The sequence below is a fragment of the Hyla sarda genome, chromosome 8 (genome assembly GCF_029499605.1).
Source record: "Hyla sarda isolate aHylSar1 chromosome 8, aHylSar1.hap1, whole genome shotgun sequence".
NCBI classification, from domain to species: domain Eukaryota; kingdom Metazoa; phylum Chordata; class Amphibia; order Anura; family Hylidae; genus Hyla; species Hyla sarda.
In genome coordinates this window covers 206409853-206481941 of record NC_079196.1, presented here as the reverse complement: position 1 = coordinate 206481941, position 72089 = coordinate 206409853, and the positions used below count along the sequence as shown (strand labels likewise).

At 44.4% G+C, this 72089-nt stretch overlaps 2 protein-coding genes and 1 long non-coding RNA gene across 3 annotated transcripts in view; 1 reads left to right on the top strand and 2 right to left on the bottom strand.

Annotated features, from left to right (window-relative positions):
* ADCY9 (adenylate cyclase 9) overlaps nt 1-10925 on the bottom strand; it is a 140861-nt gene extending 129936 nt beyond the window's left edge. Inside the window, exon 1 of the mRNA XM_056536525.1 lies at nt 8445-10925. Within this exon, the coding sequence (XP_056392500.1) occupies nt 8445-10119 (1675 nt within the window). The 5' untranslated portion in view covers nt 10120-10925. The remainder of the gene's footprint in view (nt 1-8444) is intronic.
* A 20909-nt stretch (nt 10926-31834) lies between these two features.
* Nucleotides 31835-66042, bottom strand: SRL (sarcalumenin). Its single transcript, XM_056536681.1, has 7 exons — nt 66012-66042; nt 53436-55163; nt 49183-49281; nt 46911-47006; nt 35145-35261; nt 34821-35054; nt 31835-34285 (listed from the first exon to the last, which is right to left on the bottom strand). The coding sequence occupies exons 1-7, from the start codon at nt 66040-66042 to the stop codon at nt 33480-33482; spliced, it is 3111 nt and encodes a 1036-aa protein (XP_056392656.1). The 3' UTR covers nt 31835-33479.
* On the top strand, nt 56738-59404 carry LOC130285201 (uncharacterized). Its single transcript, XR_008847287.1, has 3 exons — nt 56738-57086; nt 57220-57502; nt 58843-59404. It is a non-coding gene; the product is annotated as an uncharacterized LOC130285201 (long non-coding RNA).
* Nucleotides 66043-72089: the final 6047 nt, after the last annotated feature.

Genomic DNA, 72089 nt, shown 5'->3' with positions numbered 1-72089 from the left:
CTATCTCATATCTATCTCATATCTATCTATCTATCTATCTATCTATCTCATATCTATCTCATATCTATCTATCTCATATCTATCTATCTATCTAAATATCTCATATCTACCTATCTATTTCTCTATCTATCTCATATCTATCTATCTATCTATCTATCTATCTCATATCTATCTCATATCTATCTATCTATCTCATATCTATCTCATATCTATCTATCTCATATCTATCTATCTCATATCTATCTATCTCATATCTATCTATCTCATATCTATCTATCTCCTTTCTATCAATTTATTTCATATCTATCTTACAGCTCTTATCTATCTCGTATCTACAGTCGTGATTTTCACAAAATCTGCTGCTTTTGTGTTTTTAGATCTTTTAGTCAGATGTTTCCATGGTTACTGAAGTACAACTTCAAACTGTAATAAGCAGAGGCGCAGTTATAGGGGGTGCAGAGGTAGCAGTTGCCCCCACAAGGCAGTATTATACACTGCTCAAAAGAATAAAGGGAACACTAAGATAACACATCCTAGATCTGAATGAACTAATCGTATGAAATACTTTCATCTTTACATAGTTGAATTCGCTGACAACAAAATCACCCAAAAATTATCAATGGAAATCAAATGTATCAACCCATGGAGGTCTGGATATGGAGTCACACTCAAAATCACAGTGGAAAACCCCACTACAGGCTGATCCAACTTTATGTAATGTCCTTAATACAAGTCCCAATGAGGCTCAGTAGTGTGTGTGGCCTCCACGTGCCCGTATGACCTCCCTACAACGCCTGGACATGCTCCTGATGAGGTGGGGGATGGTCTCCTGAGGGATGTCCTCCCAGACCTGGACTAAAGCATCCGCCAACTCCTGGACAGTCTGTGGTGGATGGAGCGAGACATCATGTCCCAGATGTGCTCAATCGGATTCAGGTCTGGGGAACGGGTGGCCAGTCCATAGCATCAATGCCTTCCTCTTGCAGGAACTGCTGACACACTCCAGCCACATGAGGTCTAGCATTGTCTTGTATTAGGAGGATCCCAGGGTCAACCGCACCAGCATATGGCCTCACAAGGGGTCTGAGGATCTCATCTCGGTACCTAATGGCAGTCAGGCTACCTCTGGCAAGCACATGGAGGGCTGTGCGGCCCCCTCAAAGAAATGCCACCCCAAACCATTACTGACCCACCACCAAACCGGAAGATGTTGCAGGCAGCAGAACGTTCTCCACGGTGTCTCCAGACTCTGTAACGTCTGTCACATGTGCTCAGTGTGAACCTGCTTCCATCTGTGAAGAGCACAGGGCGCCAGTGGTGAATTTGCCAATCTTGGTGTTCTCTGGCAAATGCCAAACGTCCTGCACGGTGTTGGGCTGTAAGCACAACCCCCACCTGTGGACATTGGGCCCTCATACCACCCTCATGGAGTCTGTTTCTGACCGTTTGAGTGGACACATGCACATTTGTGGCCTGCAGGGCTCTGGCAGTGCTCCTCCTGTTCCTCCTTGCACAGAGGTGGAGGTAGCGGTCCTGCTGCTGGGTTGTTGCCCTCCTATGGCCTCCTCCACATCTCCTGATATACTGGCCTGTCTCCTGGTAGCGCCTTTATGCTCTGGACACTACGCTGACAGACACAGCAAACCTTCTTGCCACAGCTCTCATTGATGTGCCATCCTGGATGAGCTGCACTACCTGAGCCACTTGTGTGGGTTGTAGATTCCGTCTCATGCTACCACTCGAGTGAAAGCACCGCCAGCATTCAAAAGTGACCAAAACATCAGCCTGGAAGCATAGGAACTGAGAAGTGGTCTGTGGTCACCACCTGCAGAACCACTCCTTTATTGGGGGTGTCATGCTAATTGCCTATAATTTCCACCTGTTGTCTGTTCCATTTGCACAACAGCATGTGAAATTGATTGTCAATCAGTGTTCTTCCTGAGTGGACAGTGTGATTTCACAGAAGTGTCATTGACTTGGAGTTACATTGTGTTGTCTAAGTGTTCCCTTTAGTTTTTTTAGCAGTGTACATTGTAGTTTCGACTGTGGTGAGGGGGTCCTGTTCCAAATTTCTTCCAAAGACAGCACCACCCCTGTCTTCAGGTTGAGTTTGGTATGAGAACTTGGCTCTATTCACTTCAACAGAACGGAACTGCGATACCACACACAACCTGATGACAAGGGTGGCGCTGTTTTTCCTAATCCTGGATGTAATTAAAATATAAATTCCAAAAATGCTGCATTTTTAATGTAACCTATACAAACAACAATCAGATTTTTTTCCATACGATCACCTGGAGGTTATAAGGTCGTTGCGTTTCCTCGTACTCAGGGTAGATTCTTAAGCGCCACGTGTTGTGTAAACAGCCGGAGTGGCTATAACCTTATTTGTTCATGATGCCGCTGCCTGCCGTGTGTTTTTATAAACCAAGGCGGCAATTACGTAAATGATTTCCCTGTTTTGATAACACTTGGAAACAAAAAAAAAAATATCGTAATAATCGCGGCCGAGGCCAAAAGTTGTGCAACTCTCGTGACCCCCTCCCCTTCCCCTGAGGTGACACAAGATGACGGCTCTGCCTCCGTGATATCATAAATTTAGACCAAAGTTGCTATCTGCCTACATAGAATTCCTCCTGCGTGTTTCTCCAGACACTAATATGGTAAAGGGAAAGTGGATTCAGGGGGTGGAAAATACCAGGAACGGGAAGCACAATTATGATTACGTTCTTCGCACCAGAGTGAAGGAATTCGGACACCTGGGGTAAACATAGGACGTCTGTATATACCGTAAATGGACAGACGTGAGATCTATTTATATGTGATCGCCAATAATCGGCATTGATCTGACCGTAAGGCGGCTGGTGATGCGTTCGCTGCCATCACGTGTACTATAGTAGTAGCGTCCGATCGCACTAGTAATGCCTCTATGCTGGCCATAGACTCAGCTGACAGGACACAATTAGTCACATTTTAGTGTTTCCCAACTGGTTCGCCTCCAGCTGTTGCAAAACTACAACTCCCAGCATGCCCGGACAGCCAAAGGCTGTCCGGGCATGCTGGGAATTGTAGTTTTGCAACAGCTGGAGGCACCCTGGTTGGGAGACGCTGCACAAGTCCAATACTTTGTTTCCCCTGAGATAAGTGGCAATAGACCTGTATGGCAACCATTTATCATCTGCCTGTTTTACGTGCCACCCAGCTTTCCCAGTCTCCTAAAGCCTCAGCAGTGATATACTGCCATGCCCTCTTCTGGCCCTCGCACTGATGTCTTCTATTTCCCCCTTACTCTTCTCTAAATGATCTCTTCCCCACTCTCTCCCCTATCCCTGCACAAACGAACAAATCTCTGCACCTGCCTGCCAGATAGTTAAATCATACTTTACCATGATGGTGGACCAGGATGTTTAAAACTCCTGGACAATATATAGGCAGCCTGTGAGCTATGTAATCAGGAGATGTACTTCCCATAGACTTTCATGGGACTTCCAGTACATCTCCTGATCATGCTAGTCTTGTCTTTGGCTGAGAAGATTGCCCAGGAGTTTTAAACGTCCTGACGCCGGTCCAACATCATGATAAATTATGATTTAACTGACTAGTCTCTGCTCTTTAACACTTGGAGAGATTGTCCGTAAAAGGACATCCAACATGGGACTTTAGGTACATCTACTTATCGCGTTACTTGCAGGCTGCAGAGATTGCCTGGGAGTTTTAAACATCCTGCCACCGAACCAACATCAGGGTAAAGTATAATTTAACTGTCTTGCAGGCAGGGGTAGGGAGAGGGGACTGGGCAGGCAGGGGAGAGAAGATTTAACACTGATAAAGAGTCGGTGGGGGGGGGAGAGAAGACATCAGTGCGGGGCAGGGAGTGGTGCAGGGAGGACAAGCAGCCCATCACTGCTGGGGCTTCAGGAGACTGGGAAAGCTGGATGGCACACAAATCAGGTGGAGATTGTCATAAAACTGCCATATAGTGCAACAATACCACTATTTAAAAAAATAAACTAAAAATAAAAAACCACATACTGCCATACGGTACTTTATATAATACGCAACCTAATAAACGTATTTTCTAATGATTTTTTATTTATCACCAATTAAATATTTTCTACCGTACAATCCTATGATAAAGCTGCTAATCCCTGCCGATTAAGGTCTGCGGTATAGCCACAAGTAAATGGATTCTAACAGTCGAGATCATAGGAGTTAAGCATAAAGAGCGCAGGATAGGCGAAACACGTAAATGGTCTTTAATGCAAGATATTTAACCCCTTCCGCTCAATACATTTTCTTTCAGATTCAAAAATTTTGCATTTTATCAGCACATAATTTTGTAATATTTAAGGCATTAGCATGAGGACAAGTAGGTTTTTACAGAATGGGGGTTCACATATTTCACAGTAAGGCTCTGTTCATACTCATCATGGCTGTTCGTACCGGAAGCTGTGAGACTGCGCTTGATTCACATTGTGCAAAGAGACTTTTCTATGCACAATCCCAACTATACGGCTTCTAAAACTGCCATACAGTGCACCAATACCACTGAAAAGAAAAACGCCGTCATATTGTACTGTTTATAATACGGAACCAAATCAACCCATTTTCTAATGCTGTTTACTACCGGATAAACATTTTTCTATTTTAATCTGTTATTCAACCTAAAAGCTATTATTTGTAGAGCATTATGGCGGTATTATTTGTAAAAAAAAAAAAAAAACTGGTAGGTGGGTCCATAAAATGTTTTGCTTCAGGGCATTCCCAGACCTTGGCATTTGGCATTTTGCGATTATGGCTCCACACCATAGATAAGCAGTTTAACAGTCCCAGCCATAGAACCCTCATAACAGTGTCAGCCATAGAATCCTCATAACAGTGTCAGCCATAGAACCCTCATAACAGTGTCATCCATAGAACCCTCATAACAGTGTCATCCATAGAACCCTCATAACAGTGTCAGCCACAGAACCCTCATAACAGTGTCAGCCATAGAACCCTCATAACAGTGTCAGCCATAGAACCCTCATAACAGTGTCAGCCATAGAACCCTCATAACAGTGTCAGCCATAGAACCCTCATAACAGTGTCAGCCACAGAACCCTCATAACAGTGTCAGACATAGAACCCTCATAACAGTGTCATCCATAGAACCCACATAACAGTGTCAGCCATAGAACCCTCATAACAGTGTCAGCCACAGAACCCTCATAACAGTGTCAGACATAGAACCCTCATAACAGTGTCATCCATAGAACCCACATAACAGTGTCAGCCACAGAACCCTCATAACAGTGTCAGCCATAGAACCCTCATAACAGTGTCAGCCATAGAACCCTCATAACAGTGTCAGCCATAGAACCCTCATAACAGTGTCAGCCATAGAACCCTCATAACAGTGTCAGCCATAGAACCCTCATAACAGTGTCAGACATAGAACCCTCATAACAGTGTCAGCCATAGAACCCTCATAACAGTGTCAGCCATAGAACCCTCATAACAGTGTCAGCCATAGAACCCTCATAACAGTGTCAGCCACAGAACCCTCATAACAGTGTCAGACATAGAACCCTCATAACAGTGTCATCCATAGAACCCACATAACAGTGTCAGCCACAGAACCCTCATAACAGTGTCAGCCATAGAACCCTCATAACAGTGTCAGCCACAGAACCCTCATAACAGTGTCAGCCATAGAACCCTCATAACAGTGTCAGCCATAGAACCTTCATAACAGTGTCAGCCATAGAACCCTCATAACAGTGTCAGCCATAGAACCGTCAAAACAGTGTCAGCCATAGAACCCTCATAACAGTGTCAGCCATAGAACCTTCATAACAGTGTCAGGTGCTGAACCTTCATAACAGTGTCAGCCATAGAACCCATAGAACCCTCATAACAGTGTCAGCCATAGAACCCATAGAACCTTCATAACAGTGTCAGCCATAGAACCCTCATAACAGTGTCAGCCATAGAACCCTCATAACAGTGTCAGCCATAGAACCCTCATAACAGTGTCAGGTCCAGAATCCTCATAACAGTGTCAGCCATAGAACCCTCATAACAGTGTCAGCCATAGAACCCTCATAACAGTGTCAGGTGCAGAACCTTCATAACAGTGTCAGCCATAGAACCCTCATAACAGTGTCAGCCATAGAACCTTCCTAACAGTGTCAGGTGCAGAACCTTCATAACAGTGTAAGCCATAGAACCCTCATAACAGTGTCAGCCATAGAACCCTCATAACAGTGTCAGCCATAGAACCCTCATAACAGTGTCAGCCATAGAACCCTCATAACAGTGTCAGCTACAGAACCCTCATAACAGTGTCAGCCATAGAACCCTCATAACAGTGTCAGCCATAGAACCTTCCTAACAGTGTCAGGTGCAGAACCTTCATAACAGTGTCAGCCATAGAACCCTCATAACAGTGTCAGCCATAGAACCCTCATAACAGTGTCAGCCATAGAACCCTCATAACAGTGTCAGCCACAGAACCCTCATAACAGTGTCAGCCATAGAACCTTCATAACAGTGTCAGCCACAGAACCCTCATAACAGTGTCAGCCATAGAATCCTCATAACAGTGTCAGCCATAGAATCCTCATAACAGTGCCAGCCACAGAACCTTAAAAACAGTGCCATCCATAACATCGTTGTGGTGTCCCAGAACCAATAGCTGTCCTCTGGCTTTGGACTCGGGCAGCACAAGGTTTTGGGCACACTAGAGACTTATATTCATATTAATTATGTTTACATTCTATTGCAAAGTAATGTATTTTTCTGGATTATAGATTGTTATATGTATATATGTTTTTCTGTGTGTTACTGTACCCTTAAATGAGAGAAGTGAACCCCATGTGACCCTGCCTACCAATGGGAACCCTAAAGTATCCCCTATATAGAGTAGTGGGGGGAGGAGTTGTTCAGTAGAGTTTTGTCTGAGCCACAGTGTGGTTCAGGTGTGCTGTGTGTCGTGTGCTCCAAGGAAAGGCGTGTGTCACCCCAGTAGTAAGGAGATTACATGAGGAGGAGGTTTGTTACAGTGTGTCACCTCAGTAATAAGGTAATTACATGAGGAGGAGGTTTGTTACAGTGTGTCACCCCAGTAGTAAGGAGATTACATGAGGAGGGGGTTTGTTACAGTGTGTCACCCCATTAGTAAGGAGATTACATGAGGAGATTTGTTACAGTGTGTCACCCCAGTAGTAAGTGGCAAGGTGTCAAAGGGTGGAGACAATGGGCAGGGTCAAGGGGGTGGCAAAATTAGCTTTCACCTAGGGTGGCAAAAATCCTTGCCCCAGGCCTGGTTAAGCTTGTAAGCGTGCAAGCCAAAGTTAAACCCTAATGTAGTGAAGCTACAGTGCCCTCATAAGAATTTCAGTCCCTCATGGGTGTTAGTAGACTCTAAAGATACCTGGCGAACTGGCAGAGAAGAAATATGCATATATAAATCAATGTGGTAATGAATGAGGTCAAGAGACAAAGGGCACAGGTAAAAGACCTAGTTCATGTGTCCCTGGTGCCAAGTACAAGCATTGCCACTGTTGCCACCTACTAAAAATGGAAGCCACAATGCCCCTTTCATTACTGGTGGCACTCTCATGATGTCATTGGTGGTTCAGTGATGGAAGCATTGACCAGTCCCTGCTGCCATCACTCAACCACTTCGGTCTTTACTGGTAACTCCGGAGATTACCCTTAAAGGGTTATCGAGGAATAGAAAAGTAGAGCTAATTTCTTTCAAAAACCGCTCCCTGTCTGTCTCCAGGTTGGGTGTGGTTCTGTAGCTCAGTTCTATTGAAGTGAATGGAGCCAAGTTGTAATACCACACACAACCTGGGGACAGACGGGAGCTGTTTTTGAAAGGAATTAGCTTTGTTTTTCTGTTTATGGATAACCCCTTTAAGGAGACTTGGAGGTCTCCCTTTTTCTGGGGAGTCTCCTGAATTAAACAGAGGAATAGTAATGTATGGCTACATCCCTACAACATATAATAAAGTAATTGTATAGTGATTTCCTGGCTGCAGATTATCAAGACAAGATTACACAGTGTTTTGTTATATCCAGTAATGTAACATGATCTCCCTATTTTCAGAATGGGATTAGACAGTTCAGAATATTACGCAATAATCAATTAATGCAAATGAACCGGACAGACACCGCTACATAGACGTCTAATCCTCAGTGACCTCCTCATAGCAAATTACGAGAGCAACTCTCAAAAGTGTCAGCGATCAAAGGGAGGATTTATCGTCACACTACGGGAAGTTTATCTAACATCTAAGCCATAAATAATAATCCTTGGTAATTCGATTATGATTGTGGTAGTTTTGGCTTCCTCATAATTAAATGTGAGGTGGCACAGTGTCGGGTTCATTCTAAAATCACATTGCTGTAAATAAGCATAGGAGTAGGATGTAGGCCCAATGCCAGGGTCTTACCTTTCAGCTGATCGGCTGCCACAATTTGCCCAACGCGTTCCACCACCAAACTGTCTTCCATCAGGTAGCGATCATCTAGATATTTTGCAGTTTTTTCGGAAATGTGCACTTTGCCAGCAACTCCAAGCTGCTCCATAAGATTGGCAAGGTTGACATCGTTGGACCACACATCGAATTTAAACCTACGCATGCCAAGGATACCACATAGCACCGTACCAGTGTGCACGCCAACACGCATGTTGACCATCTCTTTCTTTTCCTGGCAGAACTGCTCAATGGCTTCGATCATGCCAAGGCCCATCTCGATGCAACAGTAGGCATGATCTGCCCGTGGTTCAGGGCATCCTGCCACACAGTAGTAGCAGTCACCCAAGGTGCTTATCTTCTCACATCTTGTCTCCTCACAGAGCCGGTCAAAACGGCCAAACAAGTCATTGAGAAGACCCACGAGGGCATGGGCAGACTTGTTGGCGCTCATCTTAGTGAATCCTACAATATCAGCAAACAATATGCTCACTTGTTCTATTCTTTGCATCTTGAAGGGCCTGAAGACAATAGGTGTCTTTTGGATAGAGGGCTTCTTTTTGCGACTCTTGGGGCTTGATGCCGAATGGCGTTTCACCGAATTCTCACTCTCATCATCACCCTGCTTCATTAGGTCATCGGCAATAATCCTTGGCATGACAGAGTGAATCATCCTTTCTTTGAGGGCCTTCTCCACTTCCAGATCTTTTCCATGCATGATAGACTGGCCAACCTTTAAGAAAGTGCTGCGTGATCGGACTTCAGACATTATGAAGAGATGCACTCCAATAGCATGAATACAAACATGCAATAGCGCTTTACTTAATAGTTCCCAATGAGCCATCCTGTCCACCAAAGGAGCAAAACATCCTTCGTCACGAAAGTGGTATCCAAATGTCTCGAAAAGAATAGAGTAAACTACCCCAAGACAGGCACTGAGGTACAAGGGCAAGTGCATGACTGTGTAGTGAAGGAGCAAAACCTCCACACAAATGGAGAAACTCCCAACTTGGGACATGCAAGAAGCTGAAGCGGGAATTGGAAGGGAAGTAAAGTTTGACAGGCCATTGCGGGCATTTTTAGGAGTCAAAACTTGGAACTGAGAGGCCAGAGTCAAGGCAAAGACCAGCAGTGTGACCAGTATGGAGACTGCCATGCAGTGCCGGGCATAAGATTTAGTAAAGGTGAAGAAGAAAAAGCTTAGGCACACCACAAGGAAGCACAGGGTTGGTACAAGGTAGCCAATAAGTCTGTCTGTCATATGGACACCAAAGTAGATGCTCCACAGGAGCCCAGACACGGAGAGGTAAAGTAGAGCGTAGCGAAACCTGCGCTGCGTCTGTGGGAAGCATCTCTCCACGCAGGCTTCCTCTAGGTTACTAGAATCGAATTTAGGGTTCCACCAGTTGGATGTAGACCTTTCGAAAAGCTGAGGGAGCTTCTTCTGTTTCCGAACACCTCCAGCTCCTCCACCCTTCTTTACTCCAGACTCCCCCGAGCTGCAGCTGGATGATATGCTGTATTTGCAACGTCTGGAAGGTGCTTGGTGGTGCTGCCTATTAATTTTCACAGTTACACTAGTACTGTCCCCGCTGCCATCACACCTCACCTCCGTATGGTGCAGCAGCTGCTGGTTCACGGGGGAAGCCATATTGTGGATATATACTTTTCCTAGGACTTTTTTTTTTTCCTTTTTTCCACCTCGCACCCCCCCTCCACCTCAACCACTAACACTACCGCCCCCTCCTAACCTTCAGCTACAGACTAACAGAAGGGTTTTGACAGCTTCCAGCCTGCCTGAGGCAGCACTCACTTGCGCCTCCATGCAAAGTAGCCTCTCCTGTCTCCCTGTTCTGGCAGCTAAATACAGTCATTCAGGAAAGCAGATATCTCCAGATGCAGACCGACCACACCAGAGTAAGGAAATGCAGTCCATACGGTAATATGTGGCGAATCACACACACACCAGGAGGACCGTGGAACCTGCGGTGGACCTCCTTTCTCCTTCCCTCTGGAAAAATTTAGGAGCAGCTCAACATCGCGAACCCAAAGGGAGAGAATAATACATATTATATTCCATCAACGCCAAGGTTGGGGGGGGCTCCATCTTTCATCGAAAAATATTCCAATATTCCCAGGAGGACATGCCGGACAGGGTCAACGCAGAAAGACACTTGACTGAAGATCCCTTTTCTATTTTTGGGGGGGGTGCTGGATGTTATTTGCAGTCTCTTCTTTCTTCTCTTTAGGCAATGGCTTTGCAGTGGTGCCCGGCTGGTGGTCACGCGTTGACTATGCCGCAGGTTGGGGTGTCCCCTTTCCTGGTGGTTAGGGGTAGCACACAGGAGGGATTGGAGGCTCCAGCAATCTTTTGGCCAGACATGAGGGGCCTCACAGCAGAACACAGACAGGCCGCTCGGGCTCTCTCTCTCTCTCTCTTCTCTCTTTCCTGGCTGCTTTTCCTATGCTGTGTTGAACAGGGAGGGGGAAGAGGAGGAGGAGAGAAGAGGAGGGGGGGGGAGGCAATGAGGAGAGGGAGGGGAGCGAGATGGGAAAAGGGGTAGAGGTTGAGGAAAAGGAACCACAGTTATGTGATTTCAAGGGGAAAAATGCAAAAAAAAAATTTTTATAAAAAAAATAAATAGAAATTTTTGAATGAGGAGCGACTGTAAGTGATGCGGGAGGAGACTCCGGGGGGAGATGCAGTGCAGTCATTGGTGTTCCTCCCATGTTACACAGTCAGTCCTGTCTGGGAGGAAGATTACGTAGGTCATTCCCCAGAATTAAGGGCTCCAGAATAAGTCTGGATGGGTTTTATAATTCCGGCTTGTGCCACGGTCGTTTCCGGTCAGCATTGGCGCGTAAACTATCGCCATCATAGTGCGGTGCTTCCCAAGCAGGGTGCGTCAAGCTGCTGCAAAACTACAACTCCCAGCGTGCCCGGACAGCCGACGGCGTGTAAGCTATCGCCAAATAATATCATAGTGCAGTGTTTCCCAACCATTGTGCCTCCAGCTGTTGCAAAACTACAATTTCCAGCATGCCCAGGCAGCCGGGTATGCCCGGACAGTATAAAGCAGTGTTTCCCTAACAGGGTGCCTCCAGCTGTTGCAAAACTACAACTTCCAGCATGTCCAGCCAGCCGGGCATGCCCGGACAGTATAAAGCAGTGTTTCCCTACCAGGGTGCCTCCAGCTGTTGCAAAACTACAACTTCCAGCATACCCAGGCAGCCGGCATGCCCGGACAGTATGAAGCAGTGTTTCCCTACCAGGGTGCCTCCAGCTGTTGCAAAACTACAACTCCCAGCATGCCCGGACAGCCGTTGGCTGTCCGGGCATGCTGGGAGTTGTAGTTTTTGCAACAGCTGGAGGCACCCTGGTTGGAAAACACTGAGGTGGATACTAAGCCCTAGGTAAGAACCAATTCCAGATGAGCATGGATGAGAAACTAAAATCCACTGCCTGGGATGTCCTACCTGGATTGCAAAGTAGGCAGTTGTAATTTTGCAACAGCTGGAGGCACCCTGAATGAGAAACACAGGGCTGGATACTGAGCCCTAGGTAAGAACCAATGCCACAGGAGTACGGATGAAACACTCAATCCAACTGCCTGGGATGTCCTACCTGGATCAAGTAGGAAGTTGTAGTTTTGCAACAGCTGGAGGCACCCTGGTTGGGAAACACTGTACTAGTCCAATTCTTTGTTTCCCCTAAGATGAGCAGAAATAAACCTGTATGGCAACCATTTATCATCTGCCCAATTGCGTACCACCCAGCTTTTCCAGTCTGCTGAAGCCCCAGCCCCTCCTCATCCTCCCTTTACTCTTCACGGCAGCAGTGCACTGTACCTTCCCCTCACTCCCCCCTTGCTGGGTGTTGTAGTTTTCCAACAGCTGGAGGCACCCTGGTTGGAAAACGCTGATCTGATTGTGGGATAACGCTACACACCCAAGTCATCACCCATGTAGATTTTTTCTATACAGTTCCACTTTGGGCACTTGTGCGCCCCCTGCTGCTGCTGTTGGTCATGACAACTACAGTTGGTAAAGATAAACTCGGCCATACATTCAACAGCATGTTCTCCAATGCCATGTGAACCTATAAGGGCCTGTTCACACTGCAGAATTTGCCTGCAGAGATTGCAGCAGACTCCCATTGATCTCAATGGGATTCTGCTGCTCGGTTTGTACACCGAAAGTTCCATACTAGTAATTTCAACAGGCATTTAATTCTGGAACATGCGCAATCCGGAGAAGTCACGGCATTGCACTGTAATGAATGGGACATCGCTTAGGGTAGTGCTGATTGGGAATGGGGCTGCGTTACTTGTGGAATTTCCATAGTGTGAACAGGACCTAAAGATGCCGGTTCTCTGTTATTATGATTGTACTTCAATTTGTCATTTAGACACATAAGGTTCTTATGTTAATTAGAAAACCCTTTGTTCAACGTTACCCAATCTTTCTACCTAAACCTTGTAGGAGAGGTAAAGCAACAATGGCGCTCTTGTCTTCATATGCCAAGCTCATATCTCATCCTCATATCCTGTCCTCTTATCACATTATCATATCCTATCCTCATATTCCGTCCTTATATCATATTCTCATATCCCATCCTTATATCTCGACCTCATATCCAATCTTCATATCCCGACCTCATATCCTGCCCTCATATCCTGTCCTCATATCCTGCCCTCATATCCTGTCCTCATATCCCGTCCTCATATCCTGCCCTCATATCCCGTCTTCATATCTAATATTCATATCTCGTCCTTATATCTAGTCATCAAATTCCGTCCTCATATCGCAGCCTCATATCCCATCCTCATATTGTGACCTCATATCCCGACCTTTCATCCCGCCACCATATTTTATCCTAATATCACGATCTCACATCCCACCCTCATATCCCTACCTCGTATTCCATCCTCATTATGCGACCTCATATCCCATCCTTATATGATTGTGTGTGTGTGTGTGTGTGAGTCGGTGGGGGGAACGACAATGCTACCGAATTTGGGGAACCTGCTACTACCTAATGTGGGGAAACTGCTTCTTCCTAATGTGGGGCTATACTGCACCTAATGTGGGGAGCTATACTGCACCTAATGTGGGGCTATACTGCACCTAATGTAGGGAACCTGCTTCTTCCTAATGTGGGGCTATACTGCACCTAATGTGGGGAGCTATACTGCACCTAATGTGGGGAGCTATACTGCACCTAATGTGGGGGTACATGCTGCACCTAATGTGGGGAGCTATACTGCACCTAATGTGGGGAACCTGCTTCTTCCTAATGTGGGGCTATACTGCACCTAATGTGGGGATCTATACTGCACCTAATGTGGGGAGCTATGCTGCCCCTAATGTTGGAAGCTGTACTGCACCTAATGTTGGGAACTATACTGCACCTAATGTGGGGAGCTATGCTGCCCCTAATGTTGGAAGCTATACTGCACCTAATGTTGGGAACTATACTGTACCTAATGTGGGGAACTATACTGCAGCTAATGTGGAGAACTATACTGCACCTAATGTGGAGGAACTATACTACACCTAATGTGGGGGAACTATACTGCACCTAATGTGGGGAACTATACTGCACCTAATATGGGGAACTATACTACACCTAATGGGGGGACTATACTGCACCTAATGTGGAGAACTATACTGCACCTAATGTGGGGGAACTATACTGCACCTAATGTGGGGGAACTATACTGCACCTAATGTGGGGGAGCTATACTGCATCTAATGTGGGGGAACTATACTGCACCTAATGTGGGGAACTATACTGCACCTAATGTGGGGAACTATACTGCACCTAATGTGGGGGAGCTTTACTGCACCTGATGTGGGGAACTATACTGCCAACCTAATGTGGGGGAGCTATACTGCACCTAATGTGGGGAGCTATACTGCACCTAATGTGGGGAACTATACTGCACCTAACGTGGGGAACTATACTGCACCTAATATGGGGAACTATACTACACCTAATGTGGGGAACTATACTGCACCTAATGTGGGGAACTATACTGCACCTAATGTGGGGAACTATACTGCACCTAATGTGGGGGAACTGTACTGCACCTAATGTGGAGAACTATACTGCACCTAATGTGGGGAACTATACTGCACCTAATGTGGGGAACTATATGGCACCTAATGTGGGGGAACTATACTAACTATGGGCTGGCTTAAAGGGGTATTCCAGGAACAAACTTTATTTTTTATTTTTTTTATATCAACTGGCTCCAGAAAGTTAAACAGATTTGTAAATTACTTCTATTAAAAAATCTTAATCCTACCAATAATTATCAGCTGCTGAAATGGAATTGTTCTTTTCTGTCTGGCAACAGTGCTCTCTGCTGACATCTCTGCTTGTCTCGGGAACTGCACAGAGTAGAAGAGGTTTGCTATGGGGATTTGCTTCTACTCTGGACAGTTCCCGAGACATGTGTCATCAGAGAGCACTTAGACAGAAAAGTCAACTTCAGCAGCTCATAAGTATTGAAAGGATTAAGATTTTTTAAAGGGGTTCTCCGGTGCTTAAACATCTTATCCCCTATCCAAAGGATAGGGGATAATATGCCTGATCGTGGGAGTCCCGCCGCTGGGGACCCCCGGGATCATGCATGCGGCACCCCGTTTGTAATCAGTCCCCGGAGCGTGTTCGCTCCTGGACTGATTACCGGCGACTACAGGGCGGGCGGCGTGTGACGTCACGCCTGCGCCGGCGTGTGACGTCACGCTCCGCCCCTCAATGCAAGCCTACGGGAGGGGGCGTGATAGCTATCACTCCCCCTCCCGTAGGCTTGCATTGCGGGGCGGAGCGTGACGTCACACGCCGGCACAGGCATGACGTCACACGCCCTGTAGTCACCCGTAATCAGACCCGGAGCGAACACGCTCCGGGGACTGATTACAAACAGGGTGCCGCGTGCAAGATCACGGGGGTCCCCAGCGGCGGGACTCCCACGATCAGGCATCTTACCCCCTGTCCTTTGGATAGGGGATAAGATGTTTAAGCACCGGAGAACCCCTTTAATAGAAGTAATTTAAAAATTTGTTTAACTTTCTGGAGCCAGTTGATATATATATAAAAAAGTTTTTTCCCAGATAACCCCTTTAATCCTATAAAGAAGTTTTTAATGAAGCGATGACTGAAACGTTTTCGGATGTGTTCATTTTCTTTTTGTGGAAGTCGCCATTTTATATATATGTATATATTGAAATAATTTTTTTTCTGGGTCGCAATTAAAAATACAATTTAAGGTGACTCCAACCTTAGAACTATTATCTAACCTTTCAGATGTCAGTTCTTTCTATTTGTATTTGGTTTTGCCAGTGTTTATGCCCTTCATACCTGGGGTACGTATTATCAACCAATGGCGACCACACCCTTAATCTAAACAAAATCTGCGCGCTGTCTGGGCCTGTCCACAATGAGTCACACCGCCAACGCTTTGTGTTGTCTTTATCAACTTTCTATAGCCAAAAGACATTTTTCTGCGCTGACATAGTACGTAATTGTATGAAGAGCAATTATTTATATTCTGTATGATCTAATCTGCCATCCATACTTGGGGGTGTGGCCTCAAATTAAACATGGCGGCAGAGGGAACTTTGGAATAAAGGGTTGCCATGGTAGTATTAACAAACCCACTCACTATTTCATATCTAGACATCCTGTCATGTGACCATGACTGTTACGTTATCAATAAAGGTCACATGACAGGATGTCCAGAGACTATGGGGGAGATTTATCAAAACCTGTGCAGAGTAAAACTTGCCCAGTTGCCCATAGCAACCAATCAGCTTGCTTCTTTCATTTTTAAGAAGGCCTGCGAAAAATGAAAGCAGCGATCTGGTTGGTTGCTATGGGCAACTGGACAACTTTTCCTCTGCATAGGTTTTGATAAATCTCCCCCTATGTCATTATGGCAACCCCACAGCAAGCATAAGTTGTTTCCTATTCATAGGATAGGGTAGTGTTTATCAACTCAGCTTCTGCAAAACTACAACTCCCAGCATGCCCAGACAGCCAAAGGCTGTCCGGGTGTGGTGTCCCGGTACCGCATCCTATACGGTACCTATGTATCTGTGGGTCCCCATAGCCAGAGTCCCTAGGATGTAGGGATCCCTGTGATGTAGTTTACCCCTTGTTGCCTCTATTCCAGCTCATAGACCAGTAATTTATTTAAGATTAATGTAAATAGGGTAATATATATGTAAAGAAATGGTTAATTACCTGTTCCATAGCGTTGCAGGACCTGCGGGTCACGTGACTAACTAAACTCTATGATATTCTGCTTAAGGACCTTTGGAAGCCCTGTGACGTAAGCAATCCCATTACTCTCTGTAATGGTGAGTGACAGATGTTCACCCCGCCCCCTGCCCATATAAGGGAGCGGCAGACATCTTTTCTCTCTCTTGTTCCTGGGCTGTCAAACGAGAAGGACCTGTACCGCAGCTAACGCAGTGAGTTAGGCCCGAGCCTTGCGGCAACGGCCGGATCATTTCAAATATAGAGTGTATCAATTCCCAGACACTCTGCAGCATCACCGGACCTAATAATACCCCTAAATCCAGACGGATCTGCAAATATCTACCCTAAATTCAGAGACTGTATAAATAGTTCAAGGTCGGCAACAACTGTCAGTCACTGAGCAATATAAGGACTGTTTGAGACTGTTACTGTGCCTTGGATGTATCGCAAGCACTTAAGTAAAGTTATTCAAGTTCAAGTTCAATCTCAATGTGGACCTGCAGTCATTTCATGCACCTATCGTTACTGGGAAGGGCGGCGATAGGCCGGAGCATAGCCTCAGCATAACAGCCCTCAGCCTGGCGTCACAAACTATAGGGTTAACATTAATTCCTCATATACCGATACCATACCACCACTACCATACACCCCCCAAGGGCTACCACATTGGCATGCTGGGAATTGTAGTTTTGCAACAGCTGGAGGCAGGGCCGGTTCCCCCTTTAGGCAAAATGGGCAGCCGCCTAGAGTGCCCTTTTGATTTTTTGCAACAGCTGAAAGTACACTGAAAGGGTTAAGCTGTAGTGCCAATACAGCGCTCAGTCTTCCAGCAGAATCCGCCACAGAAGCAAAGTACAGTGAATGTCTTTTCATCTGGCATCTGGTAGTCCAGAAATTCTGATTGTTTGGCACTCTAAGCCAGTGGTTTTTAACTGGTATGCTGCAAGAACCCGCCAGATGTGCCATGGCAGTCTGGTGGGGAAAATGGTGACTGGATTCACTAGGACCCCTCAATGACACAGGGGTTACACCGTATCTAAGCTGTGAGGTCTTCAGGGACTTCTAGCCTTTAGTGACGCTGTCTGTGACCACTAGTGACAGGGAGCGTCAATTCTCTTGGGATACACGCTATGAAGTCACTGTGCACGCCCCGTAGGTTGAGAAGCTCCCAGTGGCCTCTAGTGTGTTTTTTTTTCCGTAAGGGGGGTCCTACCCACAGGTGGCTAGCTGACAGCCACCTACAGGGGGCCCCAAATACAGGGGGAAAGCTAACTACAAGGGACTCTATATACAAGAGGAAAGCTATTGTGGTACCTCGGGTCATGTAAGGAAATACACCACAGGGGCAAGTTAACTACAGGGGGGGGGGGGGCTATATACAAGGGGGCAACTAATTACATGGGGGCAAGTTAACTACAGGGGGCCCTTTATACAAGGGGAAAGCTAACTACAGGGGGGGGCCTATATACAAGGGGGCAACTAATTACATGGGGGCAACTAATTACATGGGGGCAAGTTAACTACAGGGGGCCCTTTATACAAGGGAAAGCTGTCTACAGGGAGAAAGCCAACTACAAGTGGCCCTATATATATATATATGGGAAAAGCCAACTACGGGGGGGCCCTTTATACAAGGGGAAAGCTAACAACAGCACGCAAGCTAACTACAAGGGGCCCTATATACAGGGGGAAAGCTACCTACATGGGGGAAAGCTAACTACAGGGGGGGCCTATATACAAGGGGGCAACTAATTACATGGGGGCAAGTTAACTACAGGGGGCCCTTTATACAAGGGGAAAGCTAACTACAGGGGGGGCCTATATACAAGGGGGAAACTAATTACATGGGGGCAAGTTAACTACAGGGGGCCCTTTATACAAGGGAAAGCTGTCTACAGGGAGAAAGCCAACTACAAGTGGCCCCATATATATATGGGAAAAGCCAACTACGGGGGGCCCTTTATACAAGGGGAAAGCTAACAACAGGATGCAAGCTAACTACAAGGGGCCCTATATACAGGGGGAAATCTACCTACATGGGGGAAGCTAACTACAGGGAGGCCTATATACAGGGGGAAGCTACCTACATGGGGGCAAGCTAACTACAGGGGGATCTTTATACAAGGGGAAAGCTATCTACAGGGGCCTCTATACAAGGGGAAAGCTATCTACAGGGGGCCTCTATACAAGGGGAAAGCTATCTACAGGGGCCTCTATACAAGGGGAAAGCTATCTACAGGGGGCCTCTATAGAAGGGGAAAGCTATCTACAGGAGGCCTCTATACAAGGGGAAAGCTATCTACAGGAGGCCTCTATACAAGGGGAAAGCTATCTACAGGAGGCCTCTATACAAGGGGAAAGCTATCTACAGGGGCCTCTATACAACGGGAAAGCTATCTACAGGAGGCCTCTATACAAGGGGAAAGCTTATATACAGGAGGCCTCTATACAAGGGGAAAGCTATCTACAGGGGGCCTCTATACAAGGGGAAAGCTATCTACAGGGGCCTCTATACAAGGGGAAAGCTATCTACAGGGGGCCTCTATAGAAGGGGAAAGCTATCTACAGGAGGCCTCTATACAAGGGGAAAGCTTATATACAGGAGGCAAACTACCTACTGGAGGGCCCTATGGGGGGGAAAGCTACCTACAGGGAGAAAACGAATTACAGGGTGACCCTAAAGGAGAAAGCTATCTACACAGGGGCAAGCTAACTACAGGGGGCCCTATATACAATGGGTAAGATAATTACAGGGGAAAGCTACCTATGGGGTCCATTATACATTGGGCAAACTACCTACAGAGGGCAAATTGCATACGGGTGGGGAGGGAGTGTCGGAGTGCCATGCCCCACAGCAAAGTTTGTTATGCCCAATAATCCAGAATAATCTTTGCCTGTAAGGTCTGGTTTGTACTCCGTTTTGCTGTTCTTGCGGCTATGCTCTGCCTGTTGGTCAGGTAATGGGTGTAGCTATCTAAACACATATTGCATGTAGTGAAGGGATTCTGGTCCTGGTAGTTTTTTATGGCTATAATTAAGTTTGTTCTTACAGGCAGATCCGCCCTGCGCCGCTTATCTGTCTGACCCCAACATACAGAACTCACATTGAACAGATGCCTATAATCAAATAGTCATCACATGATCCCTCGCTCTCTATAGAGTAGTGTTTCCTAACCAGGGTAACTCCAGCTGTTGCAAAACTACAACTCCCAGCATGCCCGGACAGCCTTCGGCTGTCCGGGCATGCTGGGAGTTGTAGTTTTGCAACAGCTGAAGGCACACTGGTTGGGAAACACTGCTATAGAACATTAAAATACTGCAGTGATCATGGACCAGTGCTGGCCAGTCCTATTACCGACATCTTTTTCTTCAATCTCCTTCATTATTCACGGAGATAAGCATCTGCCAAACATAACTGGCGCCGCTTATTTTGCAAAACCAATAAGATTGGATAGGTTAAGAGCCAACCAGTCAATTCTAATTTCTGTTAACCAATTTTATATATACGTTATAGGGATCGACCGATATCGTTTTTTTAGGGCTGATACCGATAATCGGTGTAGGTTAGGGCCGATAGCCGATAACGTATACCGATATTCCGGTATAAGTTATCGGCTATTTATCCCCCCGCGACACCGCTGCAGATCATTGATTTAAATCGTGCGTCACCCACCACCACCCACTACTCTCCCCCTGCCTGTCCGGGGGTCCTGAGACCCATCACCGTCACCGGCCCCCCGACCCGCCACACCACCGCACCGCGACCGCCACCCCCCACCCCCCCGACCCACTGCACCGCCCCGGCCCCATTGCCTCCCCCATCCCTGGTTTTATAATTACCTGTTCACTCAACATCTGGCTCCGGTGGCGTCCTCCTGAACTGTCACTGTGCGCACTGATGGTGACGTCACGTCGCGCACGTCACGTCACTGCGCACAACGTAACACAGGACGCAGCAGGAGCAAGAAGAAGCCCCGGGAACAGGTAATTATAAAACCGGGGATGGGGGAGGCAATGGGGCCGGGGCGGGGTGGTGCGACGCGGTGCAGTGCGGCTGGTCGGGTCAGGGGGGGGGGGGGGGGGCGGTCGCGGTGCGGTGGGGGCGGTGCGGGGGGCGGGGCATTATCGACTTATCGGCAAGGTGATTGCCGATATCGATAATGCCCAAAATCGTGATTATCGGCTGATAATATCGTCCATACCGATAATCGGTCGATCCCTAATATGTTCCTATAGGGATCATAGATACCTATTGTAGGTACATTCAGCGACAGCTCATATGGCGAGACTACAAATAATATTTTTGCGCCTCTTTTATCGCAGCCAAGGGTTATTGCTTTTCGGATTTTATTTCTTATCAAATCAGGTGTTTTGACGCCAATCATTTTTCCCTTCTTCAGAATCCAATAGAGGTGACAAGAAAATCTCCTTTTACTACGTTTTGTCCTTCATCTGTGTTAGGTAACAAATACTGTACTGTGTTAGCGCCTCCGCACTGGATAGATAAATGGCGCACCCTAGTGTACAAAGTAATGAACTTCATGTTTTTAAAAGACAACACATTTAGGATTTTCTTCAGAAATCCACATAAACATCCTGTTAAAATCTACTTTCAGGGCACGTGAATGGCGTTCTTCAAGCCTGCTCAGACCAGGGACCCAAAAGGCAGTATACACTTATTGACCACTTTATTAGGTACACCTTTTTAGTCTTTCCCCTTCCCCAACTGGAATCGAGACCCATCAGACCAGACAACGTTTTTCCATCTTCCATTGTCCAGTTTTGGTGCCTGTGTGCATTGAAGCCTCAGTTTCCTGTTCTGACCTGACAGGAGTGACCCCCCAATGTGGTCTTCTGCTGCTGTAGCCCATCTGCTTCAAGGTTGGACACATTGTGTAGTTAGAGATGGTATTCTTCAGACCTTGGTTGTAACCAGCGGTTATTTGAGTTACTGTTGCCTTTCTGTCATCTCGAACCAGTCTGCTTGTCCTCTGACATCAACAATTTCCTCCACACAACCGCCACTCACTGGATATTTTCACTTTTTCGGACCATTCTCTGTAAACCCTAGAGATGGTTGTGCGTGAAAATACCAGTAGATCAGCAGTTTGTGAAATACTCAGACCGGCCAGTCTAGGACCAACAACCATGCCACGTTCACAGCCACTTAAATCCCCTTTTTTCCCCATTCTGGTGCTCGGTTTGAACTTCAGCGAGTGGCCTTGACCCTGTCTACATGCCTAAATGCATTGAGTTGCTGCCATGTAATTGGCTGATTTAGCTATTTGTGTTATCAAGCAATTGTTAACTTTATTAGGTACAATTGTTATTGTACCTAATAAAGTGGCTAGTGAGTATAGATACAACTCTAGAAGGACTAATAAAAAACCATAAGAAAAAGTAAAAAAAAAAAATCTATACAAAACATTTCCTAATATATATATATATATATATATATATATATAGCACTACAGCTGTATAGCTTTTCATGTTCTATCTATATACTCATGTTTTATCTATATACTCATGTTTCATCTATATCTTTGTGCTAGCAGTGTGCTGCTGTATTCTCCTATTGCTGTATATTTAGCCCAGCAGCTTGCACCTGCAAGCCAATTCTTTACAATAGTTTGGAATCAATAGTGCTGGCCAACTTATTCTTTGGTTGTATTACACATACGGGGAGTGGCTACCTCCATGTTGGCTCCTGCACCCCACCCACCTCTATTAGGTGTATATAAGGTGCCTTGGATGTTTCAGACCTTGCAATGCCTGTTGTACTGTTCACACAGAGGCATATTCACAGTGTAGGGTCCGTCCCAGAATGAGGTCACCTTACCGTGGTGGGACGGTCCAAGCTATTTGGCGCCAAATTTGCAAGCGAAGTACCTCATAATTTCATAGTTTCATATTTTCATTTATTGCACTACAGCTGTATAGCTTTTCATGTTCTATCTATATACTCATCTTTTATCTATATACTCATGTTTTATCTATAGCTTTGTGCTAGCAGTGTGCTGCTGTATTCTCCTGTTGCTGTATATTTAGCCCAGCAGCCTGCACCTGTAAGCCAGGTCTATACAATAGTTTGGAAACAATAGTGCTGGCCAACTTATTCTTTGGTTGTATATATATATATATATATATATATATATATATATATATAATATAAACAAAATAAAAAGAATTGGCATCGCCTCATCCATCAAAATTTCCTGATATTTGTCACACATAAAATACACAATTCCAGAAACTGCTGTAAAACAAAACAACAAACACACTATGTCAGGATAGTTTTTTGTGTGTGTGTGTGTGTTTTTTATTAACCTCGCCTGCCAAAATAAATATAAAGTGATCATATGTGCCCTAAAAAGGTACCAATAAAAACTGCACCCCTGCAAAAACACATACCCTTTCACAGCGCCAATGAGGGAAAAATAAAAGTTATAGGTCCCACAGAATAGGGCGATACCAAGCACATTTTATTATTTTTTTTAAATAGTAAATCATAGTAAAGACTGCATAAATAACATTAAAATTGTACTGACCCGCAGAATTAAGTGAGTATGACATTTACACCACACGGTCAACTCTAGACCTTAAAGGGGTATTCCAGGAATTTTTTTTTATTTGACTATGCTACAGGGGCTGTAAAGTTAGAGTAGTCCATATTATAGTGTCTGTACCTGTGTGTGACGATTTTCTCACAATTCTTCTGTGATTTTCACCCCACTATTTATTTTTATCAGCATACAAAATGACTGTTGTCTCAGATTTTTCCCAGGTTGCAATGTGGCCGAAACCTGACTCACTAGTCAGCTGATGACAGGGAGCCTGTCTGCTTCAATGGGTGGAGCGATCGCTTGGTGGGAGAGAGATCAATCTGCAACTAATGCAACAACTGTAGGCACCCTGATTGAAAACCACAGGTCTTTTGTTTCAATTGGTGGGGTGGCTGATGTGTGAGAGGGAGGAAAATGGCATTGTGGGATTTGTAGTCAAAAAAACATAAGTCAAACAGGAAATACCAGTTCACAAAAAGCTAGCCACAATGTTATGGTAATCTCACAGCATAGCCATTTAGCCCCAAGACAAGCGCAGATTCTTCCTAAGCATGTCCATTACTGTCTGCCAGGTACGTACTAAAATCACCTTATGGTGGAGAACCCCTTTAAAAATTGCTGTAATTTCCTTCAAAAACAGAAAGTTGTTCCGAAATGGCAGATGGGTGGAGGCAGTGCGGACTGTTATACCCAATGGGGGACATTTCTCAGTATAGCTGCACTGATTTTATACACAGGTTTTTATGGTGTAGTTGGAATGTACAGGCGCCAAATTTATGAGATGGTGCAGGGACTGTGATAAATATGGCGCTAGTACACATTTTTGTTAAATTTCACTTCAGAACACCACTTCGGATGACCCCCTTCTCTGTGACTTTTGTGCGTCTTTTTCCACCCAAGCAACTTTTGGGAGCCAGGTCTGTTCTGCTGTAGGTTTTTTTGTGTAATTAAAGGCTGTGCGACAAATCCGGCGTACCACTAAAAGCTGCAAAAAAAAGTCGCACAAGGGACATTTTTGCAACAAATATACACAGAAAACCTGTGTTAAAGGGGTACTCCACTGGCCAGCGTTTGGAAGTGAATGTTCCGAACGCTGTTTTCGCGCTGTGGTGGTCAGTCACGCCCCTTGTGACATCATGGTCACGCCCCCTCAATGCAAGTCTATGGGAGGGGGCGTGACTGACCATGACGTCACAAGGGGCGTGACTGACCCCCGCAGCACGAAAACAGCTTTTGGAACATTCACTTCCGAACGCTGGCCAGTGGAGTACCCCTTTAATCTCTTGATAAATTCCCCCCCAATGAGGGTGAGACACTTTTGTGCACTAGCCTATGGTGCAGCTGCAAAATTGCAGCAGGATACTGTACATGCAGTATCTTTACAGATTATACTGCTCCTATCATAGGTACATAGATTATAGGGGTCTTTTGGGGCCTGGCATGATTGTATAATATGGGCTATGCAGCAATATACATATGTATTGTGATAGCCTGGGGGGAGTTGGGTGTAGGGAGTGTAGCTGTGCGGTTACTAAAGGGTGCTTGCTTAACCCTTTCTATTCGTGACGCCAGGGTGTGGGCTATTCTCTGTATGATTGTCCTACTGCCACCCTTCCTGAAAGCATAGGGAGATAGGAAATAATTACTTGTCCGCAACCTGAGATTTTCAGAAAATTGTTGGAACTTTTACTGAAGATTTTAGGCAATAATGAACAGGAACAGTCCATACAACAGAGTCTATTAGAGCTTGACAAGTGGTTGGGACCTCGTGGGTCTATTGAGCTTAGGAAGATAATTGTTGCGGTGATCCACTGGATTTAGGGGTTTAGATTCGGTCCAGTAATCACGCTAGCTTTAGGGGAGATTGAGATGTTAACTCACGGTTTAGTTTAGGCTGAGGCCGGCAGGTTTCTGGCCTAGCTTGTCTTTGAAAGTTGCGCAGATCCGTCCTGCTAGTCCAGCATCCACGAGAGCAGCGACCAGAGAGCGATCATTGGCTACAGCTCCCTTATATGGGCAGGGGCTGGACAAATGCGGATTGGTCCATAACAACTGTCAATCTTCTGTACAGAGAGTTATGGGTAAACATGTGACCCAAGGACCTCCAAAGGTCCACCAACATACCATAGAGGAATTAACATGGTCACATGACCGAAGGTCCTGCGACTGTAACAAGGTAAGTAGACTAATATACACTATATTAAGTATAAACATTATTAAATATATACAAAATAGCATTATGAAATTAGAGAAGGAGGAGGGGACTAGGGGCTGTCCCACCTGGGGGACCCTACCTGAACGTAATAACTCTGACTTTGGGGACCACCATACAAGGTACGGTATACAATACGGAACCGGGACACCACAGTATGAAATCTCATAGGGTTTGGGTGCAGCTCCCTAAATTAACAAATAACAGATGTTACTGTAAAGGTTCTCCTAACGATATAATATCTCTCTACAGGAGCGGTGAGTGCAAGCTTTATTTTCTATTAGGGATCGACCGATTATCGGTTTGGCCGATATTCACGATTTTGGTCGTTATCGGTATCGGCAATTACACCGCCCCCCACCGCACCGCCCCGGCCAGAGACCGCTGCTGCCCCATTGCCTCCCCCAGCCCCGGTTTTATAATTACCTGTTCCCGGGGTCCGAGCTACTTCTGGCTCCTGCGTCGTCCTGCGTTACGCGCTGCGCAATGACGAGTGACATCCTCAACGCGACGTCACCATCAGTGCGCACAGTGACTACTCAGGACGCCGCCGGAGCCAGAGGTAGCGCGGACCCTGGGCCCCGGGAACAGGTAATTATAAAACCGGGGATCCGGGAACAAGTAAATAAAAAAATATAAATTATCGACTATCGTCCTTAAAGTCCACAGATTATCGGTATCGGCCCTAAAAAATTCGATACAGGTCGATCCCTATTTTCTATATGTGGATTTTTCGAGTTGTCTTGCTATCTAAAAGCTTTGCACCCGTCAGTAGTAATACTATTGTGATACCCGGCTGCTGTCCTGCTCTGATTAACAAACTCCTTTATGGTTGACACACATGGACTCGTTTGACGGCGCTGTTATCTGTTTTTGGACATCATATACAAAAAGACAAAAAAAATGTACAAAATTCCTATCCCCCTTCTAACCCACAATTCTGGGCATAATCCTTATAATATAACCAGATTATCCTCTGTACTTTACAAAATAAGATTAAGGATTTAGAAGCTCATTTATGGCAATTGACAGCGCTTTCCATATTGGCCGGCAGAGATAATTCACTACGTTATCCGTAATGATACAGACTTCTTCACCGACATCTAGGACTGTATGACCTCGGTGTTCAGGACCTAAATCCCTGTTATTACAGAGCATGAGATAAGAATGACTTCAGAATCTTAGACGTGGCCTCCAGAAAGCTGAATATTCCTTCTGTCTTCTCCTTGGCCATCTGTTGCCCAGACGGAAGTTGCCCCCTGCAAGGTTTCTTATTTTAGATCTTTGAAGCAGAAATGGTTTATTTACCAAAGGGGGAGCCTGGTAACAGCTGGGGACACACATTATTATTATTAGAAGATGGGGAGTCAATAGCAACTCCATATACATGGAGGCAATAGATACTTATGTGGTGTCCCAGTACCAAAGGCTGTCCTGTGGCTTCGGACTTCCTCAGGCAGACCGGCAGCATAGGTGTTGGGCCCCCTACAGGACTAGTTATCACTGTTATTATTATGAAGCACTTTATCAGATGGTTTATATATTTTATTTTATTAGTATTATGTTGTGTATATTTAAATAGGTTGTGTACCTTTAAGAGTGGAGAAGTTCAAGCCCATGTGACCCTGTATGCACAATGGGAACCACTAAATTCTTGTCCATATAGAGGAGTGGGGGAGGAGTTACCCCAGTTCTGCTGAGCACCAGTGTGGTAAAGGTGGGAGGTGTGTGGAGAAGCTCTAAGGGAAGACCAAGAAAAATCTATCTTATCCGGTCATTCTGCAAGGATCCCCCACATGGTGGAAGTTCATGCCCTGGCAGAAAAAGCTACAGGACCTTTTCAGAACCCTAGGTACCTGGATCAATCTTCAATCCTTTCTGTAGTCAGTATCAATCTATTGAGTGAAAGCACCATAAGTCCCAGCAAGGCAACAGGACTCCCAAGCGGTTACTCTTTGTCCTCTCACTCTGCTCCATACTGTCTGGGTAATAACATCTGCACCCAGCTCAGTAAAGACAGTTATCCGTAACCTGACGTCCGTGTGTTTCTTTACTCCCCGTGTCTGGCCCAGGAGAAGCTGTCTCCAACCATGGACCGTGTGTAGGATAACAGTGCCCTGGCGTCACGAAGTGATAAGGTGTTTCCTAGCACCCCTGTGGCTTCCACACTTATATGAAAATACAACATTTGGGGACAATGTAATATGATGACCTTTTCACAACGTCTGCAAATTTACCCAACCTTGGTAGATGACAAGAAAACCTTCATGGTCACAGACCTTCATGGTCCCAAATTTTCATGCCCTGAAGAGCTGATTCTATATAGATTAGAGCGACATCAGGGGGGTTTTAGGAAGAAAACCAGTAGGAATTGTCAGGAAGTTGGGCCCAAGACACCTCAAAATGCAATTGTCCTCTGCAGGAACTGATAATGTGGCAGAGCCTGGACCCCCCAGAAGATACTTTAGTGGGCCACACCGACATAAGTGGAGGTCATTTCTGTCTCAATGGGGCACTAAAGGTTGTGTTTTGCCCAGTAGGTGGAAGTAAGTTTTACCTTCTCTCAAGTTGTGAAACATTAGCAATCAATAGAAAACAAGACAAAGGAGTCTTTAACCTGGCCTAGCCTTTCTGTGTGGAAGTTAGGTGTGTGAACAACTATTTGAAGGGGTATTGTGGTGCAACACAATTGTTTTAAAATGGGATGCACTACAATCTCTTGTCCGGGGCCCCGACTCTGCTGCGACTCTCCCGTGCAGGAGGAGGGTCGGCCGCAGCATGACGCCGTGTATCTCTATAGGAGAGGCGGAGATGCAGCGTTAGTACATCCCCGCCTCTCCCATAGAGCTGTATGGAGGGGGCGTGTCCTCGACCGCAGTGAGATCGATGACATGTGCATTGGCCGCGGTAATGCCAGGTCCCCGTAGGGGAGATCCCCGGTGGTCCCAGCGGTTGGACCCCCCCACGATCACACACTTATCCCCTATCCGCAGGATAAGTGTCTATGGCTGCAGTACTCCTTTAACATAGACTTGGGTTCTTGGTCACAAGAGAGAATATTCAACATTTCCAATAACAAACCAGGGGATAAGAATGACCAGTTTGGAACATTTTCTCCTTGCTGCTTAGGTAATTTTGACCATAAATTTATTCTGACCATAGAGTTCCAATATAAGAACGTCAGGAAAACACAGATTTACACTGTTATATACCCTTAAAGGGGTACTACCGAGGAAAACTTTTTTTTTTAAATCAACTGGTGCCAGAAAGTTAAACAGATTTGTAAATTACTTTTATTTAAAAATCTTAATCCTTCCAGTACTTTTTAAGGGCTATAAACTACAGAGGAAATGCTTTACTTTTTAGATTTCTCTGATGTCGTGACCACAGTGCTCTCTGCTGACCTCTGCTGTCCATTTTAGGTACTGTCTGGAGCAGCATATGTTTGCTATGAGGATTTTCTCCTGTTCTGGACAGTTCCTAACATGGACAGCAGAGAGCACTGTGGTCATGACATCAGAGAAATCTAAAAATATAAGCATTTCCTCTGTAGTATACAGCCCCTAAAAAGTACTGGAAGGATTAAGATTTTTTTTTATAGAAGTAATTTACAAATCTGTTTAACTTTCTGGCACCAGTTGATTTCCAATAGCATGTTATTAAAAAATATGCTTCTTTCTATTTAATTTTCCACTTTGAAAAAATGACCACTAGGGGTCTCCCTACCAGTCCTTATTTATAGATTTCAGACTCATGCTGGAGTCCTAATTCTCAGACTGCACCCGGAACACACACAAACTCACCACTGCTCACTACCAGGGGGCAGTGCTGAGCTTGTCTGTGTCCTGGATGCAGTCTGAGATTTAGGACTCCTGCATGAGTCTGAAATCTATAAAAAAGGACTGGTAGGGAGACCCCTAGTGGTCATTTTTTCAAAGTGCAAAATTAAATAGAAAGAAGCATATTTTTTAATAACATGCTATTGGAATGTTATTCTGCATACATTAATCTATAATATATCAAAAGTTTTTTTTTTTGAAGAAAGGTACCCTTTAAACGTGTATTGTTTCTTTAATTGCTATGACCATGTGATCATTACCCTGGAGGCACTAGTGACCAGGTGACCTCCCCAAGTGACCTATGGACTCCCTGCACAGCCCCCCTATATAACCAGGGGAGGGGCTGCAATCTCTCTCTTAGCTCATTGCTGCTCCTGCTGAGGTCCAAGCCTAAAGTCTGCAGCCACAAAGTCAGCTCAAGTAAACTCAAAGTCATCTTCATGTCAATTGTCAAGTCAGTCAAGTCAAGTCAAGTCTTCTATACAGTCACCGTGGCCTGCACTAAAGTGTCTCTACATACTGCAAGTCCTAGCAAGCCTGCAAGGTCCCCCTGTGTCACTGGTCACCTCCTTGGGATATTGGCAGTACTGTATAGACTGTATCAGTAAAGCTACCGTTGTCCGTAACTTGGCGTCAGTGTCTTCATTGCCCCCGTGCCTAACCCAGAACCAGAGGTGTTACCTTCGGGTGGTTAAGGCTAAACCGCGCCCTGGCGTCACGACAAGAAGGGGTTTATAACAGTTACCCTGCATTGCACCCCGCTGACACCACACAGGTATTGGCGAGCCTTACAAAGTACTCTTTTAGAAAAACTCCACTTCAATTTGATGGATAGTTTGCCTTGAAACAAGAAGTGCCCGTAGTGTATTTCGGAGGCATACAAAACCCGCATTGTCCGATAAGAGAAGGAGATCACAGTGAGCCTGTTGTTGACAAGCACAAACATATTTATTGTACGTCAAGAGGAGAGTCCGTTCAGAGGACCGTAATAACAGACTGAAAGGAGGGTTTGTGGTAGCAAAGGAAATAAAATAGAACAACTATAACAATTGGACCAAGGAAACGGCACCTGACATTTAAAGGGGTACTCCACTGCCGCGGCGTTCGGAACATTTAATTCCGAACGCTGGGTGAGGGCTTTCTGGCGGTCGCTACACCCCTTGTGACATCATCCCATGCCACGCCCGCTCAATGCAAATCTATGGGAGGGGCGTTGCCCCCTCCCATAGACTTGCATTGAGGGGGCGTGGAATGACGTCACGAGGGGCATGGCCCAACATCACGAGGGGCATGGCCCAACATCACGAGGGGCGCAGCGACCCCCGAAGCCCACACCCAGCGTTTGAAATTAAATGTTCCGAACGCTGGGGCAGTGGAGTACCCCTTTAAAGGGGTACTCCGCTGCCCTGCTTCCAGAGCTCTGCTCCCCAGGGTCCAGAAGTTTATTGTTCCAAACGCTTTGTGCGGGCTTCCGTGTTCAGGGCATGTCACGCCCGCCCCCTCAGGGCGGGCGTGACGTCACGAGGGGCGGCCCTGTACACGGAAGCCCGCACACAGCTTTCGGAACAATAAACTTCCAGATGCTTGGGAGCGGAGCTTTGGAAGCACGGTAGCAGTGTACCCCTTTAAGCCAACTGCAGACATATATTGACTTTCCATTATCTCTTCAGGTGTAAAGAGTGCAATATTGGAGAACATTAGCTCAATATCCCGGTTATTATCATCAGTTTTACGTACTCAAGCTTATTTGGCATCAGCCAAGCCTTAATATCAGATAGCAGTTCACCTTCCCTATTCCTTCACATTTACTTTTTTGGCTTCCATGTTTGACTTCCTATTCCTTTAAAGAGAACCTGTGGCCAACCCAAAATAATTAAGATTTTACTATCATTAAATGTCTTAGAGCACCCTGATAACAAAACTTTTTACATTTTCTTGATACGCCCTACGCTTGCTTAATTCCCACCCCTTCACTGTATAATCCCGCCCATTTCCTGCTAGCCCCTCCCTTTTTAAAATTTCGTTCACGCCCATCTGACTGATTCCTGGATTGTTTGACAAACTATAAACCCTCCTATCTCAGGAATGGGAGAGCGTATCCAAAAACTGTAAAAAGGTAAATGATCAGGGTGCCTTAAGTTATGTAATGGTAATGCCATCTCATTTTATGTGAGTTGTCCACAGGTCTTCTTTACAAGGAGTGACCAAAACAAGTCTGTGTAGATCCAGATAGGCAGTGTACTGTATAGTACCCAAAACTTCTGGTAACTACCAACTATACCTGAAGTGAGATGATGATCACCTAAACAGGAAGTCCAATAGATGTTCGCTCTGTGCACCGGATGTCTGGAGTGCCGCAGCCCAGATCGTGGGGGTCCCCAGCAGTGGGACCCCCGCGATCAGACATCTTATCCCCTATCCTTTGCATAGGGGATAAGATGTCTAGGGGCAGAGTACCCCTTTAACTATATTTTGCACTGTACTAAAACCAACCAAACTGGCGACAAACACCCTTACTCAGTCGAAAGATCTTCCCTTCTGTCCCTGTCACTTACACATAATGTAGGCTGCCATTTTGTAGTCTTAACCAGTAGTTATCCTTACTGTGACATCATATAGACAGAGTAGTAGCTAGACTTTCTTTCACGAAATTCAGTTTTTGTAGCTATGTACCCCGGCAAAGGCAAGGTGACCTAGTATCCAGCATCCATTGGATATGTCCTGCCAATGTAGTTTTCCCCTTTGGGATCACAGACAGGTCCTTTTTCACTACACATTTCCATTTCCCTCTGTTTCTCTTTTCCGTCTAACTTAGGGCCCCCTGGTATTTGACACTGGAATTCTTCACCTTCACATGTTTATTTTCCTAGAAAACTGACTCCTATTCCATCTGGACTGGCAGATTATCGGAATACCTGTTACTTTCTCCTCACATAACTGGAGGCAGTGGGTGATAACCACATATGGCGAAACTCCTTAATAAAGTGTTGGTCTTCCAGGCATTGTTAGGATTTCGGTCAAGCATACGGTATAACACAGACTGGACTTTCTGAGAAGATCTGAACGAGTCAACATTGTCGTGATGTTTATTGAATTCTTGATAAATATCATAGGACTGGTGTGTAACCAGATTGATAAAAGTAAAACATCTATCAAATACTATACAATGGTAAAACTAAAACCTTCTTACCGTGCAAATATTCCAAAGACTATTCAAGACAATAAAAAATGAGTACTTGACACCATTTTGGATGTTGCCATGATCAACGTAATACAATGTTTAGTGAGATTATTGGCTACCACTTTGTTATGATCCCCATATGTTGTCTGCCCTTAGGACTGGAGGAGGACAGGATTTGCAGCATCGAACCATAATGGATACTAAACATAACATAATGAACATAGGTTTATCCTCTCCGTCAATGGTTATGTCTATTTTGGACCATGGTTAGATGATGCCAGTGCTAGGTCGCCCTTATGAGGTGGAGCACTTGACATGACTACCAATATCACATACAATGGATCGGTGGTCCAACCACTATGGTCTTGACTGTGAGGGTGAATAAAGTTGACTAAATAAGAGCGTACACTGTTAGAGTACCTCAACTACCAAGACAAGGCATTACATGGCTACTTTCTCACCACATTACAAGACAAATTATCAACACACACAATTCATCAGAGAGTTTGCAGTGAGCTGAAATTCCTTATAGACCACATTCATGAAGTCTCCCAGTTCTTCTCTAAGACCATGAACTTATAGTCAGAGAGGAGAAGGACACTTGCAGTACGAGATAGAATAAGGGTGGAAGAGCAGTTCTCTGCAATATCATCTCCAATTTTTTTATTTGTATTTTATGGGAAGACCCCATTAGCTGTCTCACACATTTTCCCCTCCTTCAGCACCAGAGTAACCTCTAGTCCCTCTAGGACAGAAGGATTGTTTTGAGTATCATCTCTGTGACACACCATGAAAACATACTGTATGTAGGATAGCTTGCAAGAGTTTCATATGCAGGCTACATCCGTCACCAAAAGATCGCAAGACCTTTATACGGCGTTGATACACTGTTTTTTGTTTTATTTTATTTATTAAATATGAGAAGGGGTTAGGCTTGAGATAAGTTAATGTTTTTTATAGCGGTTCTTTGGTGTATCTCCACAACCGGTCACGTCACAGTTGAGGTTTGAAGGCTTTTTACTGATGCTGCTCAGGAGATCTGGAAGCTCATGTGTTATGGCCTTCTCAATCTTATCGAGGAGGCAGCCACCCATGTAGGAGCACTGTGCGGACAGAAGCTTGAAGCTTGTAATGGGGTTAACTCCAAAGAAATCTTTGTAGGCCTCGCGATTGGGAAGATCAAATTTGCTGACGTTGGTTTTGGCCAAAATGGACTTGAAAATAAAGAATTTATCAGGGTCTTCTACTATATCCTTAAAAACAAGTTCTCCGTCACTAAAGAAGGTCATCTTGTCCTTGTAGGTGTGAAGGTAACGGTCAACCAGCAAAGCATGGATACGAACTCTGATAGCATGTTGACGAATAAAGGCTATCTTGTTTTCAAGCCTGTTCTCGATGACTTGGGTAAGGTCTTCTAGAAGGGAAATCTCTTCTTTAAGGAATAGCTCTGTGTGTGTATCTGGATGATAGTCTTCTGGCCAGAAAGAGCTGACATAGACTCTTGGAGGCTCGGTAACATTGATGAGAGGTGCCAGACTCCAGAAGAGGGCACCATATACTCTCATAAGTTCTTGAGTGGCCAAGCTATCGGCCTTGTTTAGGATGATACGGATCTGAGACTCGCGTCCCTTCAGTTGTCTGAAGAGCATCTCCAACTCCAGACCCACATCCAGTTTGGTTGGGTCAAATACAACAAAAATGAGATCAGCTCTGTCGATGAACCATTGGCATACGTCATTGAATGGATAACCTGTAAAGGAAAAATGAAAAAATTTATAATGTATAATGTTTTGCCTCCAGAAAATTTACAAGACCATGCAGGGATTATATACGTGTCACATAGGCAAGAAATAGATGGCACTGCCCAAATCTATTAGCCACAATCACAAGGTAAGGAGAAAACAGGTGGATACTAGGTAGTCATCTGGTTCATCAAAATTGAGTCAGCAGTGGTGCTAGGACATGTAAAGAAACAGGTTCGGTAACAATTCAAGAATCCAGAATATGGAAAACTCCTGCACTCACCGCTCAGCTAGTGACTCGAAACTCCTCTCGTGGGAAGGACCGGGGACACCGGGCTGCAGAACGTGGGCGCTCAGAGGTGAACAACCGGCAGTTTTCGCGCAAGGTACCGCTTCTTCCGGCCTTATAGGCCGGAAGAAGCCCGACCTTGCGCGAAAATTGCTAGCTGAGTCACTAGCTGAGCGGTGAGTGCAGGAGTTTTCTATATTCTGGATTCTTGAATCATGCAGTGATTATTATTGCTTTATTGTAGTCCTACATACCTCTTTCTTGTTGTTTACGGTTCTCAATGATACCAGGGGTATCCACCAATGTCACTCTTTCTAAGAGTTTGTGGGGAATCTCAATGCCAATAAGCTTCTCCAAAAAATTCTGCCCAAACTTCTCCAGTGGAGAGAAAGAACGAGCACTGTCGGCAGCCATCACAATGCCCTCAATGGTCTTCAGCTTTGGCCCATGCATGAGGACGGTAAATTCAGAAGTTGTGGGTTCAGCACCTATCAAAAAGATAGCGAGAGGAGCACATTGTTACTTTGGACAGACACAGTACAAATTCGTATACATTATGGGGATGACTCCATCATTACCTGTATACAGTTGATGGGGGGTTTCATCCAACCCCAGGAGGTAGTTGACCATGGAGGACTTGCCAACGCTCCACGGTCCCAAAAACAACACCATTGGTTTAGAAGTAATCTCTCCATCTATGAAAAAAGATTATTAGAATTTTATGGTTTATAATTTTATTACATTTTTAAATTTTAAAAACATCAAGAATAAAAAAAATGGAGATGAAGGAGCAGACGTAGCCGGCAAATAAAAAAAAAAAATTTAAAAAAAAGATTAAAATATGTGCATTAAATTTAATGTGACCTTATTAAAAAAAATAACACAAAACACTTAGAAGGTTTATAGAAATAGTTTATTATCTGGCTGGCAGGCTGTGTGCCTAGGGGTGTCCAATTCTTTTATATTAGAAGCAATAAGCTAAATACAGGGTGTCCTTCTGCTTACACATATATCTGTTGGACAACCTGGCGGGAAGTTTTCAATTACCCTACAGCACCACCACAGGCGAAATGGAGCATTACACTGTTCCCATTGAATTCAATGAGCTACTACTGACAATGCAACTTTAGCTATGAAATGTAGAGCCTGGAATGTCATTTTTCATTAAATAAGACCAATGAGTATTGAAAGGAACCAATAAAAGGATTTGCTTGGTAACCATTATATTTTCGTACCAACAAAAATGTAAGTAATAAAAGAAGATATCAAAGAATATAAATAGGATTACTCAAAACCACCAGGCAGGTTGTCCCACCACCAACCATGCTGTCAGTGGGCCTCAGGGACACAGTATGGATTCATTTAAAGGGGTTATCCAGTAAAAATTTTTTACTTTTTTTTCCCCTTTCATATCAACTGGCTCCAGGTCCGGGATCACCACGGCATAGACAGAGACGGTAAGGGGCGCTCAGAGGCTATGCCGGCTGTTTTGGACGTAGGAACGTCCGAAATAATTTGTAAATTACTTCTATTAAAAAATCTTAATCCTTCCAGTACTTATCAGCTACTGAAGTTGAGTTGTTCTTTTCAGTCTGGCAACAGTGCTCTCTGCTGACATCTCTGCTTGTCTCGGGAACTGCACAGAGTAGGAGAGGTTTGCTATGGGGATTTGCTTCTACTCTGGTCAGTTCCTGAGACGGACAGAGGTGTCAGTACAGGGCACTGTGGTCAGACAGAAAATAACAACTCAACTTTAGCAGCTGATAAGTACTGGAAGGATTAAGTTTTTTTTTTTTTTTTTTTATAGAAGGGAAGTAATTTACAAATCTGTTTAACTTTCTGGAGCCAGTTGATATGAAAAATAAAAAATAAAATGCTTTTTACTGGAATACCCCTTTAATAGCATTGTGATATTCCAACACTATCCTCCGGGTCCTGGGCCAGATTCTGGTCTAATTTCCTTATCTCATCATGAAGTGTGGCTTCTCCTTATATAAAAGACCCATTCACTGGTCCAGTGTTTCCCAACCAGGGTGCTTCCAGCTGTTGCAAAACTACAACACCCAGCATGCCCGGACAGCCTTCGGCTGTCCGGGCATGCTGGGAGTTGTAGTTTTGTAACAGCTGGAGGCTCCCTGGTTGGAAAACACTGCACTAGTTAGTAATAACTCCATCTCAAGCATAAGCGGCATAAAGCTATATATATTAGCCGCTTGTTAGTGGTTTGGCGGTCACACTTTACACAGCTTTACAAAAGGCAGCAAGTGGAAGATAGCGGGTAAGGACGCCAGCAGGGATGTGCACATATTGTTGCAAAAGGGGGCTTGAGCCCTTGTCCTTTTAAAGCACTTAAAGGGGTTATCCAGGAAAAAAAGAACTTTTTTTTATATATATATATATATATATATATATATATATATATCTCAACTGGCTCCAGAAAGTTAAACAGATTTGTAAATTACTTCTATTATAAAATCGGAATCCTTTCAGTACTTATGAGCTGCTGAAGTTGAGTTGTTCTTTTCTGTATAAGTGCTCTCTGATGACACCTGTCTCGGGAACCGTCCAGAGTAGAAGCAAATCCCCATAGCAAACCTCTTCTACTCTGTGCAGTTCCCGAGACAAGCAGAGATGTCAGCAGAGAGCACTGTTGCCAGACAGAAAAGAACAACTCAACTTCAGCAGCTGATAATTATTGGAAGGATTAAGATTTTTTTAATAGAAGTCATTTACAAATCTGCTTAACTTTCTGGAGCCAGTTGATATAAAAAATAAAAAATAAATGTTTTCCTGGAATACCCCTTTTAACCTATAATTCCCTTACTGATTGGGACCTCCATGGGGTCCCATTCACCTGACGTGACTGCCAGAGGCCCATTACCCCAAGTGCACTTTTTTTCTCCTGCCCCCCCAAAGTGTCTGTGTGCACGTCCCTGGACGCAAGGCTATCAGATGGGATCAGGCCCGTGTTATAGGGGGCAGACACGCAAGCTGAAAAGGCCAGGCAGGACACAGGCACCTTAGGCAGTTGTACCCACCTGCCGAGTCAGCAAGGCTACGTCCATGATAAGCTGTTATAGCAGATGGGAGGGAAACGATATGTCAACATTTATTCACAAGGGAATGCTGTGCCCTATGGCAGGCGCAAGTAAGGGTGCAGTGCTATCATCTGGGTGCCAAATGCAATACAGTGGTCCCTCAACATATGAGGGTAATCCGTTCCAAACGGACCATCGTTTGTTGAAACCATCACATGTCGAGGGATCCGTGCAATGTAAAGTATAGGACAGTGGTCTACAACCTGCGGACCTCCAGATGTTGCAAAACTACAACACCCAGCATGCCCGGACAGCCAACGGCTGTCCGGGCATGCTGGGTGTTGCAGTTTTGCAACATCTGGAGGTCCGCAGGTTGAAGACCACTGTTAGAGGAAGTTGTACCCACCTGTCCCGGCCGCTCCGGACCGTCACCGCTGCCCTGTATGTCGCCGTCCATCGCTGTCGTCGCGTCCCCGGGGTGTCCCCGACGCTCCGGCAAGGCCTCTGCTTCCCCGGCATCCTCGATCTCCGTCGCCGCCATCACGTCGCTACGCGCGCCGCTCCTATTGGATGACGGGACGGCGTGCGCAGCGACGTGATGACGACGATGGAGAGCACCGACGATGCAGGGGATCCCGAAGAGGACGCGCCGGAGCCCGGAGGACAGGTAAGAGATCGTCAGCGGACCACACGGGGCACCGTAAACGGCTATCCGGTGGCAGCTGAAGCAGTCTGCGCTGCCGAATAGCCGTTTATGCGATGGCCCCGACATACAAAAGCATCGTATGTTGATGCTGCCTTCAACATGCGATGGACTCTGAGAGGCCATCGCATGTTGAAATTATCGTATGTCGGGGACATCGTAGGTCGAGGGGTCACTGTACTATTGTATGTGACCTTATTCTTATAGTAAACATATATCACAATCAATAGTGTTATACTGGGAACACCATGCTATGAAGTGCTTCATGTGTTTACAGGAACATTAAAAGGGGTACTCCGGTCAAAAAAAAATTACAAAAACAATCAACTGGCTCCAGAAAGTTATAAAATGACTTGTAAAGTTGTAAAATTACTTCTATTAAAATCTTAATCCTTCGAGTACTTATCAGCTGCTGAAGTTGAGTTTTTCTTCTTCTTCTGTCTGACCACAGTGCTCTCTGCTGACACCTCTGTCTGTCTCAGGAACTGTCCAGAGTAGAAGCAAATCCCCATAGCAAACCTCTCCTGCTCTGGACAGTTCCTGAGACAGACAGAGGTGTCAGCAGAGAGCACTGTGGTCACACTGGAAAGAACAACTCAACTTCAGCAGCTGATAAGTGCAGGTAGGATTACATTTTTTGTAATAGAAGTCATTTACAAATCTGTTTAATTTTCTGGAGCCAGTTGATATGAAAAAAAAAAAATAGTTTTTGACCGGAATACAGCTTTAAGGGTCTATTTCAATGCTTACACCAGAAAACTGGCTGAAAAAGGATGTAAATGTTTGTGCAATGCTCTCAGTTCTTAGGGTGGGTTCACACCACGATTTTCTATACAGTTTTTGGATACGTTTTTTTTTATTTTTATTTTTTTAAACTGTATGCAACCGTACAGCAAACCGTGGCCATAGACTTTCCATTCAAAACCGTATGCACCATATTGTATACGGTTGTCTCCGTTTTTCACACCACGCGGTTTTTAACTTTTTTTTTTCTGTACAGAAAACCGTGCCCTACCAAGGTTTTTGGTCCAGGTGAAAAACCGTATTGACCCGTATACGTTTTTTTTTTTAACATGGGAGTCAATGGGAACCGTACAGACCTAGTTACATAGTTACATAGTTACATAGTAGTTACATAGTTACATAGTTAGTACGGTTGAAAAAAGACAGACGTCCATCAAGTCCAACCAGGGAATTGAAGTGAAGGGTGTAAGGGGATAAGGGAAAGGGATGTAGTTTTATAATTCTGCATAAGCATTAATGTTATTTTGTTCCAGGAATGTATCTAATCCTGTTTTAAAGCTGTTAATTGTTCCTACTGTGACCAGTTCCTGAGGTAGACCGTTCCATAAATTCACAGTCCTCACGGTAAAGAAGGCGTGTCGCCCCTTTAGACTAAACCTTTTCTTCTCCAGACGGAGGGAGTGCCCCCTCGTCCTTTGGGGGGGTTTAACCTGGAACAGTTTTTCTCCATATTTTTTGTATGGGCCATTAATATACTTATATACGTTTATCATATCCCCCCTTAAACGTCTCTTCTCAAGACTAAACAATTGTAACTCCTTTAATCGCTCCTCATAGCTAAAATGTTCCATGCCCCATATTAGTTTAGTCGCGTGTCTCTGCACCCTTTCCAGCTCCACAGTGTCCCTTTTATGGACAGGTGCCCAAAACTGAACAGCATATTCCAGGTGAGGCCGTACCAATGCTTTATAAAGGGGGAGTATTATGTCCCTGTCCCTTGAGTCCATGCCTCTTTTGATACATGACAATATCCTGCCGGCCTTGGAAGCAGCAGCCTTTATGTGCGTACGGTTCCATCCAGTTTTTACCATACGGTTTTTGACTTTGCACAGTTTTTTTTCTTGGAATTTCAATCAAACAAGTGAAACTTTCTTCATAATGAAGTGAAAAGTTCAAAACGTATACATTTTATTTCTTAAAAAACGGATGCAACCGGACATCATTTTTCAAACCGTATACAGATAAAACGTTGTACACACGTTTTGATACAGTTTAGTCCGGTTTTGAGGAATCCGTTTTTTTTTAATCAAAAACCTGATAAAAAAAACTGTATTGCAAAAACGTGGTGTGAACCAACCCTTAAAGCACAGGAAACGATGCAATTTTTTTTCTTTTTACGCAAAATATTTGGACTTTTTGTACACCTGAAAAATGGCAATGATAAATTCTCTCATCTTCTCTATGTGTCGCCAGAGATCAGTCATGTTCGCTCCCCTGTTCTTCACAGTTCTGTATTTGGTGGTAAGATAACTTGCTGCAGCAGGAGCCTCCCCCCTGCCTTGACTTCAGTATGATAAAAATGTTGTAAAACTTCACCCCTTGGTTACAAATTTCTGGTGCCAGGTTTCCACAGCGACTAAGGATTTCACATTGGCAGTTTTTTTGTGAACCCTCTACATCTTTTAAAAGCAAAAAACAAACAAAACTGTTTCACGTACCTCCACCTATGATCCTGTACCTCGTTCTGCCTGCAGTTGGCGCTCCAGTGTTACAGCGGACATCAGGGGACGTCAAGTCAATTAGTGGCCTCAGTGGTGACGCTCCTCAGTAAGTACGGAGCATCCTGGCGAGGCTGCTGATTGGCTGCTGCCGTCACATGACACTGGAGCATCGACCGTAGACATCTGCTGCTGTACACTGGATCGCCGACCACAGACATCCAATGTTCAAGATGGCGGAATGCAGGATCAGTGGGAACAGAGGTGGAGGTAAGACAGTTTTGACTGTGACACAGGAAGACATGAGGGGACACTAATGACTGTGACACAGGGAGAGATGAGGGGACACTAATGACTGTGACACAGGGAGAGATGAGGGGACACTAATGACTGTGACACAGGGAGAGATGAGGAGACACTAATGACTGTGACACAGAGAGATGAGGGGACACTAATGATTGTGACACAGGGAGAGATGAGGGGACACTAATGATTGTGACACGGAGAGATGAGGTGAAACTAATGACTGTGACACAGGGAGAGATGAGAGGACACTAATGACTGTGACACAGGGAGAGATGAGGGGACACTAATGACTGTGACACAGAGAGATGAGGGGACACTAATGACTGTGACACAGAGAGATGAGGGGACACTAATGACTGTGACACAGGGAGAGATGAGGAGACACTAATGACTGACACAGGGAGAGATGAGAGGACACTAATGACTGTGACACAGGGAGAGATGAGGGGACACTAATGACTGTGACACAGGGAGAGATGAGGGGACACTAATGACTGTGACACAGGGAGAGATGAGGGGACACTAATGACTAAGACACAAGGAGAGATGAGGGGACACTAATGACTGTGACACAGGGAGAGATGAGGGGACACTAATGACTGTGACACAGGGAGAGATGAGGGGACACTAATGACTAAGACACAAGGAGAGATGAGGGGACACTAATGACTGTGACACAGGGAGAGATGAGGGGACACTAATGACTGTGACACAGGGAGAGATGAGGGGACACTAATGACTGTGACACAGAGAGATGAGGGGACACTAATGATTGTGACACAGGGAGAGATGAGGGGACACTAATGACTGTGACACAGGGAGAGATGAGAGGACACTTATGACTGTGACACAGGGAGAGATGAAGCGACACTAATGACTGTCACACAGGGAAAGATGAGGAGACACTAATGATTGTGACACAGGGAGAGATGAGGGGACACTAATGATTGTGACACAGGGAGAGATGAGGGGACACTAATGACTGTGACACAGGGAGAGATGAGGAGACACTAATGATTGTGACACAGGGAGAGATGAGGGGGACACTAATGACTGTGACACAGGGAGAGATGAGGGGACACTAATGATTGTGACACAGGGAGAGATGAGGGGACACTAATGACTGTGACACAGGGAGAGATGAGGGGACACTAATGACTGTGACACAGGGAGAGATGAGGAGACACTAATGATTGTGACACAGGGAGATGAGGGGACACTAATGACTGTGACACAGGGAGAGATGAGGGGACACTAATGACTGTGACACAGGGAGAGATGAGGGGACACTAATGACTGTGACACAGGGAGAGATGAGGGGACACTAATGACTGTGACACAGGGAGAGGTGCGGTAACACTAATGATATATATATCATATAACGTCCCATTGTGTGATGTCACGTTATGCAAAGTCCTGGCTCCTAACTTTTTTTGCTGCTGAAGGTTGTCCGGACTTGCAGGAATTTGTAGTTGTGCAACAGCTGGAGGCACAAGGGTTGTGGAACACTGCTTTAAGGCCTTGTTGAATAAGGGTGTTCAGCTTATCTATCCTACCACTAAGGGCCGGGTCACACCTGCCGTATTTAGCTGTGTATCTGCTGCTGCGTATTTTAATAACCATTGAAGTCAATGGGGGAGATTTATCAAAATCTGTTCAATAAAAAGTTGCCAAGTTCGCATAGCAACCAATCAGATCGCTTCTTTCACTTTGCAGAGGCCTTGTTAAAAATGAAAGAAGCGATCTGATTGGTTGCTATGGGCAACTTTTCCTCTGGATGGGTTTTGATAAATCTCCCCCAAAGTGTAGCGAAATCAGCTGCCTATTATACTTCCCATTGACTTCAATGTTCAGGGAAATACACAGCAGCAAATACATGTGACCCTACCCTAAAATCTGGGAGGAGTTTGAATGGAGTGTTGTTTGTAAATGTGGGGTCAATTGATAGGGACCTTGTGAGTGGACCCCATCAATCCAGTATACACTGCCTATCCAATGGATAGGTGATACATTCTGGCTGGAATACCCCTTTACATGTTACAGCTCCTGGGCTCCAATGCATTGTCTGTAACAGGGTCAAATGCAAAGTGTAATGTATAATATCAATGTGGTGGACCGGTACAGGAGTCACACCCCTGTACCCTTACTGTCCTGTCAGGCAGACTCCATTCAGTGACCCCCCCCCCCACCCCCCCCCCTGTACCTATGTTCCATGTCTAATGTTTATAAAGTGTATAAATTGTCATACACCTTTAAGTAATGTTACTATGCATTGTAACCAAGAAAGGTATCAGTGACCATGTGACCTATAGAGTGACCTATGGGACCCCTCCAGAGTCTCCCCCATTTAAGTCCTGGTTGGAGTTAGCTCACCTCTTTTCCTGCTTAGCTGAGATACAGTGAAGTCAAGTCCAGAGAGAGAGTGTCTGATGTCCTGAGGAGGCCTGAAGCCTACCACGCAGCCACGTAGTCCACTGCCCCACAGGTGAACGTCAAAACCTGGTAACCTACAACCGGGGTGAAGTCTGTCTAGTCAGTCTCAGTCAAGTCAGTCAAGATAAGTCTGTGTCAAGTCAGCGTGGCCCTGCATCAATTTGTCCAAGTCCCCTACAAGTCCCAGCAAGCCCTAAGGTCTCTGAAGTCACTGGTCACCTCCATGGGCCTGGCCAAGCTGTATAGACTGTCTGACTCAGTTTAGCTGCCGTTGTTCTGTAACTTGGCGTCGGAGTCATTATTTGCCCCCGTGCCTAGCCCAGGATCTCGTGGTATTCCTTCGGGTGGTGTAGAGGATAAACCAGGCCCTGGCGTCACGAACACAAAGGCATAATAACATCTGCTCTCATCACCCCCTCACCACACTGGTGTCATGCAATCATATATATTTCAGTATGCAGGGGGCAGTATATAAACATGCAGACATGGGGGGTGTCAGGTGTCTATTGGCTCTAAAAGTAAGGTGAGCATCGGCTGTGTTAGGAGCTCTAGCACAGGAATCAGTATATGGTACATGTAAGGCCTCGTTCATGTTGCCGTCGGACTCCGCTATTCGTAGCTCCGACTGCAATTCGGGCATAATGACTGGAGTTTAGCGGAGAAAAAAATACTGCATGCACTATTTTTTTCTCCTGCTTAAAGGGGTACCCAGCCCCTAGACATTGTATCCCCCATCCAAAGGATAGGGGATAAGATGTCTGATCGCAGGGGTCCCGCTGCTGGGGAACCCCACAATCTCGGCTGCGGCACCTCAGACATCCGGTGCACGGAACAAACTTCGCTCTGTGGCGGATGACTGGCGATGCGGGGAGGAGGCTCATGACGTCACAGCCACGCCTCTCAATGCAAGTCTATGGGAGTCACGCCCCCCTCCCATAGACTTGCATTGAGGGGGCGTTGCCGTGACGTCACAAGCCTCCGGCACTCTAAACGATTGCTGGGTGCAGCACGAAGCAGGGGTCCCCAGCGGCGCCACTCTCGGCAATCAGACATCTTATCCCCTATCCTTGAGATAGGGGATAAGCTGTCTAGGGGCGGAGTACCCCTTTAACTACCGGATCCCCAACTGACCCCATTCAAGTAAAAAGGGGTCTGTCGGGACCCGGCAGTGTCTGTTGTGTTCTGACGCGTTTCAGGGTCCATTCTGCTCAAGAAAGAAATAAAATAAAGAGCCGAACGGACCGTGAGCGGGACGGAAGACAACGGCAATGTGAACCTAGCCTTAGACGTAACATCCGGACGGGGTACCGGCACTGCATGTGGGTAGACTCGGTAAATATCGCAATTCCTTAGCGCTAAATATTGTTAGTTTCAATAAATGCAAAATTTAATCCGCAATAACAAGTTGAATGCAAATGATTCAAACACCAGGGTAAATATTCAGCTTTTTCTAATAGGAATCTTATAATAATCCTAAATATTTGACATGTGATGGCTGAACCCACGTGCATGCGGGGGGCCTCCGATGGCAAATATCAGGGGGCAGAAGAAGCCAATTCTGTGTCCTCTGGAAGATAAGGCAGTGTTTTCCAACCAGGGTGCCTCCAGCTGTTGCAAAACTACAACTCCCAGCATGCTCGGACAGCCTCTGGCTGTCCGAGCGTGCTGGGAGTTGTAGTTTTGCAACAGCTGGAGGCACCCTAGTTGGGAAACACTGAGATAAGGTGTCTGGTAACGGCTTCCTCCCTTCTTCCTATTCAGAACATATGCAGGCTCGGCAAACCCAGTGTGCATAAGTCTGGGGGAGTGCATTCCATTGATGTGAATGGGACTGAGCTGCAGTACTACTACTCGACCTGTGGACAGGAGGGGCGCTGTTGATGCAGAAAATAAGCAGCATTGTTCTAAGCCTGAACAATGAGCATTCGCACGGCTCATATATCAAGTATAATGGGCCACACAAGCAACTGTTGGGTTGTTCGGGCAGCCAAAATGTCATCATTGTCAGCCGCACATCCCCTGTACGCATGGGGCAATGTGCTGCTGCTGATAATGATGATGTTAAAGGGGTGCTCCGGAGGAGAAGAAATCATCAGGGGCCAGAAAGTTCTACAGATTTGTAAATTACTTCTATATATAAATCCTAATCCTTCCAGTACTTATCAGCTGCTGTATGCTACAGAGGAAGTTGTGTAGTTCTTTCCAGTCTGACCACAGTGCTCTCTGCTGACACCTCTGTCCATCTCAGGAACTGTCCAGAGTAGGAGCAAATCCCCAGAGCAAACCTCTCCTGTTCTGGACAGTTCCTGACATGGACAGAGGTTTCAGCAGAGAGCACTGTGGTCAGACTGGAAAGAAAAACTCAACTTCCTCTGGAGCATACAGCAGCTGATAAGTACTGGAAGGATTAAGATTATGAAATAGAAGTCATTTACAAATCTGTATAAATTTCTGGCATCAGTTAATTTGAAAACATTTGCTTTTCACTGGAGTACCCCTTTAATCCTTCCAGTACTTATCAGCTGCTGTATGCTCAAGAGGAAGTTGTGTAGTTCTTTCCAGTCTGACCAGAGTGCTCTCTGCTGACACCTCTGTCCACGTCAGGAACTGTCCAGAGTGGGAGCAAACCTATCCCGCTCTAGACAGTTCCTGACACAGACAGAGGTGGCAACAGAGAGCACTGTGGTCAGACGGGAAAGAACTGCACAACTTCCTCTGTAGTATACAGCAGCTGATAAGTACTGGAAGGATTAAGATTATGAAATAGAAGTCATTTGCAAATCTGTATACATTTCTGGCATCAGTTAATTTGAAAACATTTGCTTTTCACTGGAGTACCCCTTCAATCCTTCCAGTACTTATCAGCTGCTGTATGCTCCGGAGGAAGTTGCTCCATAGCATACAGCAGCTGATAAGTACTGGAAGGATTACGATTATGAAATAGAAGTCATTTACAAATCTGTATGCATTTCTGGCATCAGTTAATTTGAAAACATTTGCTTTTCACCGGAGTATCCCTTTAATCCTTCCAGTACTTATCAGCTGCCGTATACTCCAGAGGAAGATATGTAGTTCTTCCCAGTGTGAGCACAGTGCTCTCTGCTGACACCTCTGTCCATGTCAGGAACTGTCTAGCGTAGAAGCAAATCCCCATAGCAAATCTATCCTGCTCTGGACAGTTCCTGACACGGCCAGTGGTGGCAGCAGAGTGCACTGATAACTTCTGGACACAACCCACGTTTTTCAGTAGCCATTTCATTTTGATCTGTAGAGGTCTCATTTTGGTTTTCTAGGTTTTCCCAGTATTGTAAAGACCGAAACCACTCGATGTAGAGATCTTCCATTTACTCTGGTCTACTATGTGCACATTATCCAAGCCACGCTGAATGTGAACCCGCTCACCTGAGATCTCGTACTGTCTCAGCTCATTGTATTTGTAAGACAGTTCCAGGGGTTTGATAGAAGAATGGTAGATTTTCCTTAGTTTCTGCAGCACCGCTGGAACAGAGTAGATAAAGAATAGTGAGGACCAAAGGAAGTCACTGACTTATTAAAATTTGTAAAGCCAAAACGGGGCCCAACACCATCATACATAGATGACAAGCCTTACAAACCATCATCAAGCCTTACATACCAACATCATACATACCATAGAGACACTTTCCATAACTTTGGGATGATCCCCTACCACGGGTACGGTTCTTCTAGGGAGGTAACCCCTGCATAGGTTCTCCTTACCTAGTAGATAAGGGGATGGGGCCAACCAAAGAGCAATAAACCTATAGCAGAGGTCTTCAACCTGCGGACCTCCAGATGTTTATGCCCGGACAGCCGTTGGCTGTCCGGGCATGCTGGGAGTTGTAGTTTTGCAACATCTGGAGGTCCGCAGGTTGAAGACCACTGTCCTATAGGTTTATTGCTCTTTGGTTGGCCCCATCCCCTTATTTACTAGGTAAGGAGAACCTATGCAGGGGTCACCTCCCTAGAAGAACCGTACCCGTGGTAGGGGATCATCCCAAAGTTATGGAAAGTGTGAAGAAATAAACACATAACAACATTACAGAAGAGGCAAACACAGGGCCGGATCTGCCTAAAGGCAAAATAGGCAGCTGCCTAGAGCGACCTCTTGATGGGGGCGCCGCACTGCACGCTGCAAGAAAGTTAGTGGCCAGTATCTGTTCTGAAGCACCCGCCCAGCCAGAACCACTGTTGTGTGTGGAAGGTGTTTGTTACAGTGTGTCACCTCAGTAGTAAGGAGATAACACGAGGAGGAGGATTGTTAGTGTGTCACCCCAGTAGTAAGGAGATTACATGAGTAGGAGGTTTGTTACATTGTGTCACCCCAGTAGTAAGGAGATTACATGAGGAGGGGGTTTGTTACATTGTGTCACCCCAGTAGTAAGGAGATTACATGAGGAGGAGGTTTGTTACAGTGTGTCACCCCAGTAGTAAGGAGATTACATGAGGAGGAGTTTCGTTACAGTGTGTCACCCCAGTAGTAAGGAGATTACATGAGGAGGAGGTTTGTTACAGTGTGTCACCCCAGTAGTAAGGAGATTACATGAGGAGGAGGTCTGTTACAATATGTCACCCCAGTAGTAAGGTGATTACATGAGGAGGAGGTTTGTTACAGTGTGTCACCCTAGTAGTAAGGTGATTACATGAGGAGGAGGTTTGTTACAGTGTGTCACCCCAGTAGTAAGGAGATTACATGAGGAGGAGGTTTGTTACAGTGTGTCACCCCAATAGTAAGGTGATTACATGAGGAGGAGGTTTGTTACATTGTGTCACCCAAGTAGTAAGGAAATTACATGAGGAGGAGGTTTGTTACAGTGTGTCACCCCAGTAGTAAGGAGATTACATGAGGCGGAGGTTTGTTACAGTGTGTCACCCCAGTAGTAAGGAGATTACATGAGGAGGGGGTTTGTTACAGTGTGTCACCCCAGTAGTAAGGAGATTACATGAGGAGGGGGTTTGTTACATTGTGTCACCCCAGTAGTAAGGAGATTACATGAGGAGGAGGTTTGTTACAGTGTGTCACCCCAGTAGTAAGGCGATTACATGAGGAGGAGGTTTATTACAGTGTGTCACCCTAGTAGTAAGGTGATTACATGAGGAGGAGGTTTGTTACATTGTGTCACCCCAGTAGTAAGGAGATTACATGAGGAGGAGGTTTGTTACAGTGTGTCACCCCAGTAGTAAGGAGATTACATGAGGAGGAGGTTTGTTACAGTGTGTCACCCCAGTAGTAAGGTGATTACATGAGGAGGAGGTTTGTTACAGTGTGTCACCCCAGTAGTAAGGAGATTACATGAGGAGGAGGTTTGTTACAGTGTATCACCCCAGTAGTAAGGAGATTACATGAGGAGGAGGTTTGTTACAGTGTATCACCCCAGTAGTAAGGAGATTACATGAGGAGGAGGTTTGTTACAGTGTGTCACCCCAGTAGTAAGGAGATTACATGAGGAAGGGGTTTGTTACAGTGTGTCACCCCAGTAGTAAGGAGATTACATGGGGAGGAGGTTTGTTACAGTGTGTCACCCCAGTAGTAAGGAGATTACATGAGGAAGGGGTTTGTTACAGTGTGTCACCCCAGTAGTAAGGAGATTACATGGGGAGGAGGTTTGTTTCCATGTCCACCAATAATAATATTACCAATACCAATTGTTACTACCTGTGTAATCATCTGCCGGTTTCTCGTCTGCAAGCTTCAAGGTATTGTCTATGTGGCTTCTGTCCCTCTTGGGGAAATCTTCCACATCTTCTACATCATCTGTAGGAATAAAGTAAATCGTCAATAAATCATCAGCTAATTGCAATAAAATTCAATAGTATACAGCAGTGTTTCCCAACCAGTGTGCCTCCAGCTGTTGCAAAACTACAACTCCCTGCATGCCCGGACAGCCGAAGGCTGTCTGGGCATGCTGGGAGTTGTAGTTTTGCAACAGCTGGAGGCACCCTGGTTGGGAAATACTGGGCTGGATAGTGAGCCTTAGGGAAGAATTAATTCTAGCTGAGCATGGATGAGAAACTCAATCCGGCTGCCTGGGATGTCCTGCTTGGATAAAGAAGTAGGGAGTTGTAGTTTTGCAACAGCTGGAGGCACACTAGTTGGGAAACACTGCTATAAAGGGTAGTATATTCTATAATATCTTATAAATTCATACAGCCATTTCTTTGTTAGTACATATTAAGATAAGCTTATCTATGTAGACAGGAACAAATGCATACCTATACAATATATTACAGGAATGTATTAAAGGGGTACTCCGGTGGAAAACATTTTTCTTTTTTTATCAACTGGTGCCAGAAAGTTAAACAGACTTGTAAATTACTTCTATTGAAAAAATCTTTATCCTTCCAGTACTTATTAGCAGCTGTATGCTACAGAGGAAATTTTTTGCTTTTTGAATTTCTTTTTTGTCTTGTCCACAGTGCTCTCTGATGACACCTCTGTCCGTGTCAGGAACTGTCCAGAGCAGCATAGGTTTGTAAAGGGGATTTTCTCCTGCTCTGGACAGTTCCTGATACGGGCATCAAGTCTCAGCCGAGAGCACTGTGGACAAGACAAAAAGGAAAAAAAAAAAAAAAAAGAATTTCCTCTTTAGCATACAGCTGCTAATAAGTACTGGAAGGATAAAGATTTTTTTAATAGAAGTAATTTACAAATCTGTTTAACTTTCTGGCACCAGTTCATTTAAAAAAAAAAAAAGTTTTCCACCGGAGTACCGCTTTATGGGCTGATGGGTACAGAATGCCAAATGTTCAAAAGTAGATAAAAACGGCATATAAAGGTCTGCAGTGGGCCGATGTACATTGTCTCCAGCTGTTGCAAAACTATGAATTCTAGCATGAATTAGCAACTATATTGATAATAATCTTATCAATCCGAGCTTGCAGGGAGTTAGGTTACAGCCGGAGAACTACATTTGTACATTATATATATATATATATATATATATATATACCGTATATATAGACACGTATAAATATATATATATATATATATATATATATATACACATATATATATATATATATATTGATGATAAGATATATAATTTTTTTTTATTTATTTTTTTAGATAGAGCGCCCCAAAATAACCCCTAAGGGTCGGGTCACACGTGCCGTATTTTGCTATGTATTTGCTGCTGCTTATTTTGCTACCCATTGGAGTCAATAGGGGGACATTTATCAAAACCTGTCCAGAGGAAAAGTTGCTGAGTTTCCCATAGCAACCAATCAGATCGCTGCTTTCATTTTGGAAAAGGCCTGTGCAAAATGAAAGAAGCGATCTGATTGGTTGCTATGGGCAACTCAGCAACTTTTCCTCTGGACAGGTTTTGATAAATCTCCCAATCTCTCAAAATCCGCTGGGTATTTTGCTACCCATTGACTTCAATGGGTAGGAAAAATAGCAGCAGCAAAATACAGCACATGTGACCCTACCCTAAAGGGTTAAACCCTACTTGATAGAAAGGGTCCTTTATGCAAAGTTTTCCCCCGATGCTGGGTCCTCAGCGATCAGTTGTAATTTGTGGGGGGGAAAACCTGCCAGTAAGCGTTCAGTTTCCCTGCAGCGCCACCACAGGGGGAATGAAGCATTACACAACTCCCATTCAAATCAGTAGATTGTCTAATGCAGGACAGGTCAGGTCCTCCAGAGTGAGAGACGCTCTTTGTAACTGCTGTCCAATCTGGCCCATAAGACCCAACTCTACTAGAATTCCAGAGAAGGCTATAAGAAAATAGGTTTTATTAACTGGACAACCACTTAAATAATTATTTATAGATGAATGGAGGGGGCGTAGACATGGACATGAATGAAGGGGGCGAGCCGTGACATCATGAGAGGTGTGGCCGTGACATCGCGATCATGGCCTCCAGCTCCGACGGTTCTGAACAAAATTTTCTGAACGCTGGAGCACCGGAGTACCCCTTTAATGGTAATAAAATAATTTTATTTTTTGACTTGGCCTCTTTTTGCCACTCTTACAGGAAACGCAAGTCTACAGGGATCTTCCTCTAAATCTAAGCTACAACGTACAAGTAACAATCCCATTGACAGCAGCTCTTACTGTATTACTGTTTTCTACACTCCATAAACCACACAGGGTTGGACCGGCCAGGAGCCTGATACAATATTGAGGTTCTGTCCCGCAAGGGTCCATGATGCCAAGAGAAAAGTGACCAAGACCTTCAAGCAGATCAACGCCTAAAACAGTCTGTTTTTCTAGAACTTAAAAAAGTCCTCCCAAAAGAAAACATTAAAGCCTCCTTACTTTTAGAAGCGTGAATTGATTTAAAGGGGTTGTCCGGCCAAAGACATCTAATCCCCTTAGTCCCCTCAATTCATGTCTATGGGAGTGGGCGTGACGGCCATAGATATGAATTGAGGGGGCGTGACATGACATCACTAGGGGGTGTGACGTGACATCTCGAGGGGGGGCGTGGCGTGACATCACGTCTCCAGTCCCAGAAACAAAGAGCTTACTGAGACTGGAGACGCAGCCCCGCATAGGATGCAAGTGCTGCACCAAGATCATGGGGGATCCCAGTGGTGGGCACCCCACAATCAGATGTCTTATCCCCTATACTTTGGATATCCAAGATGTTTTTGGCTGCATAAACCCTTTAAACCTGTGTCCAGTTGTTAAAAGGGTACTCCACCCCTAGACATCTTATGCCCTATCCAAAGAATAGGGGATAAGATATCTGATCACTGGGGTCCCGCCGCTGGGGACCCCCGCAATATAGCATGCAGCACCCACCTGTATCTGCTTCCAGCTGCGCTGGAGGACGGAAGTTTGTGACGTCACAACTCTGCCCCTGTGTGACATCACGCTCCGCCCCCTCAATGCAAGTCTATGGGAGGGGGCGTGACAGCTGTCATGCCCCCTCCGATAGGCTTGCATTGAGGGGGCGGAGCATGACCTAACACGGGGGCGGAGCCGTGACATCACAATGCTCCGGCCCGTGATTGACAGTAATCAGACCCGGAGAGAACACGCTCCGGGGACTGATTTTAACAGGGTCCAGCGTGCAAGATCACGGGGTTCCTCAGTGGCGGGACCCCCGCGATCAGACATCTTATCCCCTATCCTTTGGATAGGGGATAAGATGTCTAAGCGCCGGAGTACCCCTTTAAAGGTTGACCTATAAGGATAACAAAAATACCCCTTGCTCCAGCACATTGGACCTCATGGCGTTTTCTTAATTTTATTTCGTAAAATAAATCTGGTCCTATGAGGTCCGTCGTCCCTATGGTAACACTGGAAGTACTGGTACAGTGAATAATATAGATAATGTATAGGGTAGGACATATGTTACTTGTGATCTATTGTAAAGTAATAATTGAATGTGATTAGATATCTTAACCTGAAAGCAATTGATCTCTTGTTTAACCCATGCATGTCCTACAAGAGCGATATTTTGGGGCATAATCTACTTGCGAAGGACCGTTAAAGGGGTACTCCGGCCCTAGAAGACATTTTATCCTCTATTCAAAGGATAGGGGATAAGATGTCTGATTGTGGGGTCCTATGGCTGGGGACCCCCGCAATCTCTCTGCTGAACCCAGCATTCGTTTAGAGCGTCGGGTGCAGCGCCAGGGTTCAGTGATGTCACGGCCACGCCCCCTCAATGAAAGTCTATGGGAGGGGGCGTGACTAACGTCACACCCCCTCCCATAGACTTTCATTGAGGGGGCGTGACCGTGACGTTATGAGCCGCCGCCCCGCATCGCCATTTATCCAACACGGAGCGAAGTTCGCTCCATGCACTGGATGTCTGGGGTGCCACAGCCGAGATCGCGGGGGTTCCCAGTGCCTGGAACCCCGTGATCAGACATCTTATACGCTATCCTTTGGATTGGGGATAAGATGTCTAGGGGCGGAGTGCCCCCTTTAAGATTACAGGGATGTCTACCTTTTAGTCTCCTTGACCTTGACTTAGGAGCTTGTTTCTGGGATAGTTTAGAAGATGACTTGGCTGTTTGTTGTTTGACAAATCTTTTCTCCTCATCGATCTTCTTTCCAGCCGATACCTGATCCTCACTAAGTGGTTTTATAGACGAGTGGTCAGAAGACTCTTTCGACTCCTCTGCACTCTGTGTTTCTGAGTTCTCAGTTTTGTCTACTTCTTTTTCTTCAGGAGTTTCTTCTTTTATCTTTTCCTCTGTGTTTGATAATTTTTCTTCTGTATCTTCTGATATATTCTCTTTGTGTTCATCAACATCTGGTTCTTCTTGCTCTTCTTTTGAAGTTTCTACATCATTTGTGTCAACCACTGACAGTAATGCTTCGGCCTCTTCATGCTCTTCCTCTGAAGACTCGCCTCTATTTGTACGAGTCTCAACATCAGACTTTGGTTCCTCTTGTTCTTCTGCTGAAGTCTGGTCATCAGTCTCAGCATCATTTTCTGGTTCTCCAGCCTCTTCTTCTGAAGGTTCACCCATATTAGTATCAGAATCGGCATCAGGCTCTGGTTTCTCATCTTCTTTCTCATCTTTAGAAGAATCAACCTTATGTGGATCAACATTTATCTCTGGTTCTTCACCCTCTTCCTCCTCTTCTTGCTCTTCTTCAAAAGACTCACCACTGCCTGCATCATTCTTAGCATCTACCTTTGGCTCTTCATCCTTTTCTTGCTCTTCTGAGGACTCACCTCCATTTGCTTCATCCTCAGCATCTTCCACTGGTTCTTCAGCTTCTTCTTGCTCTTCTTCTGAAGACTCTCCACCATTTGCTTCAGCCTCAGCATCGTCCTCTGGTTCTTCAGCTTCTTCTTGCTCTTCTTCTGAAGACTCTCCACCATTTGCTTCAGCCTCAGCATCGTCCTCTGGTTCTTCAGCTTCTTGCTCTTCTGAGGACTCACCTCCATTTGCTTCAGCCTCAGCATCTTCCTCTGGTTCTTCAGCTTCTTCTTGCTCTTCTTCTGAAGACTCTCCACCATTTGCCTTAGTCTCAGCATCTTCCACTGGTTCTTCAGCTTCTTGCTCTTCTTCTGAAGACTCTCCACCATTTGCCTCAGTCTCAGCATCATCATTCGTCTCTTCATTCTCTTCCTGCTGTTCTTCTGAAGACTCACCCCCATTTATATCAATTTCGGCATCCAACTCTGGTTCTTCTGCTGCTTCTTGCTCTTCCTCTGCCTCATGTATGCCTGTTGCCCCATTGGATTCCTCTTGCTCTTCCTCTGCATCTAAATTCAGTAACCTGCCTTCAGGTAGGTCATCTATATATTCTCCTTCAGTCACTTCCTTGATATCTAGGGCTGCTACAATGTCCTCTGTTTCTGTAACAACACCTTCATCAACACCCTGATCGCCATCGCCCTCAGGACCTACTTTAGATTCTTCATCTTTGGTCACATCTTGTCCCTGTTCACCATTAGGTTCCCCTTCGATACTGACCGGATCACAGAGCGATGCACCTGGGGTAATATTTTGCTTTTCTTGCCTCTCTCCAGTCACTGGTCCACAATCACTTGTTTCTGGCTCAAGGCCTTCATTATAGGACAGTATCAGATTCTTCTCTGTAAGAATTTGATCGGCATAAAGAGACTTGTCATCCAAGATGGAGTCCACTGCACCTGTCTGTCCATCGGCAAAGGTTCCAACATCCTCAGGGACATCAGGAGAAGGGACTTGCAATTCTAAACAGAAGACGATCAGTCAGTGCCATCGGAACACTGGGTTCAGGAGGAGCACAGCAATACATTCATAAAAAGCTGGAGAGTGGCGTCTAAGAGGTTAAGCGTATTGTTTAGTAAGCGTGGAAATCCCTTTAATATCATCAGTTTTTATTTGTTATTATCTTTACCCAAATAATTATTTAAATGTCTTTAAGGTGTCAGTTCTAAATAAATATCGTAATGCTGGCCTCACACATAGGAGCAGTCTTGGCCAGACAGTAACCATGTAATGTGTATGTGGCCCCTACGATCAGGTATCTGGACTTCAACATACCTGATCCTTCTATCCTAAGGGGAGCAGCATTATCCATCTATCTTCATTCAGAACAAAGGCATGTTTGGCCTAACATGCACTGTATGGGGGAAGGGGGTTCAGCAAGATAGGAACAAGAATTTGGCCAACAATTATCGAATATATATGGCCGGGCTTACTTCTTCCCTGCAGCGTGAAACTATTTCAGATATATAGATAATAGATATGAGATGATAGATATGAGATAGATAGATATGAGATAGATAGATAGATAGATAGATATGAGATAGATAGATAGATAGATATGAGATAGATATGAGATAGATAGATAGATATGAGATAGATAGATAGATAGATATGAGATAGATAGATAATAGATATGAGATGATAGATATGAGATGATAGATATGAGATAGATAGATATGAGATAGATAGATAGATATGAGATAGATAGATAGATAGATATGAGATGATAGATATGAGAGAGATTGATAATAGATATGAGATGATAGAATATGAGATAGATAGATAGATATGAGATAGATAAATAGATAATACACGAATGAGCAACAGCACTCCCATATAGTGCTAATAAAACGGTCCTTTATTCACAAAAACGTGGTGGCAACGTTTCGGCTGGCTCACCCAGCCATTGTCAAGCCTTGACAATGGCTTGGTGAGCCAGCCGAAACGTTGCCACCACGTTTTTGTGAATAAGGGACCGTTTTATTTGCACTATATGGGAGTGCTGTTGCTCATTCGTGTACTATTGGGAAGGATCTGTTACCAAGATTTATGCAACTGTTTCCCCCCCATCATCTATTCACGATTATAGGAGTGCTGCTCTCTTGGGATTTTGTAGATAAATAGATATGAGATAGATAGATATGAGATAGATAGATATGAGATAGATAGATAGATATGAGATAGATAGATATGAGATAGATAGATATGAGATAGATAGATTTGAGATAGATAGATATGACATAGATAGATAGATAGATAGATAGATAGATATGAGATATATAGATAGATATGAGATAGATAGATATGAGATAGATAGATATGAGATAGATAGATAGTTATGAGATAGATAGATAGATAGATAGATAGATATGAGATAGAGAGATAGATATGAGATAGATAGATAGATAGATTTGAGATAGATAGATATGAGATAGATAGATATGAGATAGATAGATATGAGATAGATAGATATGAGATAGATAGATAGATATGAGATAGATAGATAGATATGAGATAGATAGATAAATATGAGATAGATATGATGTAGAAATATAGCTAGAGAGAGAGAGATGCGATAGATAGATATGATATAGATATGAAATAGATAGAATACAGTAATATGGTGCCATTGTGGAATTTTACTTTCATGCACCTCTGAATCCACCTTCTCCTCCAGATAGAGAACAGTAACTTTATCCATTCATCCGTGTATACAAGTTCAGGAAGTGACCAAAACACACACAGAACACGGTGCACATTATGTCCATGAATATCGCAGATTGTGTGTGGTTTTCAGCTAGCATGGATTCCCTACATGGAGAATGGATATAATGGCCCCTTCCATGAACAGATAAACCTCTGATGATCATATGTGATCCCTACTGGTGCATGGAATAAATCTCCCAATACATGTCCGTCTTCTGAGCCCTGTGGTTGAATAATGTGAGATTCCCATGGACATTATATGTGGGATGTTCTACAGCTGACATCAATAACATCTTTATTATATCATTTCAGAATTTATTTCAGTTGAACAGAATGTTTGTAGACGTAACAGAAGCCATTGATTGCATCAATTCCCTATAGTTAGACGACAGCACTGAGAATCCAGCAAAGAGGTATCTGCCCTTTACTGAGGTAAAAATACATCTGAAATGTGCTACGTTGTCCAGAGTTTGCCCCGTGTGCAATGTGTGAGGTGCCAGGAATTTCCGAGGGGACAGCAGTGAGATTAATCTATGCAGCTATTTCTGATGGGATCCGGACCTCTCCGTATTGTCTCTGATCATCTCATCACAGGGTTTGTGTTGGCCTCTTTACCCTATAGCCTTACAGAGAGGCATTTATATCTATCTCATATCTATCTATCTATATCATATCTATCTATCTCATATCTATCTATCTATCTATCTCATATCTATCTATCTATCTCTATCTATCCATCTCATATCTATCTATCTCATATCTATCTATCTATATCATATCTATCTATCTATCTAATATCTATCTATCTCATATCTATCTATCTCATATCTATCTATCTATCTATCTCATATCTATCTATCTATCTATCTATCTCAATCTATCCATCTCATATCTATCTATCTATCTATCTATCTCATATCTATCTATCTATCTAATATCTATCTATATCATATCTATCTATCTCATATCTATCTCCTATCTATCTATCTATCTATCTATCTATCTATGTATCTCATATCTATCTCATATCTATCTATCTATCTATCTATCTATCTAATATCTATCTATCTCATATCTATCTCCTATCTATCTATCTATCTATCTCATAACTATCTATCTATCTATCTATGTATCTCATATCTATCTATCTATCTTATATCTATCTATCTTATATCTATCTAGTAAACGAAATAGGCAACAGCACTCCCATATAGTGCAAATAAAACGGTCCTTTATTGACAAAAACATGATGGCAACGTTACAGCTGGCTCACCAAGCCATTGTCAAGCCGGCTTGACAATGGCGGGGTAAGCCAGCCGAAACGTTGCCACCACGTTTTTGTGAATAAAGGACCATTTTATTAGCACTATATGGGAGTGCTGTTGCCTATTTTGTTTACTATTGGGAAGGATCTGCTGCCAAAATTTTATGCAACTGCTTGCACCCCATCATCTATTCACGGCTATATAGGAGTGCTGCTCTCTTGGGATTTTGTATCTATCTATCAATCTATCTCATATCTATCTATCTCATATCTATCTATCTATCTCATATCTATCTATCTCATATCTATCTATCTCATATCTATCTATCTCATATCTATATATATATCTATCTATCTCATATCTATCTATCTCATATCTATCTATTTCATATCTATCGATCTATCTCATATCTATCTATCTCATATCTATCTATCTCATATCTATCTATCTCATATATATCTATCTCATATCCATCTATCTATCTATCTCATATCTATCTATCTCATATCTATCGATCTATCTCATATCTATCTATCTCATATCTATCTCATATCTATCTCATATCTATCTCATATCTATCTCATATCTATCTATATATCTATCTATCTCATATCTATCTTTATCTATCTCAAATGTATTATTTATCTACCACTCTATTTATCTATCACAGATTTTCAACAAACCTGCATATTGTACCTGTATTATGGAAGTAACAACTGGAACCTCCCACTCCATCCATGATTCTACTGAACCACATTTACATCACCACAGATCCCTATGTTTATATATATTTAGTTCAATTGAACTATTGCGTATCCAAGTGTAACATGCATTTCAAAAACAGAGCCACCCCTGGTTGTGTGTGGTATTACAACTTGGCTCCATTCACTTCAATGGAACTGAGGTGCAGTACCACGCATAACCTGAGGACACGAGTGGTCCTGTTTCTGAAAGAAACAATATATTTTTTCTAATGATGGAGAACCCCTTTAAGTTCCCTGGAAGGCCAGACAATCAAACAAATTTTACAAAACTTTAGGGAACCTCTTCAAAATTATGCAATCTCCCCCCCCCCCTCTCTATGAGAAAGGATACGGACTGGACACTATTTGTCTGACAACCATTGTCAATGTAAGGTTGTCCTGAAGCTGCCTATGGCTCTCCGGGCAAACTGGGAGTTGTAGTTTTACAACACTGGTCTATGGCCATGGCTATGGAATCTCAAAGGGGTTATCCAGGCAAAAAATGTTTTTTAAATATATAAATATATATATATATATATATATATATATATATATATATATATATATCTATATATCTCAACTGGCTCCAGAAAGTTAAACAGATTTGTAAATTACTTCTATAAAAAAAAATTTTTTTTATCCTTTCAGTAGTTATGAGCTTCTGAAGTTAAGGTTGTTCTTTTCTGTCTAAGTGCTCTCTGATGACACGTGTTTCGTGAACCACCCAGTTTAGAGGCAAATCCCCATAGGAAACCTCTTCTAAACTGGGCGGTTCCCGAGACACGTGTCATCAGAGAGCACTTAGACAGAAAAGAACAACCTTAACTTCAGAAACTGATAAGTACTGAAAGGATTGAGATTTTTTAATAGAAGTAATTTACAAATCTGTTTAACTTTCTGGAGCCAGTTGATATATATATAAAAAAGTTTTTTTTCCTGGATAACCCCTTTAAATCAACTGGTGCCAGAAAGTTCCACAGATTTGTAAATAACTTCTGTTTAAAAATCTTAATCCTTCCAGTACTTAGCTGCTGTATGCTCCACAGGTTGTGTAGTTATTTCCAGTTATTTCCAGTCTGACCACAGTGCTCTCTGCTGCCGCCTCTGTCTGTGTTCAGAACATCCCAGAGCAGGATAGATTTGCTATGGGGATCTGCTCCTGCTCCAGACAGTTCCTAACATGGACAGAGGTGGCAGCAGAGAGCACTGTGGTCAGACTGGAAAGAACTACACAACTTCCTCTGGAGCATACAGCAGCTGATAAGTACTGGAAGGCTTAATATTTTTTTATAATAGAAATAATTTACAAATCTGTATACCTCTGGTGGAGTATACAGGGATTGGACATGTTGAACTTCTTTTCCTTGACATCTGTCATCCGGGGGGGGGGACACTCCAAGACACATAAGACCCTTGGATAGTCTGGCCGAAAATGGTGGGTCCAGCCAACATTCATCTAATATGTATGGCCATTGTGCTGATAAGGCACATAGAAGCCCAACAAGATAATCCACCTGATATGATCACTAAAGCTCCCTGCCACCAGTAGGATCCCTCTTGTGTCATTGATACTTGGCCTCCGAGGCCCAAGAGGATTGTGGGAAAAGTATGTCACTTAGTTTGATGCTGACGCAGCGTAAGTGACATAATTCACATACTCAGCCAGCTGCGGGGAAAAGGGCATTGGCAGATGGATATAATTGTCCCCAGCGCTTCCCAACAAATTGTCCTTGTGAGACTGACATCCTGATGGAGCCCTGTATAGGGACGCCGCACATCCTGCTAATATCTTTCACAGCTTGCAAGATTATATACAGTAGCCACAGTGACTCCTGTGACACAGACCTAAAAATGACGTGGGGTCATGTACATTTAAATACTTAACCATGCCGGTCAGCGTCAGGTGGTCCTTTTTGCAGACGCTGCCTGGACATCTATTCGGGATGAGTTACAAAGACACGTAACGGTTATACAATTGGCAAAAATAACACAGAGGTTACAGCAATGTACCATATGTCATTTTTTTATTTATTTATTTATTTTTATTTCCACTATGGTTGGATTCGAATAGGATTCCTATTTCGTTCCTGAGGTGATCCATAGTTGTTAATAAAGTTTATTGAAACATGTTGTCCATAATTGTTAATAGGATTTATTGAGAGACTTGTTGTCCTTAATTGTTATAAAATGTATTACAATTTGTCCGTAATTGTTTATAAAGTTTATTGAAACTTGTTGTCCATAATTGTTAATAGGATTTATTGAGAAACTTGTTGGCCTTAATTGTTATAAAATGTATTACAATTTGTCCATAATTGTTCATAAAGTTTATTGAAACTTGTCCCTAATTGTTAATAAGGGATTTTAAAACTTGTTGTCCATAATTGTTAATAAAGTTTATAGAAACTTGTCAATAATTGTTAATTAAGTTTAGTGGAACATGTCCATTATAGTTAATAAAGTTTATTGAAACATGTTGTCCATGATTGTTAATAGGATTTATTGAGAAACTTGTTGTCCTTAATTGTTATAAAATGTATTACAATTTGTCCATAATTGTTTATAAAGTTTATTGAAACTTGTCCCTAATTGTTAATAAGGGATTTTAAAACTTGTTGTCCTAAATTGTTAATAAAGTTCATAAAAAAAATTTGACCATAATTATAAATAAAGTTTATTCAATCTCAGTTTAAGTCCTAGGCCCTGAAATCTCCATTAGTAAACAATTCTGTACATAACAACAGTTGGTTTCAACAATCTTTATTTATAATAAACAAGATCTGTTAATGATTTCTTTAATGAGACTGTTCTTTAAATATTAAAGACTTAATGATGTCTTATACCGTCCAGGAGGACTTCTCCATAGACCAGTGTTTCTCAACCAGGATGCCTCCAGCTGTTGCAAAACTACAACTCCCAGCATGCCCGGACAGCCTTCGGCTGTCTGGGCATGCTGGGAGTTGTAGTTTTGCAACAGCTGGAGGCAACCTGGTTGGAAAACACTGTCAGGGATTAACTTCTTAGTCCCCCACGCATCAGCAAAAGAATGGCGTAACATCACCTATGCCAGCGCCATGTTCATGTGGACATCTGTGTCTACATCTGAGCTGCAGTACCAGGCACAACCACACTCCTATCTATGGCGCTGTGTAACATTGGTCATAATCCGACCCACCTCAATAAAGGGTACCTTTCATTAAAAAATAAAAATAAAAAAATAAATAAACTTTTGATATATTATAGATTAATGTATGCAGAATAACCTTCCAATTGCATGTTATTAAAAAATATGCTTCTTCCACTTTGAAAAAATTACCACTAGGGGTCTCCCTACCAGTCCTGGCCGCAAGCCTTTTTTTTTTATATAGATTTCAGACTCATGCAGGATTCCTAAATCTCAGACTGCAGCTGGGACACAGACAAGCTCAGCACTGCTCCCTGCCATTACGAACCCTGGAGGGCGAAACTGTTATTGGAAAGAGCTTAGACATCTTATCCCCTATCCAAAGGATAGGGGATAAGATGCCTGATCATGGGGGTCCCGCCGCTGGGCACCCCCAGTGATCTTCCACGCCGCACCCCGTTAGAATCAGCCCCTGGGGCATGTTCACTCCGGGTCTGATTACTGGCGATCACGAGGACGGAGCATAGTGATGTCACGGCTCCGCCCCGTGTGATGTCACGCTCCGCCCCCTCAATGCAAGCCTATGGGAGGGTGCGTAACAGCTGTCACGCCCCTCCAATAGACTTGCATTGAGGGGGCGGATCCGTGACGTCACTATGATCATTCCTCGTGGTCAAGATGGACTCAGCCTGAGGACCTCCAGCGGTTCCGGAAGCCACTAAAGGTGGGTGCTGCATGGTAGATCCCGGGGGTCCCCAGCGGCGGGACCCCTGCGATCTGACATCTTATCCCCTATCCTTTGTATAGGGGATAAGATGTCTATGGGCGGAGTACCACTTTAATCTATAATATATCAAAAGTTTTTTTGATGAAAGGAACCCTTTAAGGCTTGGGCTACACAGTGACTTGTGCATTGCAGCTAATGTACAATAAATGAATGGGGTCACATTGCGACCCACAAGAGGCCATGGCTGTGAAATCATCCACAAGAAATCATCCAGGATGGGTTACTTTCGGCTCACGGTTGTGGTCAACCATGGGTCGTAACTTTAACCCATTCATTTACATTACGAACCCTGGAGGGCGACACTGCGGTCTGTGGCTAGGCGACGCATGTTTCGGGCAAAGTCAATGCATAGCCTTAGCATGTCAAATTTATTTCATTCTCCATAACAATATTTGCGCTCATTGGAAAACTTGTTTTTTTTTGGTACTAATTCAATTGCATTAAATGTCATTGCGTGTAAACCCACCCTAACTTTTTTTTGAATGGTAAAGTATTATTTTTTGTTCTCCTATAAAATAAAATAATGACTACTGCTCCCTGTCTAGGTCTGATCTACAGGGTTTCCTGTGCTGCCCTTTAGGCTGTATTGATAGCACCAAGTGGAAGAAGATAGAGCTGCTATACGGCTCTAGGAGAATGGCCTGGGGGTCCCAGGTTTAGTTGGGACTACTTTATTGTAGTTGTCACTACTGTATTGTAGTCCGTTAAATACTGAAACAACCCTTTTTTCCGTGTAATATTATTATTAAAGGGGAACTCCAGTACATAACATCTTATCCCCTATCCTGTTGTCTTATTGCAGGGTGTCCGACCACTGGGACCCCCCGCGATATCCTGCCCGGCGCCCCAGCTCTCCTCAAGCACTAAGTGATCTCCGCTCTGTCAAAGGAGACTGTCGATCCCCGCAAAAAACTGTGGTCAATTCACCCCCTTCGAGGAAGAGAAGAGCCGGTTTTCTGAACTCCAATGTTCCAAACACGGAGCCGCTGGGCAGGAGATCCCAGGGGGTCCCAGCGGCTGGACCCTCTATGCTCAGACACTTATGTCCAGGGGTCAAAGTCCTGGAAAAAAAAGTGTAGGAACTCGTCCACATAAGGGTTGATCCTGCAGGACTCCTGCTAATGGGAACGGTGTGCCTGCTGTGGAAAAAGTGCAGGAACTCAGTTCCCATGCGTTCCTGCAGGACTTGAACCCTGCTTGTCTCCTATCTTGTGTACAGGAGATAAGATGTTATGTACCAGAGTTCCCCTTTAAGGTACCGGTGGTGCCGTATCCAGCAGGAAGTATAGCCAAAGTACGAAGAAGAACATGCGGCACTCACCGAATCTCTTTTATGTAGCGTATTATGCACTCAACAAACCCAAATGAACTACGGCCCTTTTGTGCTGGAAGAAGCCTAAATGGGCCAAAGGACAGTAGTTTATTTGTGTTTGTGGATTGCATTGGCTTGAATGTTCCCCCTGCTATTATTTTTTTTTCCAATAAAGTTGCGTTTTCCGGTAATTCGGTGAGTGGTTCCTCTTTGTACTTGGGCAGTCCAGCTATGGTTGGGCCCATGTAGCTACTGGGTGGCAAAAACCTGTGTAGGACTGCAAACTCCAGAAGACTTACATTATTAGTAGAGATGAGCGAACTTACAGTAAATTCGATTCGTCACGAACTTCTCGGCTCGGCGGTTGCTGACTTTTCCTGCATAAATTAGTTCAGCTTTCAGGTGCTTCCGTGGGCTGGAAAAGGTGGATACAGTCCTAGGAAAGAGTCTCCTAGGACTGTATCCACCTTTTCCAGCCCACGGGAGCACCTGAAACCTGAACTAATTTATGCAGGAAAAGTCATCAACTGCCGAGCCGAGAAGTTCGTGATGAATCGAATTTACTGTAAGTTCGCTCATCTCTAATTATTAGCAAACAAAGGGAAGGAGAACTCCTGAAGAACATAAAGCATAAATACAAATACCAGGCCCTCCTGTCCTGGCTTGTACAACAAGGTAACAAACTGGGAGGATAATCATGGTTCAGCCATCAGGTGTCTCTCCCGATCCTTCATGAAGGACGTGCACAGACATTTTCGGGGGCAGAGACTGAACTGAAAAAAAAAAGGGCACTTCCCGTAATTATTTATATAATAATGCCAGACTGCCCAGGGCACTTTTAGGAGTAACATTGTGGTAATGGGCTGTGATGAGGGCGCATGTTGTCACCCTAGGGGCAGATGGCATTAACCCCTTGTATTTGTGATGCCAGGGCGTGGTTTAGCCTAAAACCACCCAAAGGTATACCGCCAAATCCTGGGTTAGGCACGAGGGCAATAAAGACTCTGACGTCAAGTTACGGACAATGGCAGCTTTACTGAGGGTAGACAGGTGGTACAGTCTATACAGTTCAGCCAGGGCCCAAGGAGGTGACCAGTGACACCTTAAGGGCTTGCTGGGACTTGTAGTAGGACTGGACAATTGAATGCAGACCACGCTGACTTGACAGATGACAGGGACTGACGTGACTCATAAAGCTGTGACTTTATCTTACTTGACTTGATGGTGGCTGCAGGACTGGACTTTGAGGTCTCCAACACTCTGGACACACAGACTAGACAAGACTGCACTGGACCTCAGCAGAAGAGAGAGAAGCTCCAAGAGAGAGAAGCTCCACCCAGGGCTTATATGGGGGAGACTAGCAGGGAGCCCATAGGTCACTCTTGGGATCACCTGGTCACTGGTACCTCCTGGGTAACAATCACATGACATAACTCTTAAAGATACAACACATTTTATAATACAATACACTGCAGAACATATGTACAGGGGGGGGGGACACAGGTACAGGGGGCCCTGGGGACACTGAAGGAGGCTGCCTGACAGGACAGCAAGGGTACGGGGTAACATCTCCCGTACTGGGCCGCCGCAACATCAAAAGGGCCCCCTTTCTAGTCAACCTGTGCACGTCCCAGCCTTCATGCACACGTATGCTCTGGGCGGCTGAGGGTGCATGCATTCTGCAAAAGAATAGGAGAGAGGCACTACCAGGTTGCGGTGTAAAGTAAACATACGTTTGGACCGAACACTTTCATGGGTCGGAGAACCTGAAGCTGACATCACTGGGTATTATTTCTGTGACTATTCAATCCTTCATGTTAATCTACTAATCTAGTGTAATTTTAGACCCAATGACAGCTTTCATTTAAAATACCTTCTTCTAGTTTAAGGCAAATTAGTGACATGTTATCTAGAGCCTCTCACAGTGGGGTAGGGTTACCGTGGGTCCTTGAGATCCTCCCGCAGCCCTTGCTCAGCAGTAGGCCGAATACAGTGCTGCGTAACATCACTGCTCAACATAGATGTCCCCTTTTGGATAATCTCATAGTCAGACTACCAGGAGCCACACATCACTTACATCAGTGGTCTCCAAACTGTGGCCCTCCAGATGTTGCAAAACTACAATTCCCAGCATGCCCGGACAGCCAACGGCTGTCCGGGCATGCTGGGAGTTGTAGTTTTGCAACATCTGGAGGGCCACAGTTTGGAGACCACTGACTTACAGAATACAGCACACTATATAAGTACTTAGGAGTTGCTTTCTGGACTGTTCTTACTCACACTTAAAGGGGTACTCCATTGGAAAATATTTATTTTTTTAAATCAACTGGTGCCAGAAAGTTAAACAGATTTGTAAATTACTTCTATTAAAAAATCTTAATCCTTCCAGTACTTATCAGCTGCTGTTATTATCCACAGGAAGTTCTTTTCTTTTTGAATTTCTTTTCTGGCTGACCACAGTGCTCTCTGCTGACACCTCTGTCCATTTTAGTAACTGTCCAGAGTAGAAACAGATGCCCATAGAAAACCTATCATGCTTTGGACAGTTCCTAAAATGGACAGAGGTGTCAGCAGAGAGCACTGTGGTCAGACAGAAAGGAAATTCAAAAAGAAAATAACTTCCTGTGGATCCTAAGAGCAGCTGATAAGTACTAGAAGGATTAAGATTTTTTAATAGAAGTAATTTACAAATCTGTTTAACTTTCTGGCACCAGTTGATAAAAAAAAAAAAAAAAAATGTTTTCCAGTGGAGTACCCCTTTAAAGGGGTTATCCAGGAAAATAAATACATATATACATATATATATCTCAACTGGCTCCAGAAAGTTAAACAGATTTGTAAATTACTTCTGTTAAAAAAAATCGTAATCCTTTTAGTACTTATGAGCTGCTGAAGTTGAGTTGTTCTTTTCTGTCTAAGTGCTCTCTGATGACACGTGTCTCAGGAACTGTCCAGAGTAGAAGCAAATCCCCATAGCAAACCTCTTCTACTCTGTGCAGTTCCCGAGACAAGCAGAGATGTCAGCAGAGAGCACTGTTGCCAGACAGAAAACAACTCAACTTCAGCAGCTGATAATTATTGAAAGGATTAAGATTTTTTAATAGAAGTAATTTACAAATCTGTTTAACTTTCTGGAGCCAGTTGATATATATATATATATATATATATATATATATATATATATATATAAAGTTTTTTCCTGGAATACCCCTTTAAAGTTTCTATACATATAAACATCCAATATTTCATGATATTTGATCACATTCATACTGGATTAACAGATTTCAGTTGAACTGTGGTGGCACAGTACGGGATGGTGTTTCCCCGTACCCTTTCCTGCCCTGTCAGGCAGAGTCCCTTTATGTCCCCAGGGCCCCCTGCAGTGTTATCCCCTATGTACATATGTTATATGTTAAAGGGGTATTTTTTTTTCATTTTTTTTTGTTTTAAATCAACTGGTGCCAGAAAAATAAACAGATTTGTAAGTGACTTCTATTAAAAAAATCTTTACCCTTCCAGTACTTTTTAGCAGCTGTATGCTATAGAGGAAATTATTTTCTTTTTTGAATTTCTTTTTTGTCTTGACCACAGTGCTCTCTGCTGACACCTCTGTCCGTGTCAGGAACTGTCCAGAGCAGGAGAGGTTTGCAATGGGGATTTTCTCCTGCTCTGAACAGTTCCAGATACGGACAGAGGTGTCGGCAGAGAGCACTGTGGTCAAGACCAAAATGAAATTCAAAAAGAAAAGAATTTTCTCTGTAGCAAACAGCTGCTAAAAAGTACTGGAAGGGTTAAAGGAGTAGTCCAGTAGTGAACAAGTGGTGAATAACTTATCCCCTATCCTAAGGTTAGGGGATAAGTTGCAGATGGCGGGGGGTCAGACCGCTGGGGCCCCCCCCCGCGATCTCCTTACGGGGCCCCGACAGCCCGCAGGAAGGAGGCGTGTCGACCCTCGCACGAAGCGGCGGCCGACACGCCCCCTCAATACAACTCTATGGCAGAGCCGAAGCGCTGCCTTCGGCAATCTCCGGCTCTGCCATAGCGATGTATTGAGGGGGAATGTCAGCCACCGCTTCGTGCGGGGGTCGACACCCACTATCTGGCCGGAGAGCCTGGCCCCCGTACAGAGAGATCACAGGGGGCCCCAGCGGCCGGACCCCCCGCAATCTCAAACTTATCCCCTATCCTTAGGATAGGGGATACGTTTTTCACCACTGGACTACCTCTTTAAGATTTTTTTAATAGAAGTCATTTACAAATCTGTTTAACTTTCTGGCACCAGTTCATTAAACAAAAAAGAGGTTTTCCACCGGAGTACCGCTTTAATGCGAGGGCCTGAGCCCTACAGAGAAGAACCCTTTGGTACCCTGACGGGCAGTTGCTACCCATGTAACATCAACAAAGAAAAAGGTTCAACAATCGTCCTACTAGATAACACTATAAGCCACCGCCTGTGTATTATGGGTGTAATGAAGAGGTGTCCACTGGGTTTCCCCCATGGCTCCTGTAGAACCATCTCCAGACACAAGGGAATTCCCTTTCTTGAACAAGTCCAAGGAATACCGGGCTGTGATCTCGTGTCATTTCTAAGGGATAGTCCTCAGATCAGGTTTCATAAATACTGTTATTAAAACAGATGCTGAGATTCAGAAAGGAGATCCCCCTCCCCTCCACCACCACCACCTCGTCTCGGTGTAAACCCATCCCGCAGTGTGTGCGTATGAAGTCATAGAGCAGTGTTTCCCAACCAGGGTGCCTCCAGCTGTTGCAAAACTACAACTCCCAGCATGCCCGGACAGCCGAAGGCTGTCCGGGCATGCTGGGAGTTGTAGTTTTGCAACAGCTGGAGGCACCCTGGCTGCCCAACACTTTCATAGACAATAGCTGCCCAGACACAAGACATCAGGTTCACACGAGCGCTGCGGAATTTACACTGCGGAAAATCTGCCGCAAGCCCCATTGAAGTTAGTAGGTTCTGCAGTGGACTTTCCGCAGCGGAAATTCCACCACGGAAAATCAGCTGCGGACAGGTGAGAAGAGCCCTGCCCCCTTTCAAATACGCAGCGGGAAACCCGCAAATAAATCCACCTGTGTGAACGTACCCTTAGGCTGGGTTCACACTGCAGAATTTCTGCCGGAGATCGAGCCGGCGGCTTTAGGAACTGGCAGACTGCATTGCTGCCCCCATAGACTGCAATGCATTTCTGGGTGGATTCTTTTGGGAGATCTGCTCAGAAATGCATTGCCATCTATGGGGACGGCAATGTAGTCCGCGCGGTCCTAGTGCAGCCGACTCCATCTCCGTCAGAGATTCTGCCCAGAAATTCCACAGTGTGAACCCAGCCTTAGTGTAGCTTTTTATGTGGGTGAAGACTATAATAGACCATCTCATTACTCTACGCATGACAGATTTGCAGCATAGGATTTTGACGGCTGTATGACCCTCACAGAAATAGAATACGGATGTCTGAGGTTGGAATAAAATTGAATATTGAGGAGATGTTTGGGATCCTGGGACAAAAGAGGTTCTAGTGCAATGAAACATTAATAGCTGAGATGATACAACAATACCATATTCATTCTTACCTCCCTGTACTGTAGGGGGCGCTACCAGACACCAGTCAGTGCATACACTTCAGTAATACAGGTAAAGAGTAGTACAGAACATGTAATACCTCCCTGTACTGTAGGGGGCGCTACCAGACTCCAGTCAGTGCATACACTTCAGTAATACAGGTAAAGAGTAGTACAGAACATGTAATACCTCCCTGTACTGTAGGGGGCACTACCAGACACCAGTCAGTGCATGCACTACAGTAATACAGGTAAAGAGTACAGAACATGTAATACCTCCCTGTACTGTAGAGGGCGCTACCAGACACCAGTCAGTGCATACACTTCAGTAATACATGTAAAGAGTAGTACAGAACATGTACTACCTCCCTGTACTGTAGGGGGCGCTACCAGACACCAGTCAGTGCACACACTACAGTAATACAGGTAAAGAGTACAGAACATGTAATACCTCCCTGTACTGTAGGGGGCGCTACTAGATACCAGTCAGTGCATACACTTCAGTAATACAGGTAAAGAGTAGTACGGAACATGTAATACCTCCATGTACTGTAGGGGGCGCTACCAGACACCAGTCAGTGCATACACTTCAGTAATACAGGTAAAGAGTACAGAACATGTAATACCTCCCTGTACTGTAGGGGGCGCTACTAGATACCAGTCAGTGCATACACTTCAGTAATACAGGTAAAGAGTACAGAACATGTAATACCTCCCTGTACTGTAGGGGGCGCTACTAGATACCAGTCAGTGCATACACTTCAGTAATACAGGTGTTTTACCAGTGAATGCCCATTCTGATTGGTCGGTTCTTTCAGCCATTGACATGTGTCACAGATCTGGACTGTCTGTACATTGAATGTTAGTCTGGTTCCCAGTTGCAATGGTCCAGAAAAGACCGAAAATATTGTAACCTGAGGCCATTGTAGGTTAAGGAACCACTTTAATAAAAAAAATACTGATGCTTGGGGTCATTATTGGTCCAGTACATAGGCCTGAAATCCGAGATTAAAGGGGTACTCCAGTGGAAAACATTTTTTTTCTAATTGACTGGTGCCAGAAAGTTAAACAGATTTGTAAATGACTTCTATTAAAAAATCTTAATCCTTCCAGTATTTATCAGCTGCTGTATTCTCCACAGGAAGTTCTTTTCATTTTGAATTTCCTTTGTGTCTGACCACGGTGCTCTCTGCTGACACCTCTGTCCATTTTAGGAACTGTCCAGAGTTGATGCAAATACCCATAGCAAACCTCTCCTGCTCTGGCAGGGTCCTAAAATGGACAGAGGTGTCAGCAGAGAGCACTGCGGTCAGACAGAAAGGAAATTCAAAAAGAAAAGAACTTCCTGGGGAGCATATAGCAGCTGATAAGTACTGGAAGGATTTAGCTTTTTAAATAGAAGCAATTTACAAACCTGTATAACTTTCTGGCACCAGTTGATTTAAAAAAATAAATAAATTAATTAATTAATTAAAAAAAAAGGTTTTCCAGTGGAGTACCCCTTTAAAGAGGTATTCCAGGAATCAAAAACAGGCCTTTTTTTGTTTCAAATACCTCTCCCTGTCTGTCTCCAGTTTGGGTGTGGTTCTGCTGCTCAGTTACTTTAAAGTGAATGGAGCCAAGTTGTAATACTACACCCAAAGCGGGGACAAGGAGGGCGCTGTCTTTGAAAGAAAAAAAAGGCCTGTTTTTTGATTCCTGGAATACCCCTTTAATGAAGCATTGATAGTGAATTGAAGTCAATACGTGCTGTTCAACATTTAGGTTGAAAATAAATGAGACAAAAACCCTAAGGAGACCCCAAGATCACCTCCAGCTCATCCGATGTTATGTAATAGGTTCATTGACCCAGATCCTAGATGTCGTGTCATATATATGACGAAATCTCACTTCTTGGCTGGCGTGCCAAAACATTGCCGTGTGATAGGGGTCTCTAATAACCACCGTCCCTGGTCATATTGCAGTAGATGTGAGGTCAGGTCATTCATATCTGGCTCCAGAAAGTTAAACAGATTTGTAAATTACTTCTATAAAAAAAAATCGTAATCCTTGCAGTACTTATGAGCTGCTGAAGTTGAGTTGTTCTTTTCTGTTTCAGTGCTCTCTGATGACACCTGTCTCGGGAACCGCCCAGTTTGGAAGCAAATCACTATAGCAAACCTCTGTGCAGTTCCCGAGACAAGCAGAGATGTCAGCAGAGAGCACTGTTGCCAGACAAAAAAAGAACAACTCAACTTCAGCAGCTGATAATTATTGAAAGGATTAAGATTTCTTTTAATAGAAGTAGTTTACAAATCTGTTTAACTTTCTGGAGCCAGTTGATATAAAAAAAAAAGTTTTTTTTCCTGGAATACCCCTTTAAGTTGAAATAAGGCTG

What these genes read in the sequence shown, in the direction of transcription:
- SRL (XM_056536681.1), bottom strand. Translation starts at nt 66,042, where the DNA reads ATGTCACTAATTTGCCTTAAACTAGAAGAAG. An exon ending in TTGCCTTAAACTAGAAGAAG is followed by an intron (nt 55,164 to 66,011) that starts GTATTTTAAATG and finishes TCTTCTGTTTAG; the next exon opens with AATTGCAAGTCCCTTCTCCT. An exon ending in ACCGGCAGATGATTACACAG is followed by an intron (nt 47,007 to 49,182) that starts GTAGTAACAATT and finishes ACTCTGTTCCAG; the next exon opens with CGGTGCTGCAGAAACTAAGG.